We start from the raw sequence: 72,089 nt of genomic DNA, 5'->3' as shown, positions 1-72,089 counted from the left end.
CCAGGCAGGACCAATTACTGCTTTACGTGGTTGGGTCTTCCTTGGAGATGAAAGAAGGCTTATGTCAATAGCCCAAGCACTAGGCGAGTGTCAACGTGTTATTCAACCAGGTTCTCCAGCACTGATGCATCCACCAGGGGAGAAGCGATAGGTTTTATCAGAGACAGAACTTCACCTGAGCCAGGGTGGTTTTTATGGGACACACTTTATTCTCAGAGTAGCCGTGGTGGAACCATCTACCCCAGTGGTTCCCAACCTGTGGTCCGGGGACTTTTAGAGGTCCACAAAGTCTTCTCAGACAGTCCGTGAATGCTTAGAAAATTAACTAATATGAGCCGATAATAAAGTGTCTATAAATGAAGTGGCTAAATGTACAGTTTCAAAACATACTGTAAATGTCAAGAAATTTGAAATTGGAGGCTAAAATTTAAATTAGTATCCTCAGATTGATCTGTGGGAGCAGTGCAAGTGCATCAAACAGAATATAGTACGGACGATGAGTGGCCTCAGATTGATCTGTGGGAGCAGTGCAGGCGCATCAAACAGAATATAGTATGGACGATGAGTGGCCTCAGATTGATTAGTGGGAGCAGTGCAAGCGCATCAAACAGAATATAGTATGGACGATGAGTGCCCTCAGATTGATCTGTGGGAGCAGTGCAGGCTCAGCAAACAGAATATAGTATGGACGATGAGTGGCCTCAGATTGATCTGTGGGAGCAGTGCAGGCGCATCAAACAGAATATAGTATGGACGATGAGTGGCCTCAGATTGATCTGTGGGAGCAGTGCAAGCGCATCAAACAGAATATAGTATGGACGATGAGTGGCCTCAGATGGATCTGTGGGAGCAGTGCAAGCGCATCAAACAGAATATAGTATGGACGATGAGTGGCCTCAGATTGATCTGTGGGAGCAGTGCAAGCGCATCAAACAGAATATAGTATGGACGATGAGTGGCCTCAGATTGATCTGTGGGAGCAGTGCAAGCGCATCAAACAGAATATAGTACGGACGATGAGTGGCCCCAGATTGATGTGTGGGAGCAGTGCATGTGCATCAAACAGAATATAGTATGGACGATGAGTGGCCTCAGATTGATGTGTGGGAGCAATGCAAGCGCATCAAACAGAATATAGTATGGACGATGAGTGGCCTCAGATTGATGTGTGGGAGCAATGCAAGTGCATCAAACAGAATATAGTATGGACGATGAGTGGCCTCAGATTGATCTGTGGGTGCAGTGCAAGTGCATCAAACAGAATATAGTACGGACGATGAGTGGCCTCAGATTGATCTGTGGGAGCAGTGCAAGCGCATCAAACAGAATATAGTATGGACGATGAGTGGCCTCAGATTGATGTGTGGGTGCAGTGCAAGCGCATCAAACAGAATATAGTATGGACGATGAGTGGCCTCAGATTGATCTGTGGGAGCAGTGCAAGCGCATCAAACAGAATATAGTATGGACGATGAGTGGCCTCAGATTGATCTGTGGGAGCAGTGCAAGCGCATCAAACAGAATATAGTATGGACGATGAGTGGCCTCAGATGGATCTGTGGGAGCAGTGCAGGCGCATCAAACAGAATATAGTATGGACGATGAGTGGCCTCAGATTGATTTGTGGGAGCAGCGCAGGCGCATCAAACAGAATATAGTATGGACGATGAGTGGCCCCAGATTGATCTGTGGGAGCAGAGCAGGCGCATCAAACAGAATATAGTATGGACGATGAGTGGCCCCAGATTGATCTGTGGGAGCAGCGCAGGTGCAGCAAACAGAATATAGTAAGAGTGATTTGTGGCTTCGATTGAATTTATAAAATCTCTAACCTTCCTATTAAAATTAATATTTTTATTTTTTCTGTTTTATTTGTTTGCAAATTAAATACAATTTGTTATCATTTGTGTTTGATGGAATGCTTGTTTCTGTATTTTTTGTGCATTGTTTTGCGGTTCAAATCATCAACAATGTTTAGGTTGGGGGGCCCCGGCTTCCAGCAATGGCTCATTGGGGGGTCCCCGGCTTCCAATAATGGCTCATTGGGGGGTCCCCAGCTTCCAATAATGACTCAGTGGGGGTCACCGGTTTCCAATAATGATTCAGTGGGGGGTCCCCGGACTTACCTGAGGAGCTGTGCATTACTACCATGGCAGCCATCACTGATGGGAGGTTCAACCAATAAGGAGCCTGCTGCACGGACCAGGCTTGCCTCTCCACCTATCCTAGGTGACATTTAGCCAAAGGTGCTGCGAGGAGGGGAGAGCGCTTCACAGGGTGTTGTCAGGGGTGCACTGTTTGAACTTACATTGATCACTGGTGCTCAGACTGGTGAAGGGAGCAGATCACACACTTGTCAGGGGCTCCAGGAGAAAGACACAGTGGCAATCACCCTGTATCTCTTAGATTTCACACATGCACACACACATGGTGTGTGCTGTACATGAAGACCTAGGGTCGCACAGCTGGTTTCCTGTTCTGATCTCTGACCTGGCAGTACTCCTCTGTTGCTCTTTGGTGCTCCCCAAGTTTCTCCTTTCTGGAGGAGTGAGATGTTTATTTTTGCTCTCAGCTCTCTCTCAGGGAAGGGATCATTGTGCCTTTGCTGCTTCCTACTGTGAAGGGTTTGAGACTAGCAATGGCTGCAGCTTCTTTGGTGATTTGTCAGTGTGGAGGAGCACCCCAGGTTGGACTGATGTTTCTGCTGTGGATGGTGATTTGCAAGCTGGTGAATTCTGGGACACCCTTTCTCCTCCTCCTTCCTCACTTCAGAATGATGTTTATCACTGACCTGAACCTGGGGGGTTCTGTTTAAAAGGATGCCTTGTGGGGCAGTGGCAGCTGGGATTGCACAATGGACCTGCAGGAAATGTAAGGTGGCTCTATGGGGTTCCAAATCACAAAATGAGGGCCAGAGGAGATTTAAGGACCAGCAGGAGTAAACTCCCCACCCAATGGAACACCATTACACACCATAGAGCACCTGGGTCTAAACCAAAAGAGGATGGTTGAAAACAGAAGAAGCTGTCTGAGATGGAGTATTCCTTTTAAAGGATGATGTCCCTCACCCACCATCAGTGGCACGCTTCATCACTAGGAACCTCCTCACACCACGATACCTAGTCACGGTGCGGGCTACAACACCACACTAGGAGAGAGGAGCACAACAGATGTTTTAGAGGTATAATAAATACCCTTTGAAGAGCTACAGGTATTGTGGTACACAGAGGATACAAAGAGTGCAATAGCTAAAACTGGCTCCATGGTATGCAAACAACTTTATTTGTGTTTCTCTGGGTCAGGATTAAAAGCGGAACACTGCACGAAGGCCTCAGCCTGCTAAAGTGTGTCACCAGGGTAGGTCAACATGTAACGGCTTATAACCCTCGCATGAGGTGTTGCAGCATTCGTCAGGACCTGTATCAATAGAGCTTCTGCTCTAAAATTGTGCTCAAAACAATATGTAAAGTGTGAAATATTAATACAAAACCTTCCACTTGTCCCCTGGGAATCCAAGGGAGGGATCTACTGCAGTTTCCCGCAATCGTCAGGCGTAGTGCCTCAGCTCGGGCCTTGGCGTGGAGCTCAGGGTACTCTCTATCCTCTCGATAGCCCCAATCCAGCCACTTCCCACGGCTGGTACAAGGCCAAAGGGAGTTCTATCCTCAATGCATATGAACCATGGGGTGTGACATGGAAGTGATAGACGTTCGGGTTGGCGGTGGACTGCCGGCTGTGGCATGCCGGGCCATTGCCAGACTTTAGCAGTAGAGATGTGCCCGTGATGGTGAAGAGTTTGTCCATTATGGTGCTACATGCTCTGCTGCTGTGGACGGCAAACCACGGCATCCATGACATGGCATCCATGACAATCACATTGGGTTCGCCATCTTGCAGATCAAAGGAATCCACAGGTATAGGATGCCAACGAGCAACACTACTTGGCATGGTGATGACTGTGGCTGGTTGACTTGCCGCACTCAAGCTGTAGACCCAGGTGCAACTGCAGACCTGGTCAATGAGGGCATTTGTGCCAAGGAGCTAGAAGTATTGCCATGTTAACAGCCTCTCCATGGCTTTCATGGACCATTGTGACTAGGGCGTTCTAGAGGGACCTATGGGCCACAATCGTGGTGTCTCAAGGCAAGGCACCTTGCAAAATAGATCAAAGTCCATGGCAAGCTTGTGTCAGCACATCCTGATGTGGGCTGCGATCTAGTAGAGGTTTCAGAAGCGTGTCCTCGGCACATGTAGTGGATTCCACGAAGGCCTGTTGAAGGCAGGTGCCTTTGTTGCATTGAAGATAAAGGCCAGCATTTGTAATCTGTGACCACCAAGAATCAAACTCCTCTGAGAGGTACAACTGTAAGTCATGGTCCACCTACACAAAGGCTCTTGCTTCTCTTTCATTATGGAAGTATCTTCATTCTATGGGTCTCAGCACCTTGATGACACCAGCAAGGCTTCCTTCAAACAGCTGAAGAACCTCAGCAGGTTTGCCTCACTCTGCCATCTTGTGATTCAGCCACACACAGGTGTCCCAAGATGGACTCCTGTTTCAATCCAGTGAAACTCAACAAAAGTGTTCCACTCTCACCGTTACCACATACATGCAGAGTTAGTGTGCACTCTTCAACCATGTCCCACATGGGTGAAGTCAAGGACTCCAATGCAGGGACCTGGACAGACCTTTCACTAGGGGAGGCAGTAGGAAAGTTTCCTGGAAGGTCGTAGGTGAAAGGGCCACTCAGGCAGCATTTGCTGCCACCATTGTCAGCCCCCCTGAGACTGGTGAGTGGCCAGCAGTCATTCTTAAAAGAGGGTGCACTTTGTATGCCCTTCTTGACCTCAGAGGCACACTCTTGGTTTTGTCACCATTTTGTGGGAACACATCGATGAACATGAAGGATTGTCACTCTCGTTAAGGTGGAAAAAACAAAAATATACACTTCCAAAGTGGGACACAGAGTAGGGGTGAACTCTCTCCAGACCCATGCAGAGAGGTGTCCCAAAGGTGGCCAGGCATGCCCTGTTCCTGCTCTCACCTTCCTGACAGTGGGACATGAGGCCCTGAGGATGACAACTGCATCTTTTGCATTTGTATCTTAGCTTTTTACCCTCATATATCTCATCTGGAATTTTCTGGTGAAATCTGTCAGGAGATCTTTGCAGAATGTGGTTGCTGATGCACAACTCATAATTCCAATCTGCATGCAAACATACGTGTGTGCTGAATCAGGTGCTAAGTAAGGTCTACCTTTATGGAAGGCAGGTTTATGTCACTAGAGGATTTCCTAGGTCTGTTCTGCCATTATTGTAACCTTGCAACGCTGTAGGGTTTGAGTAAGTTCTGTTGTATTGTAGTTGTATTCATACAGTGCTTCAAAACAAACACCAAAGTGCATTTGTGAAGGGGTAGCACGCTACTCCATGGCGTGCCATAGATGAAACAGTGCACGTTGTCATAAAGTTCATAAGGGGAGTTTTTTATATATATCATGCGTCGGGCAGATTTCTGGTGGTCTGTGTATATACAGTTCGAACCACATAGGACACTGTGCTAAGAAAGTGCCCAAGGATGATGGGAGCTTCCAGGGGCAGCTCCTCCGTTAGAGCGGAGGAGCGTTGCCCCCCCCCCGCCAGCAGCGGCAGCTGCAAAACCTTCAAAAGAAAAGGATAATAAACTTTGTTTATTATCCTTTTCTTTGAAGGGGCGGGGCCATGGGGTAAAGAGCAGTAAGGGGGAAAGCTCTGCACTCCCCCTCACCGCGCATGTAGTTTGGCCGACCGTCTTGGGCCGGACAAACACACATGCGCAGTAGGCTCTCTCAAGGCCAGCAACTAGAGCCTCCACAGGCTCCCAGTCGGCCTGGGAGCGCCCTGACTGGGCGCTCCCAGCCAATCCTGACACTCCTTTTAGCAGCGTCATGATTGGCCACAGGGCAGGCTGGGAGCCTGTGCCTGCAGCAGCGGCGAGGGACGAAGGAACGGTGCACGGCACGCAGCGGAGGAGGTAAGTGTTTTTATTTTTATTTTTTCTTTAATTTTTATTTACCAACCCCCCTGCGCGCGTGCCCACCCTTCCCCTTCCCGTTGTCGCAAGCCGCGACTGGGAGCTTCCTTTGGAAGGTGCAAACTCAGAGATTCAGCCAGCTGCAAGCCCCAAGAGTGCATCAAATCAGCCTCAGCACAACCTCTGTGGAAGTCAAAAGCCACATGAACCTGACAGTACACCAGGCCCTGCAGCACCCACAGTACACTGCTTAAGGCCACAATTACCAGGCTCTGCAAGGCTGAGGCATTATATACCATCATTGCTAACACCTGATGGCAGAAGATATCCCCTTACCATCTAAAGAGTGCCTGGTGTTATGAAAATAAGGCAAAGCGATGGTTCTGCTCGAGCTGTGCTTTGGGTCTTTGAAGGGTTAGCAAGGCGCTATACACATGGCAGTGGAATAAACCCTCACTGCCTCTCTCTATTACATGCTGCTGCAATCCTGCATTCTCCTTCTTGTGTTCAAGTTAAGCTGTGGTCAACTACGTCTCCTATTTGTAAATGTGGTGGGTGTGGAAACCGGGCTTTTCATCCCTTCTGATGTCTGCCCAGGCACTTTAAGTAGCCCACCGTGGCCCCGATTACAGGTTGGACGGTACTTTGGAGACCGGGATTTACCAAGTGGAATTCCATTTGATGGTCCCTTTCCATGGGGTTTCACGCACACATTAACCACCTACCCAAAGCAGGGGGTGAAAGTGTGCGGGCTGTGGTGAAAGTGTACGGGGGCTGTGATGAAAGTGTGCAGGGGGCTGTGGTGAAAGTGTGCCAGGGGCAGTGGTTAAAGTGTGCCGGGGGCTGTGGTGAAAGTGTGCAGGGGCTGTGGTGAGAGTGTGCCGGGGGCTGTGATGAAAGTGTGCAAAGGGCTGTGGTGAAAGTGTACGGGGGCTGTGGTGAAAGTGTGCGGGGGCTGTGGTGAAAGTGTGCTGGGGCTGTGGTGAAAGTGTACGGGGGCTGTGGTGAAAGTGTGCGGGGGCTGTGGTGAAAGTGTACAGGGGCTGTGGTGAAAGTGTGCAAAGGGCTGTGGTGAAAGTGTGCAGGGGCTGTGGTGAGAGTGTGCCGGGGCTGAGATGAAAGTGTGCCAGGGGCTGTGGTGAAAGTGTGCAGGGGACTGCGGTGAAAATGTGCTGCGGCTGAGGTGAAAGTGTGCCGGGAGCTGCGGTGAAAGTGTAAGGGGGACTGCAGTGAAAGTGTGCGGGGGGCTGTGGTGAAAGTGTGCTGGGGCTGCGGTGAAAGTGTGAGGGGGACTGCGGTGAAAGTGTGTGGGGGACTGCAGTGAAAGTGTGCTAGGGGCTGCGATGAAAGTGTGCCGGGGGCTGTGGTGAAAGTGTGCGGGGCTGTTGTGAAAGTGTACAGGGGCTGTGGTGAAAGTGTGCAAAGGGCTGTGGTGAAAGTGTGCCGGGGGCTGTGGTGAAAGTGTGCCGGGGGCTGCGGTGAAAGTGTGCAGGGGGCTGCGGTGAAAGTGTGCGGGGAGCTGCGGTGAAAGTGTGCAGGGGGCTGTGCTGAAAGTGTGCGGGGCTGTAGTAAAAGTGTGCAGGGGGCTGTAGTGAAAGTGTGCTGGGGCTGTGGTGAAAGTGTGCTGGGAGCTGCGGTGAAAGTGTATGGGGGACTGCAGTGAAAGTGTGCAGGGGGCTGTGGTGAAAGTGTGCCGGGGGCTGCGGTGAAAGTGTGAGGGGGACTGCGGTGAAAGTGTGTGGGGGACTGCGGTGAAAGTGTGCTAGGGGCTGCGATGAAAGTGTGCCGGGGGCTGTGGTGAAAGTGTGCGGGGCTATGGTGAAAGTGTGCGGGGGCTGTGGTGAAAGTGTGCAGGAACTGTGGTGAAAGTGTGCTGAGGCTTTGCTAAAAGTGTGCTGGGGCTGTGGTGAAAGTGTGTAGGGGCTGTGGTGAAAGTGTGCAGGGGGCTGTGCTGAAAGTGTGCAGAGAGCTGTGGTGAAAGTGTGCCGGAGACTGTGGTGAAAGTGTGGAGGGGACTGTTGTGAAAGTGTGCAGAGGGCTGCGGTGAAAGTGTGCAGAGGGCTGCGGTGAAAGTGTGCAGGGGCTGGGGTGAAAGTTTGCTGGGGGCTGCGGTGAAGGTGTGCAGGGGGCTGCGGTGAAAGTGTGCCGGGGACTGTGGTGAAAGTGTGCAGGGGGCTGTGGTGAAAGTGTGCTGTGGGATGTGGTGAAAGTGTGCAGGGGCTGTGGTGAAAGTGTGCAGAGGGCTGCGGTGAAAGTGTGCATGGGGCTGAGATGAAAGTGTGTAGGGGCTGTGGCGAAAGTGTGCTGGTGGCTGTGGCGAAAGTATGCAGGGGTTGCGGTGAAAGTGTGCAGCGGGCTGTGGTGAAAGTGTGCGGGGGCTGTGGTGAAAGTGTGCAGAGGGCTGTGGTGAAAGTGTGCCAGATACTGTGGTGAAAGTGTGGAGGGGACTGTTGTGAAAGTGTGCAGAGGGCTGCGGTGAAAGTGTGCAGAGGGCTGCGGTGAAAGTGTGCAGAGGGCTGCGGTGAAAGTGTGCAGGGGCTGTGGTGAAAGTGTGCTGGGGGCTGCGGTGGAGGTGTGCAGGGGGCTGCGGTGAAAGTGTGCCGGGGACTGTGGTGAAAGTGTGCAGGAGGCTGTGGTGAAAGTGTGCTGGGGGCTGTGGTGAAACTGTGCAGGGGCTGTAGTGAAAGTGTGCAGAGGGCTGTGGTGAAAGTGTGCAGGGGGCTGAGATGAAAGTGTGTAGGGGATGTGGCGAAAGTGTGCTGGTGGCTGTGGCAAAAGTATGCAGGGGTGGCGGTGAAAGTGTGCAGCGGGCTGTGGGGAAAGTGTGCGGGGGCTGCGGTGAAAGTGTGCGGGGGCTGCGGTGAAAGTGTGCAGGGGGCTGCGTTGAAAGTGTGCTGGGGCTGTGGTGAAAGTGTGCAGGGGGTTGTGCTGAAAGTGTGCAGGGGGTTGTGCTGAAAGTGTGCAGGGGGCTGCGGTGAAAGTGTGCGGGAGACTGCGGTGAAAGTGTGCCGGGGCTGCGGTGAAAGGGTGCAGGGGACTGCGGTGAAAGTGTGCAGGGGACTGCGGTGAAAGTGTGCAGGGGCTGCGGTGAAAGTGTGCTGGGGCTGTGGTGAAAGTGTGCGGGGGACTGTAGTGAAAGTGTGCGGGGGACTGTAGTGAAAGTGTGCGGGGGACTGCGGTGAAAGTGTGCAGGGGCTGCGGTGAAAGTGTGCAAGGGGCTGCGGTGAAAGTGTGCAAGGGGCTGCGGTGAAAGTGTCCCAAGGGCTGCAGTGAAAGTGTGCCGGGGGCAGTGGGTGAAAGTGTGCCGGGGGCTGTGGTGAAAGTGTGTAGGGGCTGCGGTGAGAGTGTGCCGGGGGCTGCGGTGAAAGTGTGCAGGGGTCTGTGGTGAAAGTGTGCGGGGCTGTGGTGAAAGTGTGCAAAGGGCTGTGGTGAAAGTGTGCCGGGGGCTGTGGTGAAAGTGTGCCGGGGGCTGTGGTGAAAGTGTGCCGGGGGCTGCGGTGAAAGTGTGCAGGGGGCTGCGGTGAAAGTGTGCTGGGAGCTGCGGTGAAAGTGTATGGGGGACTGCAGTGAAAGTGTGCAGGGGGCTGTGGTGAAAGTGTGCCGGGGGCTGCGGTGAAAGTGTGAGGGGGACCTGCGGTGAAAGTGTGTGGGGGAGCTGCGGTGAAAGTGTGCCAGGGCTGAGGTGAAAGTGTGCAGGGGGGCTGCGCTGAAAGTGTGCAGGGGGCTGTGCTGAAAGTGTGCAGGGGGCTGTAGTGAAAGTGTGCTGAGGCTGTGGTTAAAGTGTGCTGGGAGCTGCGGTGAAAGTGTATGGGGGACTGCAGTGAAAGTGTGCAGGGGGCTGTGGTGAAAGTGTGCCGGGGGCTGCGGTGAAAGTGTGAGGGGGACTGCGGTGAAAGTGTGTGGGGCACTGCAGTGAAAGTGTGCTAGGGGCTGCGATGAAAGTGTGCCGGGGCTGTGGCGAAAGTGTGCGGGGCTATGGTGAAAGTGTGCGGGGGCTGTGGTGAAAGTGTGCAGGAACTGTGGTGAAAGTGTGCTGAGGCTTTGCTAAAAGTGTGCTGGGGCTGTGGTGAAAGTGTGCAGGGGCTGTGGTGAAAGTGTGCAGGGGGCTGTGCTGAAAGTGTGCAGAGAGCTGTGGTGAAAGTGTGCCGGAGACTGTGGTGAAAGTGTGTAGGGGCTGTGGCGAAAGTGTGCTGGTGGCTGTGGCGAAAGTATTCAGGGGTTGCGGTGAAAGTGTGCAGCGGGCTGTGGTGAAAGTGTGCAGGGGCTGCGGTGAAAGTGTGCGGGGGCTGCGGTGAAAGTGTGCAGGGGGCTGCGGTGAAAGTGTGCTGGGGCTGTGGTGAAAGTGTGCAGGGGGTTGTGCTGAAAGTGTGCAGGGGGCTGTGGTGAAAGTGTGCGGGGGACTGCGGTGAAAGTGTGCCGGGGCTGCGGTGAAAGGGTGCAGGGGACTGCGGTGAAAGTGTGCAGAGGACTGCGGTGAAAGTGTGCAGGGGCTGCGGTGAAAGTGTGCTGGGGCTGTGGTGAAAGTGTGCGGGGGACTGTAGTGAAAGTGTGCGGGGGACTGCGGTGAAAGTGTGCGGGAGACTGAGGTGAAAGTGTGCAGGGGCTGCGGTGAAAGTGTGCCAGGGGCTGCGGTGAAAGTGTGCCAAGGGCTGTGGTGAAAGTGTGCCGGGGGCAGTGGTGAAAGTGTGCCGGGGGCTGTGGTGAAAGTGTGCCGGGGGCTGTGGTGAAAGTGTGTAGGGGCTGTGGTGAGAGTGTGCCGGGGGCTGCGGTGAAAGTGTGCAGGGGTCTGTGGTGAAAGTGTGCGGGGGCTGTGGTGAAAGTGTGCAAAGGGCTGTGGTGAAAGTGTGCCGGGGGCTGTGGTGAAAGTGTGCCGGGGGCTGTGGTGAAAGTGTGCCGGGGGCTGCGGTGAAAGTGTGCAGGGGGCTGCGGTGAAAGTGTGCTGGGAGCTGCGGTGAAAGTGTATGGGGGACTGCAGTGAAAGTGTGCAGGTGGCTGTGGTGAAAGTGTGCCGGGGGCTGCGGTGAAAGTGTGAGGGGGACTGCGGTGAAAGTGTGTGGGGGAGCTGCGGTGAAAGTGTGCCAGGGCTGAGGTGAAAGTGTGCAGGGGGGCTGCGGTGAAAGTGTGCAGGGGGCTGTGCTGAAAGTGTGCGGGGGCTGTAGTGAAAGTGTGCTGAGGCTGTGGTGAAAGTGTGCTGGGAGCTGCGGTGAAAGTGTATGGGGGACTGCAGTGAAAGTGTGCAGGGGGCTGTGGTGAAAGTGTGCCGGGGGTGCGGTGAAAGTGTGAGGGGGACTGCGGTGAAAGTGTGTGGAGGACTGCGGTGAAAGTGTGCTAGGGGCTGCGATGAAAGTGTGCCGGGGGCTGTGGTGAAAGTGTGCGGGCTATGGTGAAAGTGTGCGGGGGCTGTGGTGAAAGTGTGCAGGAACTGTGGTGAAAGTGGGCTGAGGCTTTGCTAAAAGTGTGCTGGGGCTGTGGTGAAAGTGTGCAGGGGCTCTGGTGAAAGTGTGCAGGGGGCTGTGCTGAAAGTGTGCAGAGAGCTGTGGTGAAAGTGTGCCGGAGACTGTGGTGAAAGTGTGGAGGGGACTGTTGTGAAAGTGTGCAGAGGGCTGCGGTGAAAGTGTGCAGAGGGCTGCGGTGAAAGTGTGCAGGGGCTGTGGTGAAAGTGTGCTGGGGGCTGCGGTGAAGGTGTGCAGGGGCTGCGGTGAAAGTGTGCCGGGGACTGTGGTGAAAGTGTGCAGGGGGCTGTAGTGAAAGTGTGCTGGGGGATGTGGTGAAAGTGTGCAGGGGCTGTGGTGAAAGTGTGCAGAGGGCTGCGGTGAAAGTGTGCAGGGGGCTGAGATGAGAGTGTGTAGGGGCTGTGGTGAAAGTGTGCTGGTGGCTGTGGCGAAAGTATGCAGGGGTTGCGGTGAAAGTGTGCAGGGGGCTGCGGTGAAAGTGTGCTGAGGGCTGTGGTGAAAGTGTGCGGGAGCTGTGGTGAAAGTGTGCGGGCTGTGGTGAATGTGTGTGGAGGCTGCTGTGAAAGTGTGCGGGGGCTGCGGTGAAAGTGTGCTGGGGCTGTGGTGAAAGTGTGCAGGGGGCTGTGCTGAAAGTGTGCAGGGGGCTGCGGTGAAAGTGTGTGGGGGACTGTGGTGAAAGTGTGCAGGGGGCTGTGGTGAAAGTGTGCCGGGGGCTGCGGTGAAAGTGTGAGGGGGACTGCGGTGAAAGTGTGTGGGGGACTGCGGTGAAAGTGTGCTAGGGGCTCCGATGAAAGTGTGCCGGGGGCTGTGGTGAAAGTGAGGGGCTATGGTGAAAGTGTGCGGGGGGCTGTGGTGAAAGTGTGCAGGAACTGTAGTGAAAGTGTGCTGAGGCTTTGCTAAAAGTGTGCTGGGGCTTTGGTGAAAGTGTGCAGGGGCTTTGGTGAAAGTGTGCAGGGGGCTGTGCTGAAAGTGTGCAGAGAGCTGTGGTGAAAGTGTGCCGGAGACTGTGGTGAAAGTGTGGAGGGGACTGTTGTGAAAGTGTGCAGAGGGCTGCGGTGAAAGTGTGCAGAGGGCTGCGGTGAAAGTGTGCAGGGGCTGTGGTGAAAGTGTGCTGGGGGCTGCGGTGAAGGTGTGCAGGGGCTGCGGTGAAAGTGTGCCGGGGACTGTGGTGAAAGTGTGCAGGGGGCGGTGGTGAAAGTGTGCTGGGGGATGTGGTGAAAGTGTGCAGGGGCTGTGGTGAAAGTGTGCAGAGGGCTGCGGTGAAAGTGTGCAGGGGGCTGAGATGACAGTGTGTAGGGGCTGTGGTGAAAGTGTGCTGGTGGCTGTGGCGAAAGTATGCAGGGGTTGCGGTGAAAGTGTGCAGGGGGCTGCGGTGAAAGTGTGCTGAGGGCTGTGGTGAAAGTGTGCGGGAGCTGTGGTGAAAGTGTGCGGGCTGTGGTGAATGTGTGCGGAGGCTGCTGTGAAAGTGTGCGGGGGCTGCGGTGAAAGTGTGCTGGGGCTGTGGTGAAAGTGTGCAGGGGGCTGTGCTGAAAGCGTGCAGGGGGCTGCGGTGAAAGTGTGCAGGGGGACTGTGGTGAAAGTGTGCAGGGGGCTGTGGTGAAAGTGTGCCGGGGGCTGCGGTGAAAGTGTGAGGGGGATTGCGGTGAAAGTGTGTGGGGGACTGCGGTGAAAGTGTGCTAGGGGCTGCGATGAAAGTGTGCCAGGGGCTGTGGTGAAAGTGTGCGGGGCTATGGTGAAAGTGTGCGGGGGCTGTGGTGAAAGTGTGCAGGAACTGTGGTGAAAGTGTGCTGAGGCTTTCCTAAAAGTGTGCTGGGGCTGTGGTGAAAGTGTGCAGGGGCTGTGGTGAAAGTGTGCAGGGGGCTGTGCTGAAAGTGTGCAGAGAGCTGTGGTGAAAGTGTGCCGGAGACTGTGGTGAAAGTGTGGAGGGGACTGTTGTGAAAGTGTGCAGAGGGCTGCGGTGAAAGTGTGCAGAGGGCTGCGGTGAAAGTGTGTAGGGGCTGTGGTGAAAGTGTGCTGGGGGCTGCGGTGAAGGTGTGCAGGGGGCTGCGGTGAAAGTGTGCCGGGGCCTGTGGTGAAAGTGTGCAGGGGGCTGTGGTGAAAGTGTGCTGGGGGATGTGGTGAAAGTGTGCAGGGGCTGTGGTGAAAGTGTGCTGGTGGCTGTGGCGAAAGTATGCAGGGGTTGCGGTGAAAGTGTGTAGGGGGCTGCGGTGAAAGTGTGCTGAGGGCTGTGGTGAAAGTGTGCGGGAGCTGTGGTGAAAGTGTGCAGGCTGTGGTGAATGTGTGCGGAGGCTGCGGTGAAAGTGTGCTGGGGCTGTGGTGAAAGTGTGCAGGGGGCTGTGCTGAAAGTGTGCAGGGGGCTGCAGTGAAAGTGTGTGGGGGACTGTGGTGAAAGTGTGCCGGGGGGCTGCGACCTGGAAGAAATGTACATGTGCAGGTGGGTAACTGGCAAACCTAGAGGCTGCTTGGGAGCTGGTATATGATATTAAATGATGGAGTCATCTCATGCCTCCTGGTGGCTAGAATGTATTCTCTGTGAGAGGTAACGTGAGGTGTCGGCACAGTCCCTCGAATGGAAACTTATAAAAAGAGGTTTGTACCTGGTAGAGTCTGACTGTGTATTACCAGAAATATATATGTTTCCTAACACGCTTGTTTTATTTAAACACTAAGGGGCACATTTACGAGAGGTTTGTGTGACGCTTCCAGCACACATCGTGGTGCACACGTGACGCAAACCTCAGTCATCTTTCTGAAGCCGCAAAGCCACTTTCCGTGGCCAAACTTATGGAGTAAGGAAGGCGCGTAAATCACCGCGCTGCGTTGCTGTGCTCGAGAGAGGCGCCCCTGGGGTGCCTGAGTCTTCCTACCAACTCCCAGGGTTTTTGACGTAAGCGTAAAAAGGAGAAATATCTTTATTTCTTCTCTTTACTTCCTCGGCATTCAGCAGCACACATAGAGGAATACCCCTCCCAGGGCTCTCTTTGTGCAGGAAGGTCTCCCTTCCTGCATAAAAACGATGCTGCATGCACCGCAGACACCCCTGCACCAGTGCTGTGTTGGCGCTAGGCCCAAAAGGCGCCAGCGCGGCGGCAAAAGTCAGCAATGCGCCGTAGGTCTTAAATAAAGCGCATTCCTGCCCTTTTCCAGTGACGCAGTGCAACGCAGCAGTGACCTCCTGCGCTGCGCCACCTGCCCATAAATATGGGCCTCCATTTGTTTAAGCATTTTGCAGCAGTCTCTCTTATACTGCGTTCAACACAATTTTAGCACAATCACTTTTCTTCGCAGTGCTTTCCGTCATAGGTTGGGGCCTTGTGGCACTACACATGCAGGTCACTATTCCCCGGCACACTTACCAGGCTTCGGTGCCCCCTCCGCCGCGCTCAGGATCAGCTGCCAGACACCTGTGAGCGCCCCAGCCTCTGGACTATCTGCGAAACACTGTGTTAGAGGGGGTCTCTGGGGTCCCCAGCAGACATCAGGTGCCCTGTGCCCTCCTGGCAGTGGGCTCTGAGGAGCGGATGGAGGGTGAGGGGGGAAGGGCGGTGTCCTGTGCCCTGGGACAGGATGCTCTGAGGAGGGGATAGAGGGTAATAGGGGAAGGGCGATGCCCTGTGCCCTTCTGGCATTGGGACAGGATGCTCTGAGGTGGGGATGGAGGGAAGGGCGGTGCCCTGTGCCCTCCTGGCAGTGGGACAGGGTGCTCTGAGGTGGGGATGGATGGTGAGGGGAAAAGGACGATGCCCTGTGCCCTCCTGGCAGTGGGACAGGATGCTCTGAGGTGGGGATGGAGGGTGAGGGGGGAAGGGTGATGCCCTGTGCCTTACTGGCAGTGGAACACGGTGCTCAGTCGGTGATGAGGAGGGTGGTTGAGAGAGGGCAGAAGAAGGCCATGCCAGCCCATCACTTTCCTGTCACTGGGGCGGATGTCTGCTGGGTGGTGAGGAGGGCTGCCTATGGGAGGGGGTATGATGGGGTGCCTTCCTTCACCTTCCCCCAGGGGCCAGCATCTTCCGAGGTGCACCGGGAGGACATGGGGAGGGACGTGTGTACAAGCCTTCCTCAGTGACAGATGGGCCGCTCTGAGAGCCACCAGATGTGTTCGCCGCACACCTGGCACAACATCTGGGTGACGATGCTTTCAGGCCAGGACCTTCCCCTGGGCCTGTCTGGACACCCCCAGCGCCCCGTCAGAGCCAGCACCACCCCACACCCGGCATGTCCTGTAAGGGGCGACAATAAACTCAAATAACGTGGCACGGATCGAGGGACTGGGGGCTCTGCCCGGCCCCCCACATCACCGCCGCGCGCCATCCTCTTCTGTATCCCCCCATCACCCACCCTGGTTCGATCATACATGCATTCATAACTGCTGCAGCAGCGCGGGGGTGGCTGTAGTAGACCATTACCGGCTCCTGTAACACGACTGAAAATATTACATTGACAGACCAGGGGCACCTTCTGTAACACGAGTGTAGTAATAGCTGTGACAGTCCAGGGGCAGCTTCTGTAATACGAGAGAAGTAATAGCTGTGACAGACCAGGGGCACCTTCTGTAACACGAGAGAAGTAATAGCTGTGACAGACCAGGGGCACCTTCTGTAACACGAGAGTAGTAATAGCTGTGACAGACCAGGGAGACCGTCTGTAATACGAGAGAAGTAATAGCTGTGACAGACCAGGGGCGCCTCCTGTAACACGAGAGAAGTAATAGCTGTGACAGACCAGGGAGAGCTTCTGTAACACGAGAGAAGTAATAGCTGTGACAGACTAGGGGCAGCTGATGTAACACGAGAGAAGTAATAGCTGTGACAGTCCAGGGGCACATTGTGTAATACGAGAGAAGTAATAGCTGTGACAGACCGAGGGGCAGCTTCTGTAACACGCGAGAAGTAATAGCTGTGACAGACCAGGGGCAGCTGATGTAACACGAGAGAAGTAATAGATGTAACACGAGAGTAGTAATACCTGTGACAGTCCAGGGGCAGCTTCTGTAACACGAGAGAAGTAATAACTGCGACAGAACAGGGAGAGCTTCTGTAATACGAGAGAAGTAATAGCTGTGACAGGCCTAGGACAGCTCCTGTAACACGAGAGAAGTAATAGCTGTGACAGACCTGGGACAGCTCCTGTAACACGAGAGAAGTAATAGCTGTGACAGGCCTAGGACAGCTCCTGTAACACGAGAGAAGTAATAGCTGTAACAGACCAGGGACAGCTCCTGTAACACGAGAGAAGTAATAGCTGTGACAGGCCAGGGGCACCTCCTGTAACACGAGAGAAGTAATAGCTGCGACAGACCTGGGACAGCTTCTGTAACACGAGAGAAGTAATAGCTGTAACAGTCCAGGGGCAGCTGATGTAACACGCGAGAAGTAATAGCTGTGACAGACCAGGGAGACCGTCTGTAATACGAGAGAAGTAATAGCTGTGACAGACCAGGGGCACCTTCTGTAATACGAGAGAAGTAATAGCTGTGACAGACCAGGGGCAGCTGATGTAACACGAGAGAAGTAATAGATGTAACACAAGAGTAGTAATACCTGTGACAGTCCAGGGAGAGCTTCCGTTACTCCCCTGCCTCCTTTGTGTCACTGTCTAGAGGGGAGGTACAAACAGCCCAACTGTCAAACTGACCCAGACAGGGAATCCACAAACAGGCAGAGATACAGAATGGTTTAAACAAGAAAATAGCTAATTTCTAAAAGGTGGCATTTTCAAACGCACAATCTCAAAACCAACTTCACTAAAAGATGTATTTTTAAATTGTGAGTTCAGAGACACCAAACTCCATATGTCCATCTACTCCCAAAGGGAACCTGCGCTTTAATTATATTTAAAGGCAGCCCCCATGTTAACCTATGAGAGAGATAGGCCTTGCAACAGTGAAAAACGACTCTGCCAGTATTTCACTGTTAGGGCATATAAAAACACATTAGTATATGTCCTACCTTAACCATACACTGCATCCTGCCCATGGGTCTACCTATGGCCTACCTTAGGGGTGCCTTACATGTAGTAAAAGGGAAGGTTTAGGTCTGGCAAGTGGGTACACTTGGCAAGTCGAAATGTTAGTTTAAAACTGCACACACAGACATTGCAGGGGCAGGTCTGAGCCTTGTTTACAGGGCTACTCGTGGGTGGCACAACCATTGCTGCGGGCCCACTAGTAGCATTTGATTTACAGGCCCTGGGCACCTCTAGTGCACTGTACCAGGGACTTACCAGTAAATCAAATATGCCAATCATGTAAAGCCAATTACACATACACTTTACATAGGAACAGTTGCACTTTAGCATTGGATAGCAGTGGTAAAGTGCCCAGAGTAACAAAAACAGCAAAAACAGAGTCCAGCACACATCAACAACCTGGGAAACAGAGGCAAAACGTTAGGGGAGACTACGCCAAGGATGCAAGTCTAGGACTGATCTTAAGAAGTGTCTTCTTCTCTTCCAATAATGCAGAGTTAGCATAAGGTAGTAAACAAAAGGCACTCTGTGCCCACGCTGTACAAAGAGAAACAACAGTTGGTAGCCCCTTGGCACCTATGCCATGTGTAAGAGGCAAGCTGAAGTCCCTACAATGTCCTACAATCTCTGAATAATCTGGGTTCTCTTCCCTTCTGACGCAAAAAAAGAAATAACTTTAGAACAGTACTTAATTTGTAAAATAGTAGGTGTCAGGGCCCTCGCCAGGAGGCCACTGCGTCTTTCACCATACATTGCCCCTGCCAGCGCTGGCAATGACAGCTCAAACACACCTGGAAACCATCACACCCCTACACGTGTGGGAATTCATAATATTCCAGGCACCCAAAGCTATTGGTCAATTTTAATGTGCATTGAATTAATAAGCAACTGTTGTTATGCTCATTTCTAAACTAAACAAACAGCACCACCATGTGGCAGACTGTCATAAGTGCCAGTATTGACCGTTAAGTGCTGCTGCCAAACATTGGAAACCACTGGCACAAATTAAGCACTGCCTCAGAATATCCAGACCAGATGCACTTTGTCTGTAAGGGTAGGGTAGGGCATGACATACTGCTCTTCCGAAATACCTAGGGGCAGACTTAAGAAACGTGGTGCTGCACCAACTGCAGTGCCACTTTCCTAGCTCCCCTTAGTGCCCCACTACCGCCACCATGTGTGCACCGTATTTAAAATACAGCGCACCATGGCTCAGGGTAGGGGGCAATAGCGTGAGAACTTTGACGCTAGTGATGTACTGTTCAGGGTTAGCGCCAAAATGTTGGCGCTAACCCTGAACAATACATAGGGACCCATTATAAATAATGGTGTGCCCCCTTGTAACGCCTGCACTGAGCAAGCGTTAAAAATGCCGGAAAAAATGACGCAAAGAAATCTAGATTTCTTGGCATCATTTTTTCATCCCCCCCGCCCAACAGGGGAACGCCCCCCTAGCATACATTATGCACAGGCATAATGTGGCACAAGAGGCTAGAAAGTGGCGCCACTTTGTAAATCTGGTGTGGCGTTTTTGCCATAATAGTGCCACATTAGCATCAACAAAATGACTTTAATGTGGCAATATTATGGCACAAGGGGCTCTTAAATCTGTCCCCTAGTGTCTCTGTCAAAGAACCTCTTAGCTTACATTTGCATATATGCATACTCATTTTGCATGAACCTCTGGTGTTTTGAATGTGGGTGATGAAGGTCCAAGGAGTCCTAATAGCATCTCCCTGCAGACGCTGAGCATCCTCGTGCTCAGAGGATATGTTTTATGAAGTCTAACACATTCATCAGCCGTTTCTCCCTCTGCTTCTTCGTGATCCCTGCAGGAATCACCCCATTGAAGTCACAACATTCATCCATTAGAGCTGCCCACGGTGCTCCCTCATGAGTTGAGGGTTTGTACTTCATATCGCGTCTTCTTTCCTGAGTCAGCATCATTCTTTTAAAATCTCCACCTCTGGACATGTTTTACTAATGGTCTCTTTTTATGTTCCATCACTTTTCAGTTTTCACAAATGCTTCATTTTCATGACGCCCATTATATGCTCGGTTTATTCTTTCAATTGTCTCTTCTGCAGCATAAACTAACAAAAAATAAAGTTCATGATTCTTTGGAGGAGATTCGCTCTCATACAACTTGCTTCCGTTTCTGTTTGATTGTTTGTTTGCACTTAAAAACGACTTCCATTACTTTCTCAAAGGTAGTTTCAATTTAGTGACTGGATACCTTTTATAATCCATTTTCATTGCTCACACTAATTGAAACAGACGCTTCATCAGCTCACTTCCTCCCCCACACAGAAGACCAGTTCATGATTGGCCTGCAGTGGCTAGAAATGTATCACCTCAGTGAAATACACAGCAAGCAATGTAATTCCTCTTTAAATGACCAACGCGAGCCTTACAGAAAGCGCTGTACCGTGTATTCATAAGATAAAAAGGACTTTATCCCAATCTCCTAAAATGGCCGCTGTCTGAGACCTTGTCTTAGCAATCAAGAACTCAGTCGGCCAAAACTAGTGTGCAACCACGCGGTAAATGCAAAGCTTTGTATAGCGGATGGTCGTACTAGTGAATATCGACACCAAAAATATTGAGGTACAAAAATATCGGGGGCGGAAAATCGAGGAACAAAATATCGAAAGGTAAGTGCATATCGGGAAGTATAGATTTATCATTCCTAACTCCACATTGATCTATGTACATCATAGGTACATATATGTGGAGTTAGGTGTAGAAAACATATCCTTACTTTCCTCTCATTGTTTTTATTTCAATATTTTGTCCTTGATATTCTCTCCCACCAGTTTTGGGGATCCGATATTCGGGGTACACACCATAGTAGATGTGTACGCAAAGCTTGTTTAACCCTTAGTAATAACTTGTCTTTGTCATACCACACTTCTGCCATTGTATGCACTGCAAATAACAGATGCCCCATTACCAAATTTATGGCAATCAACTACGTAGCCTGTGGAAGGACAGAAGGCCGAGTTGACATGTTACTCTGACAACAAACGTCACCGATATGCCATCGGCTGTATTACGATTCCATTATATCCTTTGGCAATAGTAATATGGCAGACGGACTACCCGTCAGGTTAGTGATGGAGTAACCCCATCGACCAAACACTAAATCAAGCCCTCAGTCTGTGTTTGCACTCATGCAGCTCACCACATAGTTCAGCAGCAAGCTTTCAACTCACTCACTGAGGCATCATGCCACTAATAACGAACCCTTGCGGCTCTGCACACGTAAGATGGCCGTCAAGGTCTTGCAAAAAAACCATAGGCGTCGCCGGCCTGAAAGCTAGACCGACAGACCTGAAGAAGTCCAAAGATGGCAGGCGGGAAAGCGAAACCTTGCTTGGCTGGCCACCTTCTGTTCACAAGAAATGTTCTTCAATTGTTTTGAGATCTTTGGATAAGGCTGCATTTGTTTACAAAGCTCTTAGTATAAAAAACACTACCAACTGGGGGAAGCGAGGAAATGATAAATAAAATCTGCCATAATGGAAAAATGTTCTTTTATAAGAAAACCTGCAATCTATCCGCCATAAAAATCCTATTTACATGGCAACCGGTTGATCAAACATTAAGGGGGTCATTCCGACCCTGGCGGTCCAAGACCGCCAGGGCCGGGGACCACGGAAGTACCGCCAACAGGCTGGCGGTGCTTCCCAGCCCATTCTGACCGCGGCGGTAAAGCCGAGGTCAGAAAAGGGGATCCGGCGGTTTCCCGCCGGATTTCCCCTGCATGGGCTGAATCTCCATTCCGACCCCCTCCCCGCCATCCTGTTTCTGGCGGTTTTTACCGCCGGGAACAAGATGGCGGGAACGGGTGTCGTGGGGCCCCTGGGGGCCCCTGCACTGCCCATGCCACTGGCATGGGCAGTGCAGGGGCCCCCTAACAGGGCCCCATAAAGATTTTCACTGTCTGCTTAGCAGACAGTGAAAATTGCGACGGGTGAACTGCACCCGTCGCACACCAGCAACTCCGCCGGCTCCATTCGGAGCCGGCTTCCTTGTTGCAGGGCCTTTCCCGCTGGGCCGGCGGGCGCTCTTTTGGCAGTCGCCCGCCGGCCCAGCGGGAAAGCCAGAATGGCATCCGCGGTCTTCTGACCGTGGAGCGGCCATTTGGCGGTTCCCGCCAGACGGGCGGCTCCTGCCGCCCTCCAGGGTCAGAATGAACCTCTAAATGTTCAAAATCACATACAAAAAAGATATTGCATATAATGAAGGGCACAGAAGTTAAGTCTTAGATGTTTAAAGGAGCAGCGAACAAAGGGGACGATGGGGGCTGTCAGCTGCTTCTGCCTTGGTCCAGGATGTCCATTCGTGGCATTAAAGGGCCATGCATGTGACATCAGCTTCTCTCCCTGAAAGACAATCACAGTGCCCCTCCAATTAAGCATCGTGTCTGAGGTTTTCGCATTAGTTACGCCTGGTGTCTAATGGGGCTTTACACATTACATGTTCTGCTGTCATATGGATTTTCTTAATGCCACCGTGGACATTACACAATTATCTTGGATCAATCCGACTGACAAATATTTTCTCATTAACAGTAATGGAACCCACATGTCAGCGCAGAGGGGAGTTGTGTCCGGGTCAATAACCGTCCTGAGGTGGGACTTCTGCTTCCAGGGACTCAGCATCATCCCGCTGTCCTCCGTGGTGCATATCTTGGCATAGCTGGGCCTGATCACGCGGGAGGAGCGTGACATACAGCGTCAGGCTCGGCGCACAAGGCTTCTCTGCAGGGCTGGCCTTGGGCGTGGGTGAGCTGGAACCGGGGCGCCAATATTCAGAGGGGCGCAGCACAGATGTGCCTGAGTTCGTGCCTGATTTAGAGTTTGCTGGAGTGGGTTATTCCATCACAACTGTGACGGATATCCCGACCGCCGTACTACAATCCCATTATAGCCTATGGAGACTGTAATACAGTGGACGAGATATCTGTCACGTTTGTGGCGGAGTAACCGTCCGCCAAACTCTAAATGAGGCACTTAGGGCCAGATTTACAAGGAACTGGTGTGGGCGGCGCCAAGATTGTCAGTGCCGCGCTGCACCAGTTCTGCAATGCAGGGGTGTGCCGTATTTACAACAATGGGGTGCATCAATGACCCAGGCTGAGACCCCAGACCTCCCTCTGGTACTCATGTGCCCCAGCCACCCCCAGACCTCCCTCTGGTACTCATGTGCCCCAGCCACCCCCAGACCTCCCTCTGGTACTCATGTGACCCACCCACCCCCAGACCTCCCTCTGGTACTCATGTGACCCACCCACCCCCAGACCTCCCTCTGGTACTCATGTGCCCCAGCCACCCCCAGACCTCCCTCTGGTACTCATGTGCCCCAGCCATCCCCAGACCTCCCTCTGGTACTCATGTGACCCAGCCACCCCCAGAGCCCCAGACATCCCTCTGGTACTCATGTGCCCCAGCCATCCCCAGACCTCCCTCTGGTACTCATGTGCCCCAGCCACCCCCAGACCTCCCTCTGGTACTCATGTGCCCCAGCCATCCCAGACCTCCATCTGGTACTCATGTGCCCCAGCCATCCCCAGACGTCCCTCTGGTACTCATGTGACCCAGGCTGAGACCCCAGACCTCCCTCTGGTACTCATGTGACCCAGCCACCCCCAGACCTCCCTCTGGTACTCATGTGCCCCAGCCATTCCCAGACCTCCCTCTGGTACTCATGTGTCCCAGCCACAAACAGGCCCTCGGACCTCCCTCTGGTACTCATGTGACCCAGCCACCCCCAGAGCCCCAGACCTCCCTCTGGTACTCATGTGTCCCAGCCACCCCAGACCTCCCTCTGGTACTCATGTGACCGAGCCACCCCCAAACCTCCCTCTGGTACTCATGTGACCCAGCCACCCCCAGAGCCCCAGACATCCCTCTGGTACTCATGTGCCCCAGCCACCCCCAGACCTCCCTCTGGTACTCATGTGACCAAGCCACTCCCAGACCTCCTTCTGGTACTCATGTGCCCCAGCCATCCCCAGACCTCCCTCTGGTACTCATGTGCCCCTGCCATCCCCAGACCTCCCTCTGGTACTCATGTGACCACCCACCCCCAGACCTCCCTCTGGTACTCATGTGCCCCTGCCACCCCCAGACCTCCCTCTGGTACTCATGTGCCCCAGCCATCCCCAGACCTCCCTCTGGTACTCATGTGCCCCAGCCACCCCCAGACCTCCCTCTGGTACTCATGTGACCAAGCCACTCCCAGACCTCCCTCTGGTACTCATGTGCCCCAGCCATCCCCAGACCTCCCTCTGGTACTCATGTGACCCACCCACCCCCAGACCTCCCTCTGGTACTCATGTGCCCCAGCCGCCCCCAGACCTCCCTCTGGTACTCATGTGCCCCAGCCACCCCAAGACCTCCCTCTGGTACTCATGTGCCCCAGCCACCCCCAGACCTCCCTCTGGTACTCATGTGACCCAGCCACTCCCAGACCTCCCTCTGGTACTCATGTGACCCAGCCACCCCCTGAGCCCCAGACCTCCCTCTGGTACTCATGTGACCCAGCCACCCCCAGAGCCCCAGACCTCCCTCTGGTACTCATGTGCCCCAGCCACCCCCAGACCTCCGTCTGGTATTCAAGTGACCCAGCCACCGCCAGACCTCCCTCTGGTACTCATGTGACCCAGCCACCCCCAGACCTCCCTCTGGTACTCATGTGGCCCAGCCACTCCCAGACCTCCCTCTAGTACTCATGTGTCCCAGCCACAAACAGGCCCTCGGACCTCCCTCTGGTACTCATGTGACCCAGCCACCCCCAGACCTCCCTCTGGTACTCATGTGACCCAGCCACCCCCAGACCTCCCTCTGGTACTCATGTGTCCCAGCCACAAACAGGCCCTCGGACCTCCCTCTGGTACTCATGTGCCCCAGCCACCCCCAGACCTCCCTCTGGTACTCATGTGACCCAGCCACCCCCAGAGCCCCAGACCTCCCTCTGGTACTCATGTGTCCCAGCCACCCCAGACCTCCCTCTGGTACTCATGTGACCCAGCCACCCCCAAACCTCCCTCTGGTACTCATGTGACCCAGCCACCCCCAGAGCCCCAGACATCCCTCTGGTACTCATGTGCCCCAGCCACCCCCAGACCTCCCTCTGGTACTCATGTGACCAAGCCACTCCCAGACCTCCTTCTGGTACTCATGTGCCCCAGCCATCCCCAGACCTCCCTCTGGTACTCATGTGCCCCTGCCATCCCCAGACCTCCCTCTGGTACTCATGTGACCCACCCACCCCCAGACCTCCCTCTGGTACTCATGTGCCCCAGCCACCCCCAGACCTCCCTCTGGTACTCATGTGCCCCAGCCACCCCCAGACCTCCCTCTGGTACTCATGTGCCCCAGCCACCCCCAGACCTCCCTCTGGTACTCATGTGACCAAGCCACTCCCAGACCTCCCTCTGGTACTCATGTGCCCCAGCCATCCCCAGACCTCCCTCTGGTACTCATGTGACCCACCCACCCCCAGACCTCCCTCTGGTACTCATGTGCCCCAGCCACCCCCAGACCTCCCTCTGGTACTCATGTGCCCCAGCCACCCCAAGACCTCCCTCTGGTACTCATGTGCCCCAGCCACCCCCAGACCTCCCTCTGGTACTCATGTGACCCAGCCACTCCCAGACCTCCCTCTGGTACTCATGTGACCCAGCCACCCCCTGAGCCCCAGACCTCCCTCTGGTACTCATGTGACCCAGCCACCCCCAGAGCCCCAGACCTCCCTCTGGTACTCATGTGCCCCAGCCACCCCCAGACCTCCGTCTGGTATTCAAGTGACCCAGCCACCGCCAGACCTCCCTCTGGTACTCATGTGACCCAGCCACCCCCAGACCTCCCTCTGGTACTCATGTGGCCCAGCCACTCCCAGACCTCCCTCTGGTACTCATGTGTCCCAGCCACAAACAGGCCCTCGGACCTCCCTCTGGTACTCATGTGACCCAGCCACCCCCAGACCTCCCTCTGGTACTCATGTGACCCAGCCACCCCCAGACCTCCCTCTGGTACTCATGTGACCCAGCCACCCCCAGAGCCCCAGACCTCCCTCTGGTACTCATGTGCCCCAGCCATCCCCAGACCTCCCTCTGGTACTCATGTGCCCCAGCCACCCCCAGACCTCCCTCTAGTACTCATGTGTCCCAGCCACCCCCAGACCTCCCTCTGGTACTCATGTGACCCAGCCACCCTCAGACCTCCCTCTGGTACTCATGTGCCCCAGCCATCCCCAGACCTCCCTCTGGTACTCATGTGCCCCAGCCACCCCCAGACCTCCCTCTGGTTCTCATGTGACCCAGCCACCCCCAGAGCCCCAGACATCCCTCTGGTACTCATGTGCCCCAGCCTTTCCCAGACCTCCCTCTGGTACTCATGTGCCCCAGCCACCCCCAGACCTCCCTCTGGTACTCATGTGTCCCAGCCACCCCCAGACCTCCCTCTGGTACTCATGTGTCCCAGCCACCCCCAGACCTCCCTCTGGTACTCATGTGACCCAGCCACCCCCAGACCTCCCTCTGGTACTCATGTGCCCCAGCCACCCCCAGACCTCCCTCTGGTACTCATGTGACCCAGCCACCCCCAGAGCCCCAGACATCCCTCTGGTACTCATTTGCCCCAGCCACCCCCAGACCTCCCTCTGGTACTCATGTGTCCCAGCCACAAACAGGCCCTCGGATCTCCCTCTGGTACTCATGTGAACCAGCCACCCCCAGAGCCCCAGACCTCCCTCTGGTACTCATGTGCCCCAGCCACCTCCAGACCTCCCTCTGGTACTCATGTGCCCCAGCCATCCCCAGACCTCCCTCTGGTACTCATGTGACCCAGCCACCCCCAGACCTCCCTCTGGTACTCATGTGACCCAGCCACCCCCAGACCTCCCTCTGGTACTCATGTGCCCCAGCCACCCCAGACCTCCCTCTGGTACTCATGTGCCCCTGCCATCCCCAGACCTCCCTCTGGTACTCATGTGCCCCAGCCACCCCCAGACCTCCCTCTGGTACTCATGTGCCCCAGCCACCCCCAGACCTCCCTCTGGTACTCATGTGCACCTGCCATCCCCAGACCTCCCTCTGGTACTCATGTGACCCACCCACCCCCAGACCTCCCTCTGGTACTCATGTGCCCCAGCCACCCCCAGACCTCCCTCTGGTACTCATGTGCCCCAGCCATCCCCAGACCTCCATCTGGTACTCATGTGCCCCAGCCACCCCCAGACCTCCCTCTGGTACTCATGTGACCAAGCCACTCCCAAACCTCCTTCTGGTACTCATGTGCCCCAGCCATCCCCAGACCTCCCTCTGGTACTCATGTGACCCACCCACCCCCAGACCTCCCTCTGGTACTCATGTGCCCCAGCCACCCCCAGACCTCCCTCTGGTACTCATGTGCCCCAGCCATCCCCAGACCTCCCTCTGGTACTCATGTGCCCCAGCCACCCCCAGACCTCCCTCTGGTACTCATGTGCCCCTGCCATCCCCAGACCTCCCTCTGGTACTCATGTGACCCACCCACCCCCAGACCTCCCTCTGGTACTCATGTGCCCCAGCCATCCCCAGACCTTCCTCTGGTACTCATGTGCCCCAGCCACCCCCAGACCTCCCTCTGGTACTCATGTGACCAAGCCACTCCCAGACCTCCCTCTGGTACTCATGTGCCCCAGCCATCCCCAGACCTCCCTCTGGTACTCATGTGACCCACCCACCCCCAGACCTCCCTCTGGTACTCATGTGCCCCAGCCACCCCCAGACCTCCCTCTGGTACTCATGTGCCCCAGCCACCCCCAGACCTCCCTCTGGTACTCATGTGCCCCAGCCACCCCCAGACCTCCCTCTGGTACTCATGTGACCCAGCCACTCCCAGACCTCCCTCTGGTACTCATGTGACCCAGCCACCCCCTGAGCCCCAGACCTCCCTCTGGTACTCATGTGACCCAGCCACCCCCAGAGCCCCAGACCTCCCTCTGGTACTCATGTGCCCCAGCCACCCCCAGACCTCCGTCTGGTATTCAAGTGACCCAGCCACCGCCAGACCTCCCTCTGGTACTCATGTGACCAAGCCACCCCCAGACCTCCCTCTGGTACTCATGTGGCCCAGCCACTCCCAGACCTCCCTCTGGTACTCATGTGTCCCAGCCACAAACAGGCCCTCGGACCTCCCTCTGGTACTCATGTGACCCAGCCACCCCCAGACCTCCCTCTGGTACTCATGTGACCCAGCCACCCGCAGACCTCCGTCTGGTACTCATGTGTCCCAGCCACAAACAGGCCCTCGGACCTCCCTCTGGTACTCATTTGCCCCAGCCACCCCCAGACCTCCCTCTGGTACTCATGTGACCCAGCCACCCCCAGACCTCCCTCTGGTACTCATGTGCCCCAGCCACTCCCAGACCTCCCTCTGGTACTCATGTGACCCAGCCACCCCCAGACCTCCCTCTGGTACTCATGTGACCCAGCCACCCCCAGAGCCCCAGACCTCCCTCTGGTACTCATGTGCCCCAGCCACCCCCAGACCTCCCTCTGGTACTCATGTGCCCCAGCCATCCCCAGACCTCCCTCTGGTACTCATGTGCCCCAGCCACCCCCAGACCTCCCTCTGGTACTCATGTGCCCCAGCCACCTCCAGACCTCCCTCTGGTACTCATGTGCCCCAGCCACTCCCAGACCTCCCTCTGGTACTCATGTGACCCAGCCACCACCAGACCTCCCTCTGGTACTCATGTGACCCAGCCACCCCCAGAGCCCCAGACCTCCCTCTGGTACTCATGTGCCCCAGCCACCCCCAGACCTCCCTCTGGTACTCATGTGCCCCAGCCACCCCCAGACCTCCCTCTGGTACTCATGTGCCCCAGCCACCCCCAGACCTCCCTCTGGTACTCATGTGAACCAGCCACCCCCAGAGCCCCAGACATCCCTCTGGTACTCATGTGCCCCAGCCATCCCCAGACCTCCCTCTGGTACTCATGTGCCCCAGCCACCCCCAGACCTCCCTCTAGTACTCATGTGTCCCAGCCACCCCCAGACCTCCCTCTGGTACTCATGTGACCCAGCCACCCTCAGACCTCCCTCTGGTACTCATGTGCCCCAGCCATCCCCAGACCTCCCTCTGGTACTCATGTGCCCCAGCCACCCCCAGACCTCCCTCTGGTACTCATGTGACCCAGCCACCCCCAGAGCCCCAGACATCCCTCTGGTACTCATGTGCCCCAGCCTTTCCCAGACCTCCCTCTGGTACTCATGTGCCCCAGCCACCCCCAGACCTCCCTCTGGTACTCATGTGTCCCAGCCACCCCCAGACCTCCCTCTGGTACTCATGTGTCCCAGCCACCCCCAGACCTCCCTCTGGTACTCATGTGACCCAGCCACCCCCAGACCTCCCTCTGGTACTCATGTGCCCCAGCCACCCCCAGACCTCCCTCTGGTACTCATGTGACCCAGCCACCCCCAGAGCCCCAGACATCCCTCTGGTACTCATTTGCCCCAGCCACCCCCAGACCTCCCTCTGGTACTCATGTGTCCCAGCCACAAACAGGCCCTCGGACCTCCCTCTGGTACTCATGTGAACCAGCCACCCCCAGAGCCCCAGACCTCCCTCTGGTACTCATGTGCCCCAGCCACCCCCAGACCTCCCTCTGGTACTCATGTGCCCCAGCCATCCCCAGACCTCCCTCTGGTACTCATGTGACCCAGCCACCCCCAGACCTCCCTCTGGTACTCATGTGACCCAGCCACCCCCAGACCTCCCTCTGGTACTCATGTGCCCCAGCCACCCCAGACCTCCCTCTGGTACTCATGTGCCCCTGCCATCCCCAGACCTCCCTCTGGTACTCATGTGACCCACCCACCCCCAGACCTCCCTCTGGTACGCATGTGCCCCAGCCACCCCCAGACCTCCCTCTGGTACTCATGTGCCCCAGCCACCCCCAGACCTCCCTCTGGTACTCATGTGCACCTGCCATCCCCAGACCTCCCTCTGGTACTCATGTGACCCACCCACCCCCAGACCTCCCTCTGGTACTCATGTGCCCCAGCCACCCCCAGACCTCCCTCTGGTACTCATGTGCCCCAGCCATCCCCAGACCTCCATCTGGTACTCATGTGCCCCAGCCACCCCCAGACCTCCCTCTGGTACTCATGTGACCAAGCCACTCCCAGACCTCCCTCTGGTACTCATGTGCCCCAGCCACCCCCAGACCTCCCTCTGGTACTCATGTGACCCACCCACCCCCAGACCTCCCTCTGGTACTCATGTGCCCCAGCCACCCCCAGACCTCCCTCTGGTACTCATGTGCCCCAGCCATCCCAAGACCTCCCTCTGGTACTCATGTGCCCCAGCCACCCCCAGACCTCCCTCTGGTACTCATGTGCCCCTGCCATCCCCAGACCTCCCTCTGGTACTCATGTGACCCACCCACCCCCAGACCTCCCTCTGGTACTCATGTGCCCCAGCCATCCCCAGACCTCCCTCTGGTACTCATGTGCCCCAGCCACCCCCAGACCTCCCTCTGGTACTCATGTGACCAAGCCACTCCCAGACCTCCCTCTGGTACTCATGTGCCCCAGCCATCCCCAGACCTCCCTCTGGTACTCATGTGACCCACCCACCCCCAGACCTCCCTCTGGTACTCATGTGCCCCAGCCACCCCCAGACCTCCCTCTGGTACTCATGTGCCCCAGCCACCCCCAGACCTCCCTCTGGTACTCATGTGCCCCAGCCACCCCCAGACCTCCCTCTGGTACTCATGTGACCCAGCCACTCCCAGACCTCCCTCTGGTACTCATGTGACCCAGCCACCCCTTGAGCCCCAGACCTCCCTCTGGTACTCATGTGACCCAGCCACCCCCAGAGCCCCAGACCTCCCTCTGGTACTCATGTGCCCCAGCCACCCCCAGACCTCCGTCTGGTATTCAAGTGACCCAGCCACCGCCAGACCTCCCTCTGATACTCATGTGACCAAGCCACCCCCAGACCTCCCTCTGGTACTCATGTGGCCCAGCCACTCCCAGACCTCCCTCTGGTACTCATGTGTCCCAGCCACAAACAGGCCCTCGGACCTCCCTCTGGTACTCATGTGACCCAGCCACCCCCAGACCTCCCTCTGGTACTCATGTGACCCAGCCACCCCCAGACCTCCGTCTGGTACTCATGTGTCCCAGCCACAAACAGGCCCTTGGACCTCCCTCTGGTACTCATTTGCCCCAGCCACCCCCAGACCTCCCTCTGGTACTCATGTGACCCAGCCACCCCCAGACCTCCCTCTGGTACTCATGTGCCCCAGCCACTCCCAGACCTCCCTCTGGTACTCATGTGACCCAGCCACCCCCAGACCTCCCTCTGGTACTCATGTGACCCAGCCACCCCCAGAGCCCCAGACCTCCCTCTGGTACTCATGTGCCCCAGCCACCCCCAGACCTCCCTCTGGTACTCATGTGCCCCAGCCATCCCCAGACCTCCCTCTGGTACTCATGTGCCCCAGCCACCCCCAGACCTCCCTCTGGTACTCATGTGCCCCAGCCACCTCCAGACCTCCCTCTGGTACTCATGTGACCCAGCCACCCCCAGACCTCCCTCTGGTACTCATGTGCCCCAGCCACCCCCAGACCTCCCTCTGGTACTCATGTGCCCCAGCCATCCCAGACCTCCCTCTGGTACTCATGTGCCCCAGCCATCCCCAGACGTCCCTCTGGTACTCATGTGACCCAGGCTGAGACCCCAGACCTCCCTCTGGTACTCATGTGACCCAGCCACCCCCAGACCTCCCTCTGGTACTCATGTGCCCCAGCCATCCCCAGACCTCCCTCTGGTACTCATGTGACCAAGCCACTCCCAGACCTCCCTCTGGTACTCATGTGCCCCAGCCACCCCCAGACCTCCCTCTGGTACTCCTGTGACCCAGCCACCCCCAGACCTCCCTCTGGTACTCATGTACCCCAGCCACTCCCAGACCTCCCTCTGGTACTCATGTGCCCCAGCCACCCCCAGTCCTCCCTCTGGTACTCATGTGCCCCAGCCACCCCCAGACCTCCCTCTGGTACTCCTGTCACCCAGCCACCCCGAGACCTCCCTCTGCTACTCATGTGACCCAGCCACTCCCAGACCTCCCTCTGGTACTCATGTGCCCCAGCCACCCCCAGACCTCCATCTGGTACTCCTGTGACCCAGCCACCCCCAGACCTCCCTCTGGTACTCATGTGACCCAGCCACTCCCAGTCCTCCCTCTGGTACTCATGTGCCCCAGCCATCCCCAGACCTCCCTCTGGTACTCATGTGACCCAGCCACCCCAGACCTCCCTCTGGTACTCATGTGACCCAGCCACCCCCAGACCTCCCTCTGGTACTCATGTGCCCCAGCCATCCCCAGACCTCCCTCTGGTACTCATGTGCCCCAGCCACCCCCAGACCTCCCTCTGGTACTCATGTGACCCAGCCACCCCCAGAGCCCCAGACATCCCTCTGGTACTCATGTGCCCCAGCCATCCCCAGACCTCCCTCTGGTATTCATGTGCCCCAGCCACCCCCCAGACCTCCCTCTGGTACTCATGTGACCCAGCCACCCCCAGACCTCCCTCTGGTACTCATGTGACCCAGCCACTCCCAGACCTCCCTCTGGTACTTATGTGCCCCAGCCACCCCCAGACCTCCCTCTGGTACTCATGTGCCCCAGCCACCCCCAGACCTCCATCTGGTACTCCTGTGACCCAGCCACCCCCAGACCTCCCTCTGGTACTCATGTGACCCAGCCACTCCCAGTCCTCCCTCTGGTACTCATGTGCCCCAGCCATCCCCAGACCTCCCTCTGGTACTCATGTGACCCAGCCACCCCAGACCTCCCTCTGGTACTCATGTGACCCAGCCACCCCCAGACCTCCCTCTGGTACTCATGTGACCCAGCCACCCCCAGAGCCCCAGACCTCCCTCTGGTACTCATGTGCCCTAGCCACCCCAGACCTCCCTCTGGTACTCATGTGCCCCAGCCATCCCCAGACCTCCCTCTGGCACTCATGTGCCCCAGCCATCCCCAGACCTCCCTCTGGTACTCATGTGCCCCAGCCACCCCCAGACCTCCCTCTGGTACTCATGTGACCCAGCCACCCCCAGAGCCCCAGACATCCCTCTGGTACTCATGTGCCCCAGCCATCCCCAGACCTCCCTCTGGTACTCATGTGCCCCAGCCACCCCCAGACCTCCCTCTGGTACTCATGTGACCCAGCCACCCCCAGACCTCCCTCTGGTACTCTTGTGCCCCAGCCACCCCCAGACCTCCCTCTGGTACTCATGTGTCCCAGCCACAAACAGGCCCTCGGACCTCCCTCTGGTACTCATGTGACCCAGCCACCCCCAGAGCCCCAGACCTCCCTCTGGTACTCATGTGCCCCAGCCACCCCCAGATCTCCCTCTGGTACTCATGTGCCCCAGCCATCCCCAGACCTCCCTCTGGTACTCATGTGACCCAGCCACCCCCAGACCTCCCTCTGGTACTCATGTGACCCAGCCACCCCCAGACCTCCCTCTGGTACTCATGTGCCCCAGCCACCCCCAGACCTCCCTCTGGTACTCATGTGCCCCTGCCATCCCCAGACCTCCCTCTGGTACTCATGTGACCCACCCACCCCCAGACCTCCCTCTGGTACTCATTTGCCCCAGCCACCCCCAGACCTCCCTCTGGTACTCATGTGCCCCAGCCACCCCCAGACCTCCCTCTGGTACTCATGTGCACCTGCCATCCCCAGACCTTCCTCTGGTACTCATGTGACCCACCCACCCCCAGACCTCCCTCTGGTACTCATGTGCCCCAGCCACCCCCAGACCTCCCTCTGGTACTCATGTGCACCTGCCATCCCCAGACCTCCCTCTGGTACTCATGTGACCCAGCAGCCCCCAGACCTCCCTCTGGTACTCATGTGCCCCAGCCACCCCCAGACCTCCCTCTGGTACTCATGTGACCCAGCCACCCCCAGACCTCCCTCTGGTACTCATGTGCCCCAGCCACCCCCAGACCTCCCTCTGGTACTCATGTGCCCCAGCCATCCCCAGACCTCCCTCTGGTACTCATGTGCCCCAGCCACCCCCAGACCTCCCTCTGGTACTCATGTGCCCCTGCCATCCCCAGACCTCCCTCTGGTACTCATGTGACCCACCCACCCCCAGACCTCCCTCTGGTACTCATGTGCCCCAGCCACCCCCAGACCTCCCTCTGGTACTCATGTGACCAAGCCGCTCCCAGACGTCCCTCTGGTACTCATGTGCCCCAGCCACCCCCAGACCTCCCTCTGGTACTCATGTGACCAAGCCACTCCCAGACCTCCCTCTGGTACTCATGTGCCCCAGCCATCCCCAGACCTCCCTCTGGTACTCATGTGACCCACCCACCCCTAGACCTCCCTCTGGTACTCATGTGCCCCAGCCACCCCCAGACCTCCCTCTGGTACTCATGTGCCCCAGCCTCCCCCAGACCTCCCTCTGGTACTCATGTGCCCCAGCCACCCCCAGACCTCCTTCTGGTACTCATGTGACCCAGCCACTCCCAGACCTCCCTCTGGTACTCATGTGACCCAGCCACCCCCTGAGCCCCAGACCTCCCTCTGGTACTCATGTGCCCCAGCCACCCCCAGAGCCCCATACCTCCCTCTGGTACTCATGTGCCCCAGCCACCCCCAGACCTCCGTCTGGTATTCAAGTGACCCAGCCACCGCCAGACCTCCCTCTGGTACTCATGTGCCCCAGCCATCCCCAGACCTCCCAGAGCCCCAGACCTCCCTCTGGTACTCATGTGCCCCAGCCACCCCCAGACCTCCCTCTGGTACTCATGTGCCCCAGCCATCCCCAGACCTCCCTCTGGTACTCATGTGCCCCAGCCACCCCCAGACCTCCCTCTGGTACTCATGTGCCCCAGCCACCCCCAGACCTCCCTCTGGTACTCATGTGACCAAGCCACCCCCAGAACCCCAGACATCCCTCTAGTACTCATGTGCCCCAGCCCTCCCCAGACCTCCCTCTGGTACTCATGTGCCCAGCCACCCCCAGACATCCCTCTGGTACTCATGTGTCCCAGCCACAAATAGGCCCTCGGACCTCCCTCTGGTACTCATGTGCCCCAGCCACCCCCAGACCTCCCTCTGGTACTCATGTGACCCAGCCACCCCCAGACCTCTCTCTGGTACTCATGTGCCCCAGCCACCCCCAGACCTCCCTCTGGTACTCATGTGCCCCAGCCATCCCCAGACCTCCCTCTGGTACTCATGTGCCCCAGCCACCCCCAGACCTCCCTCTGGTACTCATGTGACCAATCCACTCCCAGACCTCCCTCTGGTACTCATGTGCCCCAGCCATCCCCAGACCTCCCTCTGGTACTCATGTGACCCACCCACCCCCAGACCTCCCTCTGGTACTCATGTGCCCCAGCCACCCCCAGACCTCCCTCTGGTACTCATGTGCCCCAGCCATCCCCAGACCTCCCTCTGGTACTCATGTGCCCCAGCCACCCCCAGACCTCCCTCTGGTACTCATGTGCCCCTGCCACCCCCAGACCTCCCTCTGGTACTCATGTGACCCACCCACCCCCAGACCTCCCTCTGGTACTCATGTGCCCCAGCCACCCCCAGACCTCCCTCTGGTACTCATGTGCCCCAGCCACCGCCAGACCTCCCTCTGGTACTCATGTGACCCAGCCACCCCCAGACCTCCCTCTGGTACTCATGTGGCCCAGCCACTCCCAGACCTCCCTCTGGTACTCATGTGTCCCAGCCACAAACAGGCCCTCGGACCTCCCTCTGGTACTCATGTGACCCAGCCACCCCCAGACCTCCCTCTGGTACTCATGTGACCCAGCCACCCCCAGACCTCCCTCTGGTACTCATGTGACCCAGCCACCCCCAGAGCCCCAGACCTCCCTCTGGTACTCATGTGCCCCAGCCATCCCCAGACCTCCCTCTGGTACTCATGTGCCCCAGCCACCCCCAGACCTCCCTCTAGTACTCATGTGTCCCAGCCACCCCCAGACCTCCCTCTGGTACTCATGTGACCCAGCCACCCTCAGACCTCCCTCTGGTACTCATGTGCCCCAGCCATCCCCAGACCTCCCTCTGGTACTCATGTGCCCCAGCCACCCCCAGACCTCCCTCTGGTTCTCATGTGACCCAGCCACCCCCAGAGCCCCAGACATCCCTCTGGTACTCATGTGCCCCAGCCTTTCCCAGACCTCCCTCTGGTACTCATGTGCCCCAGCCACCCCCAGACCTCCCTCTGGTACTCATGTGTCCCAGCCACCCCCAGACCTCCCTCTGGTACTCATGTGTCCCAGCCACCCCCAGACCTCCCTCTGGTACTCATGTGACCCAGCCACCCCCAGACCTCCCTCTGGTACTCATGTGCCCCAGCCACCCCCAGACCTCCCTCTGGTACTCATGTGACCCAGCCACCCCCAGAGCCCCAGACATCCCTCTGGTACTCATTTGCCCCAGCCACCCCCAGACCTCCCTCTGGTACTCATGTGTCCCAGCCACAAACAGGCCCTCGGATCTCCCTCTGGTACTCATGTGAACCAGCCACCCCCAGAGCCCCAGACCTCCCTCTGGTACTCATGTGCCCCAGCCACCTCCAGACCTCCCTCTGGTACTCATGTGCCCCAGCCATCCCCAGACCTCCCTCTGGTACTCATGTGACCCAGCCACCCCCAGACCTCCCTCTGGTACTCATGTGACCCAGCCACCCCCAGACCTCCCTCTGGTACTCATGTGCCCCAGCCACCCCAGACCTCCCTCTGGTACTCATGTGCCCCTGCCATCCCCAGACCTCCCTCTGGTACTCATGTGCCCCAGCCACCCCCAGACCTCCCTCTGGTACTCATGTGCCCCAGCCACCCCCAGACCTCCCTCTGGTACTCATGTGCACCTGCCATCCCCAGACCTCCCTCTGGTACTCATGTGACCCACCCACCCCCAGACCTCCCTCTGGTACTCATGTGCCCCAGCCACCCCCAGACCTCCCTCTGGTACTCATGTGCCCCAGCCATCCCCAGACCTCCATCTGGTACTCATGTGCCCCAGCCACCCCCAGACCTCCCTCTGGTACTCATGTGACCAAGCCACTCCCAAACCTCCTTCTGGTACTCATGTGCCCCAGCCATCCCCAGACCTCCCTCTGGTACTCATGTGACCCACCCACCCCCAGACCTCCCTCTGGTACTCATGTGCCCCAGCCACCCCCAGACCTCCCTCTGGTACTCATGTGCCCCAGCCATCCCCAGACCTCCCTCTGGTACTCATGTGCCCCAGCCACCCCCAGACCTCCCTCTGGTACTCATGTGCCCCTGCCATCCCCAGACCTCCCTCTGGTACTCATGTGACCCACCCACCCCCAGACCTCCCTCTGGTACTCATGTGCCCCAGCCATCCCCAGACCTTCCTCTGGTACTCATGTGCCCCAGCCACCCCCAGACCTCCCTCTGGTACTCATGTGACCAAGCCACTCCCAGACCTCCCTCTGGTACTCATGTGCCCCAGCCATCCCCAGACCTCCCTCTGGTACTCATGTGACCCACCCACCCCCAGACCTCCCTCTGGTACTCATGTGCCCCAGCCACCCCCAGACCTCCCTCTGGTACTCATGTGCCCCAGCCACCCCCAGACCTCCCTCTGGTACTCATGTGCCCCAGCCACCCCCAGACCTCCCTCTGGTACTCATGTGACCCAGCCACTCCCAGACCTCCCTCTGGTACTCATGTGACCCAGCCACCCCCTGAGCCCCAGACCTCCCTCTGGTACTCATGTGACCCAGCCACCCCCAGAGCCCCAGACCTCCCTCTGGTACTCATGTGCCCCAGCCACCCCCAGACCTCCGTCTGGTATTCAAGTGACCCAGCCACCGCCAGACCTCCCTCTGGTACTCATGTGACCAAGCCACCCCCAGACCTCCCTCTGGTACTCATGTGGCCCAGCCACTCCCAGACCTCCCTCTGGTACTCATGTGTCCCAGCCACAAACAGGCCCTCGGACCTCCCTCTGGTACTCATGTGACCCAGCCACCCCCAGACCTCCCTCTGGTACTCATGTGACCCAGCCACCCGCAGACCTCCGTCTGGTACTCATGTGTCCCAGCCACAAACAGGCCCTCGGACCTCCCTCTGGTACTCATTTGCCCCAGCCACCCCCAGACCTCCCTCTGGTACTCATGTGACCCAGCCACCCCCAGACCTCCCTCTGGTACTCATGTGCCCCAGCCACTCCCAGACCTCCCTCTGGTACTCATGTGACCCAGCCACCCCCAGACCTCCCTCTGGTACTCATGTGACCCAGCCACCCCCAGAGCCCCAGACCTCCCTCTGGTACTCATGTGCCCCAGCCACCCCCAGACCTCCCTCTGGTACTCATGTGCCCCAGCCATCCCCAGACCTCCCTCTGGTACTCATGTGCCCCAGCCACCCCCAGACCTCCCTCTGGTACTCATGTGCCCCAGCCACCTCCAGACCTCCCTCTGGTACTCATGTGCCCCAGCCACTCCCAGACCTCCCTCTGGTACTCATGTGACCCAGCCACCACCAGACCTCCCTCTGGTACTCATGTGACCCAGCCACCCCCAGAGCCCCAGACCTCCCTCTGGTACTCATGTGCCCCAGCCACCCCCAGACCTCCCTCTGGTACTCATGTGCCCCAGCCACCCCCAGACCTCCCTCTGGTACTCATGTGCCCCAGCCACCCCCAGACCTCCCTCTGGTACTCATGTGAACCAGCCACCCCCAGAGCCCCAGACATCCCTCTGGTACTCATGTGCCCCAGCCATCCCCAGACCTCCCTCTGGTACTCATGTGCCCCAGCCACCCCCAGACCTCCCTCTAGTACTCATGTGTCCCAGCCACCCCCAGACCTCCCTCTGGTACTCATGTGACCCAGCCACCCTCAGACCTCCCTCTGGTACTCATGTGCCCCAGCCATCCCCAGACCTCCCTCTGGTACTCATGTGCCCCAGCCACCCCCAGACCTCCCTCTGGTACTCATGTGACCCAGCCACCCCCAGAGCCCCAGACATCCCTCTGGTACTCATGTGCCCCAGCCTTTCCCAGACCTCCCTCTGGTACTCATGTGCCCCAGCCACCCCCAGACCTCCCTCTGGTACTCATGTGTCCCAGCCACCCCCAGACCTCCCTCTGGTACTCATGTGTCCCAGCCACCCCCAGACCTCCCTCTGGTACTCATGTGACCCAGCCACCCCCAGACCTCCCTCTGGTACTCATGTGCCCCAGCCACCCCCAGACCTCCCTCTGGTACTCATGTGACCCAGCCACCCCCAGAGCCCCAGACATCCCTCTGGTACTCATTTGCCCCAGCCACCCCCAGACCTCCCTCTGGTACTCATGTGTCCCAGCCACAAACAGGCCCTCGGACCTCCCTCTGGTACTCATGTGAACCAGCCACCCCCAGAGCCCCAGACCTCCCTCTGGTACTCATGTGCCCCAGCCACCCCCAGACCTCCCTCTGGTACTCATGTGCCCCAGCCATCCCCAGACCTCCCTCTGGTACTCATGTGACCCAGCCACCCCCAGACCTCCCTCTGGTACTCATGTGACCCAGCCACCCCCAGACCTCCCTCTGGTACTCATGTGCCCCAGCCACCCCAGACCTCCCTCTGGTACTCATGTGCCCCTGCCATCCCCAGACCTCCCTCTGGTACTCATGTGACCCACCCACCCCCAGACCTCCCTCTGGTACGCATGTGCCCCAGCCACCCCCAGACCTCCCTCTGGTACTCATGTGCCCCAGCCACCCCCAGACCTCCCTCTGGTACTCATGTGCACCTGCCATCCCCAGACCTCCCTCTGGTACTCATGTGACCCACCCACCCCCAGACCTCCCTCTGGTACTCATGTGCCCCAGCCACCCCCAGACCTCCCTCTGGTACTCATGTGCCCCAGCCATCCCCAGACCTCCATCTGGTACTCATGTGCCCCAGCCACCCCCAGACCTCCCTCTGGTACTCATGTGACCAAGCCACTCCCAGACCTCCCTCTGGTACTCATGTGCCCCAGCCACCCCCAGACCTCCCTCTGGTACTCATGTGACCCACCCACCCCCAGACCTCCCTCTGGTACTCATGTGCCCCAGCCACCCCCAGACCTCCCTCTGGTACTCATGTGCCCCAGCCATCCCAAGACCTCCCTCTGGTACTCATGTGCCCCAGCCACCCCCAGACCTCCCTCTGGTACTCATGTGCCCCTGCCATCCCCAGACCTCCCTCTGGTACTCATGTGACCCACCCACCCCCAGACCTCCCTCTGGTACTCATGTGCCCCAGCCATCCCCAGACCTCCCTCTGGTACTCATGTGCCCCAGCCACCCCCAGACCTCCCTCTGGTACTCATGTGACCAAGCCACTCCCAGACCTCCCTCTGGTACTCATGTGCCCCAGCCATCCCCAGACCTCCCTCTGGTACTCATGTGACCCACCCACCCCCAGACCTCCCTCTGGTACTCATGTGCCCCAGCCACCCCCAGACCTCCCTCTGGTACTCATGTGCCCCAGCCACCCCCAGACCTCCCTCTGGTACTCATGTGCCCCAGCCACCCCCAGACCTCCCTCTGGTACTCATGTGACCCAGCCACTCCCAGACCTCCCTCTGGTACTCATGTGACCCAGCCACCCCTTGAGCCCCAGACCTCCCTCTGGTACTCATGTGACCCAGCCACCCCCAGAGCCCCAGACCTCCCTCTGGTACTCATGTGCCCCAGCCACCCCCAGACCTCCGTCTGGTATTCAAGTGACCCAGCCACCGCCAGACCTCCCTCTGATACTCATGTGACCAAGCCACCCCCAGACCTCCCTCTGGTACTCATGTGGCCCAGCCACTCCCAGACCTCCCTCTGGTACTCATGTGTCCCAGCCACAAACAGGCCCTCGGACCTCCCTCTGGTACTCATGTGACCCAGCCACCCCCAGACCTCCCTCTGGTACTCATGTGACCCAGCCACCCCCAGACCTCCGTCTGGTACTCATGTGTCCCAGCCACAAACAGGCCCTTGGACCTCCCTCTGGTACTCATTTGCCCCAGCCACCCCCAGACCTCCCTCTGGTACTCATGTGACCCAGCCACCCCCAGACCTCCCTCTGGTACTCATGTGCCCCAGCCACTCCCAGACCTCCCTCTGGTACTCATGTGACCCAGCCACCCCCAGACCTCCCTCTGGTACTCATGTGACCCAGCCACCCCCAGAGCCCCAGACCTCCCTCTGGTACTCATGTGCCCCAGCCACCCCCAGACCTCCCTCTGGTACTCATGTGCCCCAGCCATCCCCAGACCTCCCTCTGGTACTCATGTGCCCCAGCCACCCCCAGACCTCCCTCTGGTACTCATGTGCCCCAGCCACCTCCAGACCTCCCTCTGGTACTCATGTGACCCAGCCACCCCCAGACCTCCCTCTGGTACTCATGTGCCCCAGCCACCCCCAGACCTCCCTCTGGTACTCATGTGCCCCAGCCATCCCAGACCTCCCTCTGGTACTCATGTGCCCCAGCCATCCCCAGACGTCCCTCTGGTACTCATGTGACCCAGGCTGAGACCCCAGACCTCCCTCTGGTACTCATGTGACCCAGCCACCCCCAGACCTCCCTCTGGTACTCATGTGCCCCAGCCATCCCCAGACCTCCCTCTGGTACTCATGTGACCAAGCCACTCCCAGACCTCCCTCTGGTACTCATGTGCCCCAGCCACCCCCAGACCTCCCTCTGGTACTCCTGTGACCCAGCCACCCCCAGACCTCCCTCTGGTACTCATGTACCCCAGCCACTCCCAGACCTCCCTCTGGTACTCATGTGCCCCAGCCACCCCCAGTCCTCCCTCTGGTACTCATGTGCCCCAGCCACCCCCAGACCTCCCTCTGGTACTCCTGTCACCCAGCCACCCCGAGACCTCCCTCTGCTACTCATGTGACCCAGCCACTCCCAGACCTCCCTCTGGTACTCATGTGCCCCAGCCACCCCCAGACCTCCATCTGGTACTCCTGTGACCCAGCCACCCCCAGACCTCCCTCTGGTACTCATGTGACCCAGCCACTCCCAGTCCTCCCTCTGGTACTCATGTGCCCCAGCCATCCCCAGACCTCCCTCTGGTACTCATGTGACCCAGCCACCCCAGACCTCCCTCTGGTACTCATGTGACCCAGCCACCCCCAGACCTCCCTCTGGTACTCATGTGCCCCAGCCATCCCCAGACCTCCCTCTGGTACTCATGTGCCCCAGCCACCCCCAGACCTCCCTCTGGTACTCATGTGACCCAGCCACCCCCAGAGCCCCAGACATCCCTCTGGTACTCATGTGCCCCAGCCATCCCCAGACCTCCCTCTGGTATTCATGTGCCCCAGCCACCCCCCAGACCTCCCTCTGGTACTCATGTGACCCAGCCACCCCCAGACCTCCCTCTGGTACTCATGTGACCCAGCCACTCCCAGACCTCCCTCTGGTACTTATGTGCCCCAGCCACCCCCAGACCTCCCTCTGGTACTCATGTGCCCCAGCCACCCCCAGACCTCCATCTGGTACTCCTGTGACCCAGCCACCCCCAGACCTCCCTCTGGTACTCATGTGACCCAGCCACTCCCAGTCCTCCCTCTGGTACTCATGTGCCCCAGCCATCCCCAGACCTCCCTCTGGTACTCATGTGACCCAGCCACCCCAGACCTCCCTCTGGTACTCATGTGACCCAGCCACCCCCAGACCTCCCTCTGGTACTCATGTGACCCAGCCACCCCCAGAGCCCCAGACCTCCCTCTGGTACTCATGTGCCCTAGCCACCCCAGACCTCCCTCTGGTACTCATGTGCCCCAGCCATCCCCAGACCTCCCTCTGGCACTCATGTGCCCCAGCCATCCCCAGACCTCCCTCTGGTACTCATGTGCCCCAGCCACCCCCAGACCTCCCTCTGGTACTCATGTGACCCAGCCACCCCCAGAGCCCCAGACATCCCTCTGGTACTCATGTGCCCCAGCCATCCCCAGACCTCCCTCTGGTACTCATGTGCCCCAGCCACCCCCAGACCTCCCTCTGGTACTCATGTGACCCAGCCACCCCCAGACCTCCCTCTGGTACTCTTGTGCCCCAGCCACCCCCAGACCTCCCTCTGGTACTCATGTGTCCCAGCCACAAACAGGCCCTCGGACCTCCCTCTGGTACTCATGTGACCCAGCCACCCCCAGAGCCCCAGACCTCCCTCTGGTACTCATGTGCCCCAGCCACCCCCAGATCTCCCTCTGGTACTCATGTGCCCCAGCCATCCCCAGACCTCCCTCTGGTACTCATGTGACCCAGCCACCCCCAGACCTCCCTCTGGTACTCATGTGACCCAGCCACCCCCAGACCTCCCTCTGGTACTCATGTGCCCCAGCCACCCCCAGACCTCCCTCTGGTACTCATGTGCCCCTGCCATCCCCAGACCTCCCTCTGGTACTCATGTGACCCACCCACCCCCAGACCTCCCTCTGGTACTCATTTGCCCCAGCCACCCCCAGACCTCCCTCTGGTACTCATGTGCCCCAGCCACCCCCAGACCTCCCTCTGGTACTCATGTGCACCTGCCATCCCCAGACCTTCCTCTGGTACTCATGTGACCCACCCACCCCCAGACCTCCCTCTGGTACTCATGTGCCCCAGCCACCCCCAGACCTCCCTCTGGTACTCATGTGCACCTGCCATCCCCAGACCTCCCTCTGGTACTCATGTGACCCAGCAGCCCCCAGACCTCCCTCTGGTACTCATGTGCCCCAGCCACCCCCAGACCTCCCTCTGGTACTCATGTGACCCAGCCACCCCCAGACCTCCCTCTGGTACTCATGTGCCCCAGCCACCCCCAGACCTCCCTCTGGTACTCATGTGCCCCAGCCATCCCCAGACCTCCCTCTGGTACTCATGTGCCCCAGCCACCCCCAGACCTCCCTCTGGTACTCATGTGCCCCTGCCATCCCCAGACCTCCCTCTGGTACTCATGTGACCCACCCACCCCCAGACCTCCCTCTGGTACTCATGTGCCCCAGCCACCCCCAGACCTCCCTCTGGTACTCATGTGACCAAGCCGCTCCCAGACGTCCCTCTGGTACTCATGTGCCCCAGCCACCCCCAGACCTCCCTCTGGTACTCATGTGACCAAGCCACTCCCAGACCTCCCTCTGGTACTCATGTGCCCCAGCCATCCCCAGACCTCCCTCTGGTACTCATGTGACCCACCCACCCCTAGACCTCCCTCTGGTACTCATGTGCCCCAGCCACCCCCAGACCTCCCTCTGGTACTCATGTGCCCCAGCCTCCCCCAGACCTCCCTCTGGTACTCATGTGCCCCAGCCACCCCCAGACCTCCTTCTGGTACTCATGTGACCCAGCCACTCCCAGACCTCCCTCTGGTACTCATGTGACCCAGCCACCCCCTGAGCCCCAGACCTCCCTCTGGTACTCATGTGCCCCAGCCACCCCCAGAGCCCCATACCTCCCTCTGGTACTCATGTGCCCCAGCCACCCCCAGACCTCCGTCTGGTATTCAAGTGACCCAGCCACCGCCAGACCTCCCTCTGGTACTCATGTGCCCCAGCCATCCCCAGACCTCCCAGAGCCCCAGACCTCCCTCTGGTACTCATGTGCCCCAGCCACCCCCAGACCTCCCTCTGGTACTCATGTGCCCCAGCCATCCCCAGACCTCCCTCTGGTACTCATGTGCCCCAGCCACCCCCAGACCTCCCTCTGGTACTCATGTGCCCCAGCCACCCCCAGACCTCCCTCTGGTACTCATGTGACCAAGCCACCCCCAGAACCCCAGACATCCCTCTAGTACTCATGTGCCCCAGCCCTCCCCAGACCTCCCTCTGGTACTCATGTGCCCAGCCACCCCCAGACATCCCTCTGGTACTCATGTGTCCCAGCCACAAATAGGCCCTCGGACCTCCCTCTGGTACTCATGTGCCCCAGCCACCCCCAGACCTCCCTCTGGTACTCATGTGACCCAGCCACCCCCAGACCTCTCTCTGGTACTCATGTGCCCCAGCCACCCCCAGACCTCCCTCTGGTACTCATGTGCCCCAGCCATCCCCAGACCTCCCTCTGGTACTCATGTGCCCCAGCCACCCCCAGACCTCCCTCTGGTACTCATGTGACCAATCCACTCCCAGACCTCCCTCTGGTACTCATGTGCCCCAGCCATCCCCAGACCTCCCTCTGGTACTCATGTGACCCACCCACCCCCAGACCTCCCTCTGGTACTCATGTGCCCCAGCCACCCCCAGACCTCCCTCTGGTACTCATGTGCCCCAGCCATCCCCAGACCTCCCTCTGGTACTCATGTGCCCCAGCCACCCCCAGACCTCCCTCTGGTACTCATGTGCCCCTGCCACCCCCAGACCTCCCTCTGGTACTCATGTGACCCACCCACCCCCAGACCTCCCTCTGGTACTCATGTGCCCCAGCCACCCCCAGACCTCCCTCTGGTACTCATGTGACCCAGCCACCCCCAGACCTCTCTCTGGTACTCATGTGCCCCAGCCACCCCCAGACCTTCCTCTGGTACTCATGTGCCCCAGCCATCCCCAGACCTCCCTCTGGTACTCATGTGACCCAGCCACCCCCAGAGCCCCAGACCTCCCTCTGGTACTCATGTGCCCCAGCCACCCCCAGACCTCCCTCTGGTACTCATGTGCCCCAGCCATCCCCAGACCTCCCTCTGGTACTCATGTGCCCCAGCCACCCCCAGACCTCCCTCTGGTACTCATGTGACCAATCCACTCCCAGACCTCCCTCTGGTACTCATGTGCCCCAGCCATCCCCAGACCTCCCTCTGGTACTCATGTGACCCACCCACCCCCAGACCTCCCTCTGGTACTCATGTTTCCCAGCCACCCCCAGACCTCCCTCTGGTACTCATGTGCCCCAGCCATCCCCAGACCTCCCTCTGGTACTCATGTGCCCCAGCCACCCCCAGACCTCCCTCTGGTACTCATGTGCCCCTGCCACCCCCAGACCTCCCTCTGGTACTCATGTGACCCACCCACCCCCAGACCTCCCTCTGGTACTCATGTGCCCCAGCCACCCCCAGACCTCCCTCTGGTACTCATGTGACCAAGCCGCTCCCAGACGTCCCTCTGGTACTCATGTGCCCCAGCCACCCCCAGACCTCCCTCTGGTACTCATGTGACCAAGCCACTCCCAGACCTCCCTCTGGTACTCATGTGCCCCAGCCATCCCCAGACCTCCCTCTGGTACTCATGTGACCCACCCACCCCTAGACCTCCCTCTGGTACTCATGTGCCCCAGCCACCCCCAGACCTCCCTCTGGTACTCATGTGCCCCAGCCACCCCCAGACCTCCCTCTGGTACTCATGTGCACCAGCCACCCCCAGACCTCCTTCTGGTACTCATGTGACCCAGCCACTCCCAGACCTCCCTCTGGTACTCATGTGACCCAGCCACCCCCTGAGCCCCAGACCTCCCTCTGGTACTCATGTGCCCCAGCCACCCCCAGAGCCCCAGACCTCCCTCTGGTACTCATGTGCCCCAGCCACCCCCAGACCTCCGTCTGGTATTCAAGTGACCCAGCCACCGCCAGACCTCCCTCTGGTACTCATGTGCCCCAGCCATCCCCAGACCTCCCAGAGCCCCAGACCTCCCTCTGGTACTCATGTGCCCCAGCCACCCCCAGACCTCCCTCTGGTATTCATGTGACCCAGCCACCCCCAGAGCCCCAGACCTCCCTCTGGTACTCATGTGACCCAGCCACCCCCAGACCTCTGTCTGGTACTCATGTGCCCCAGCCACCCCCAGACCTCCCTCTGGTACTCATGTGACCCAGCCACCCCCAGAGCCCCAGACATCCCTCTGGTACTCATGTGCCCCAGCCACCCCCAGACCTCCCTCTGGTACTCATGTGCCCCAGCCACCCCCAGACATCCCTCTGGTACTCATGTGTCCCAGCCACAAATAGGCCCTCGGACCTCCCTCTGGTACTCATGTGCCCCAGCCACCCCCAGACCTCCCTCTGGTACTCATGTGACCCAGCCACCCCCAGACCTCTCTCTGGTACTCATGTGCCCCAGCCACCCCCAGACCTCCCTCTGGTACTCATGTGCCCCAGCCATCCCCAGACCTCCCTCTGGTACTCATGTGCCCCAGCCACCCCCAGACCTCCCTCTGGTACTCATGTGACCAATCCACTCCCAGACCTCCCTCTGGTACTCATGTGCCCCAGCCATCCCCAGACCTCCCTCTGGTACTCATGTGACCCACCCACCCCCAGACCTCCCTCTGGTACTCATGTGCCCCAGCCACCCCCAGACCTCCCTCTGGTACTCATGTGCCCCAGCCATCCCCAGACCTCCCTCTGGTTCTCATGTGCCCCAGCCACCCCCAGACCTCCCTCTGGTACTCATGTGCCCCTGCCACCCCCAGACCTCCCTCTGGTACTCATGTGACCCACCCACCCCCAGACCTCCCTCTGGTACTCATGTGCCCCAGCCACCCCCAGACCTCCCTCTGGTACTCATGTGACCAAGCCGCTCCCAGACGTCCCTCTGGTACTCATGTGCCCCAGCCACCCCCAGACCTCCCTCTGGTACTCATGTGACCAAGCCACTCCCAGACCTCCCTCTGGTACTCATGTGCCCCAGCCATCCCCAGACCTCCCTCTGGTACTCATGTGACCCACCCACCCCTAGACCTCCCTCTGGTACTCATGTGCCCCAGCCACCCCCAGACCTCCCTCTGGTACTCATGTGCCCCAGCCACCCCCAGACCTCCCTCTGGTACTCATGTGCCCCAGCCACCCCCAGACCTCCTTCTGGTACTCATGTGACCCAGCCACTCCCAGACCTCCCTCTGGTACTCATGTGACCCAGCCACCCCCTGAGCCCCAGACCTCCCTCTGGTACTCATGTGCCCCAGCCACCCCCAGAGCCCCAGACCTCCCTCTGGTACTCATGTGCCCCAGCCACCCCCAGACCTCCGTCTGGTATTCAAGTGACCCAGCCACCGCCAGACCTCCCTCTGGTACTCATGTGCCCCAGCCATCCCCAGACCTCCCAGAGCCCCAGACCTCCCTCTGGTACTCATGTGCCCCAGCCACCCCCAGACCTCCCTCTGGTACTCATGTGCCCCAGCCATCCCCAGACCTCCCTCTGGTACTCATGTGCCCCAGCCACCCCCAGACCTCCCTCTGGTACTCATGTGCCCCAGCCACCCCCAGACCTCCCTCTGGTACTCATGTGACCAAGCCACCCCCAGAACCCCAGACATCCCTCTAGTACTCATGTGCCCCAGCCATCCCCAGACCTCCCTCTGGTACTCATGTGCCCCAGCCACCCCCAGACATCCCTCTGGTACTCATGTGTCCCAGCCACAAATAGGCCCTCGGACCTCCCTCTGGTACTCATGTGCCCCAGCCACCCCCAGACCTCCCTCTGGTACTCATGTGACCCAGCCACCCCCAGACCTCTCTCTGGTACTCATGTGCCCCAGCCACCCCCAGACCTTCCTCTGGTTCTCATGTGCCCCAGCCATCCCCAGACCTCCCTCTGGTACTCATGTGACCCAGCCACCCCCAGAGCCCCAGACCTCCCTCTGGTACTCATGTGCCCCAGCCACCCCCAGACCTCCCTCTGGTACTCATGTGCCCCAGCCATCCCCAGACCTCCCTCTGGTACTCATGTGCCCCAGCCACCCCCAGACCTCCCTCTGGTACTCATGTGACCCAGCCACCCCCAGACCTCCCTCTGGTACTCATGTGACCCAGCCACCCCCAGAGCCCCAGACATCCCTCTGGTACTCATGTGCCCCAGCCATCCCCAGACCTCCCTCTGGTACTCATGTGCCCCAGCCACCCCCAGACCTCCCTCTGGTACTCATGTGTCCCAGCCACCCCCAGACCTCCCTCTGGTACTCATGTGACCCAGCCACCCCCAGACTTCCCTCTGGTACTCATGTGCCCCAGCCATCCCCAGATCTCCCTCTGGTACTCATGTGCCCCAGCCACCCCCAGACCTCCCTCTGGTACTCATGTGACCCAGCCACCCCCAGAGCCCCAGACATCCCTCTGGTACTCATGTGCCCCAGCCATCCCCAGACCTCCCTCTGGTATTCATGTGCCCCAGCCACCCCCAGACCTCCCTCTGGTACTCATGTGTCCCAGCCATCCCCAGACCTCCCTCTGGTACTCATGTGACCCAGCCACCCCCAGACCTCTGTCTGGTACTCATGTGCCCCAGCCACCCCCAGACCTCCCTCTGGTACTCATGTGACCCAGCCACCCCCAGAGCCCCAGACATCCCTCTGGAACTCATGTGCCCCAGCCACCCCCAGACCTCCCTCTGGTACTCATGTGTCCCAGCCACAAACAGGCCCTCGGACCTCCCTCTGGTACTCATGTGACCCAGCCACCCCCAGAGCCCCAGACCTCCCTCTGGTACTCATGTGCCCCAGCCACTCCCAGACCTCCCTCTGGTACTCATGTGACCCAGCCACCCCCAGACCTCCCTCTGGTACTCATGTGACCCAGCCACCACCAGAGCCCCAGACCTCCCTCTGGTACTCATGTGCCCCAGCCACCCCCAGACCTCCCTCTGGTACTCATGTGCCCCAGCCATCCCCAGACCTCCCTCTGGTACTCATGTGCCCCAGCCACACCCAGACCTCCCTCTGGTACTCATGTGCCCCAGCCATCCCCAGACCTCCCTCTGGTACTCATGTGACCCAGCCACCCCCAGAGCCCCAGACATCCCTCTGGTACTCATGTGCCCCAGCCATCCCCAGACCTCCCTCTTGTACTCATGTGCCCCAGCCACCCCCAGACCTCCCTCTGGTACTCATGTGTCCCAGCCACCCCCAGACCTCCCTCTGGTACTCATGTGACCCAGCCACCCCCAGACCTCCCTCTGGTACTCATGTGCCCCAGCCATCCCCAGACCTCCCTCTGGTACTCATGTGCCCCAGCCACCCCCAGACCTCCCTCTGGTACTCATGTGACCCAGCCACCCCCAGAGCCCCAGACATCCCTCTGGTACTCATGTGCCCCAGCCACCCCCAGACCTCCCTCTGGTACTCATGTGTCCCAGCCACAAACAGGCCCTCGGACCTCCCTCTGGTACTCATGTGACCCAGCCACCCCCAGAGCCCCAGACCTCCCTCTGGTACTCATGTGCCCCAGCCACCCCCAGACCTCCCTCTGGTACTCATGTGACCCAGCCACCCCCAGACCTCCCTCTGGTACTCATGTGCCCCAGCCACCCCCAGACCTCCCTCTGGTACTCATGTGCCCCTGCCATCCCCAGACCTCCCTCTGGTACTCATGTGACCCACCCACCCCCAGACCTCCCTCTGGTACTCATGTGCCCCAGCCACCCCCAGACCTCCCTCTGGTACTCATGTGCCCCAGCCATCCCCAGACCTCCCTCTGGTACTCATGTGCCCCAGCCACCCCCAGACCTCCCTCTGGTACTCATGTGCCCCTGCCATCCCCAGACCTCCCTCTGGTACTCATGTGACCCACCCACCCCCAGACCTCCCTCTGGTACTCATGTGCCCCAGCCACCCCCAGACCTCCCTCTGGTACTCATGTGCCCCAGCCACCCCCAGACCTCCCTCTGGTACTCATGTGCCCCAGCCACCCCCAGACCTCCCTCTGGTTCTCATGTGACCCAGCCACTCCCAGACCTCCCTCTGGTACTCATGTGCCCCAGCCACCCCCAGACCTCCCTCTGGTACTCATGTGACCCACCCACCCCCAGACCTCCCTCTGGTACTCATGTGCCCCAGCCACCCCCAGACCTCCCTCTGGTACTCATGTGCCCCAGCCACCCCCAGACCTCCCTCTGGTACTCATGTGCCCCAGCCACCCCCAGACCTCCCTCTGGTACTCGTGTGACCCAGCCACTCCCAGACCTCCCTCTGGTACTCATGTGACCCAGCAACCCCCTGAGCCCCAGACCTCCCTCTGGTACTCATGTGACCCAGCCACCCCCAGAGCCCCAGACCTCCCTCTGGTACTTATGTGCCCCAGCCACCCCCAGACCTCCGTCTGGTATTCAAGTGACCCAGCCACCGCCAGACCTCCCACTGGTACTCATGTGACCCAGCCACCCCCAGACCTCCCTCTGGTACTCATGTGGCCCAGCCACTCCCAGACCTCCCTCTGGTACTCATGTGACCCAGCCACCCCCAGACCTCCCTCTGGTACTCATGTGACCCAGCCACCCCCAGAGCCCCAGACATCCCTCTGGTACTCATGTGCCCCAGCCACCCCCAGACCTCCCTCTGATACTCATGTGTCCCAGCAACAAACAGGCCCTCGGACCTCCCTCTGGTACTCATGTGACCCAGCCACCCCCAGACCTCCCTCTGGTACTCATGTGACCCAGCCACCCCCAGACCTCCCTCTGGTACTCATGTGTCCCAGCCACAAACAGGCCATCGGACCTCCCTCTGGTACTCATGTACCCCAGCCAGTCCCAGACCTCCCTCTGGTACTCATGTGACCCAGCCACCCCCAGACCTCCCTCTGGTACTCATGTGCCCCAGCCACTCCCAGACCTCCCTCTGGTACTCATGTGCCCCAGCCCCCCCCCAGATCTCCCTCTGGTACTCATGTGACCAAGGCACACCTAGACCCCCAGACCTCCCTCTGGTACTCATGGGACCCAGCTACCCCCAGACCTCCCTCTGATACTCATGGGACCCAGCCACCCACAGAGCCCCAGACATCCCTCTGGTACTCAAGTGACCCACCCACCCCCAGACCTCCCTCTGGTACTCATGTGACCCACCCACCCCCAGACCTCCCTTTGGCACTCATGTGACCCAGCCACCCCCAGACCTCACTCTGGTACTCATGTGTCCCAGCCACAAACAGGCCCGCGGACCTCCCTCTGGTACTCATGTGACCCAGACCTCCCTCTGGTACTCATGTGACCCAGCCACCCCCAGACCTCCCTCTGGTACTCATGTGACCCAGCCACCCCCAGACCTCCCTCTGGTACTCATGTGTCCCAGCCACAAACAGGCCCTCGGACCTCCCTCTGGTACTCATGTGACCCAGGCACCCCCAGACCTCCCTCTGGTACTCATGTGACCCAGCCACCCCCAGACCTCCCTCTGGTACTCATGTATCCCAGCCACAAACAGGCCCTCGGAGCTCCCTCTGGTGCTCTTGTGACCCAGCCACCCCCAGACCTCCCATCCACCCCCAGACCTCCCTCTGGTACTCATGTGACCCAGCCACCCCCAGACCTCCCTCTGGTACTCATGTGACCCAGCCACCCCCAGACCTCCCTCTGGTACTCATGTATCCCAGCCACAAACAGGCCCTCGGACCTCCCTCTGGTACTCATGTGACCCAGCCACCCCCAGACCTCCCTCTGGTACTCATGTGACCCAGCCACCCCCAGACCTCCCTCTGGTACTCATGTGTCCCAGCCACAAACAGGCCCTCGGACCTCCCTCTGGTACTCATGTGCCCCAGCCACAGCCAGACCTCCCTCTGGTACTCATGTGACCCAGCTACCCCCAGACCTCCCTCTGGTACTCATGTGACCCAGCCACCCACAGAGCCCCAGACATCCCTCTGGTACTCATGTGACCCACCCACCCCCAGACCTCCCTCTGGTACTCATGTGACCCACCCACCCCCAGACCTCCCTCTGGCACTCATGTGACCCAGCCACCCCCAGACCTCCCTCTGGTACTCATGTGTCCCAGCCACAAACAGGCCCTCGGACCTCCCTCTGGTACTCATGTGACCCAGACTCCCCCAGATCTCCCTCTGGTACTCATGTGACCCAGCCATCCCCAGACCTCCCTCTGGTACTCATGTGACCCAGCCACCCCCAGACCTCCCTCTGGTACTCATGTGTCCCAGCCACAAACAGGCCCTCGGATCTCCCTCTGGTACTCATGTGACCCAGGCACCCCCAGACCTCCCTCTGGTACTCATGTGACCCAGCCACCCCCAGACCTCCCTCTGGTACTCATGTGTCCCAGCCGCAAACAGGCCCTCGGACCTCCCTCTGGTACTCATGTGACCCAGCCACCCCCAGACCTCCCTCTGGTACTCATGTGTCCCAGCCACAAACAGGCCCTCGGACCTCTGTGACCCAGCCACCCCCAGACCTCCCTCTGGTACTCATGTGACCCAGCCACCCCCAGACGTCCCTCTGGTACTCATGTATCCCACCCAAAACAGGCCCTCGGACTTCCCTCTGGTACTCATGTGACCCAGCCACCCCCAGACCTCCCTCTGGTACTCATGTGACCCAGCCACCCCCCGACCTCCCTCTGGTACTAATGTGTCCCAGCCACAAACAGGCCCTCGGACCTCCCTCTGGTACTCAAGTGACCCAGCCACCCCCAGACCTCCCTCTGGTACTCATGTGACCCAGCCACCCCCAGACCTCCCTCTGGTACTCATGTATCCCAGCCACAAACAGGCCCTCGGACCTCCCTCTGGTACTCATGTGACCCAGCCACCCCCAGACCTCCCTCTGGTACTCATGTGACCCAGCCACCCCCAGACCTCCCTCTGGTACTCATGTGTCCCAGCCACAAACAGGCCCTCGGACCTCCCTCAGGTACTCATGTGTCCCAGCCACCCCTAGACCTCCCTCTGGTACTCAGGTGACCCAGCCACCCCCAGACCTCCCTCTGGTACTCATGTAATCCAGCCACCCCCAGAGCCCCAGACATCCCTCTGGTACTCATGTGACCCAGCCACCCCCAGAGCCCCAGACATCCCTCTAGTACTCATGTGACCCAGCCATCCCCAGACCTCCCTCTGGTACTCATGTGACCCAGCCACCCCTAGACCTCCCTCTGGTACTCAGGTGACCCAGCCACCCCCAGACCTCCCTCTGGTACTCATGTAATCCAGCCACCCCCAGAGCCCCAGACATCCCTCTGGTACTCATGTGACCCAGCCACCCCCAGAGCCCCAGACATCCCTCTGGTACTCATGTGACCCAGCCACCCCCGCCCTTCTTCTGACCTCATACTGGTGGTGGAGATGCCCGGGCACCAGCTGGTCCCCCTACCTTGTAGGGTTGGCAGTGCTGAGGTTGAAGGCAGCAGTGCCCCAATTGTGCAGAAACCTGGGGAGGACGATTATTTATCTCCATATTTCTTGGGTCTACCACACTTCTCTATTTTAGCCAAACCCTCCTAGAGTTCTTTTCATTGGCCAATATTTTGCTCTGCATCTTGTTTGGTTGTCCCCTGCCCCTCCCCCATCCTTCATGACCCTTCCCTGGTCAGTGAAGTACTCGTGTCTGTTCCCTCTCCCACATCCCACACACCTACCCCAGTGCTCTTCCATGCTTCTATTTATTGCCACCATGTCCATGCCACCGGGAACTCAGGAGTAACGGGAATACTTGTTATCAACCTGTAATAAGAAAGAGACATAGCTACTTTAGTGTAATAACTTACTACAGTTCATTTGTGGCATCAGAACGCTTGCAGTCACGGCCACATCACCAGGAGCAAAGTCCTAAAAAAATCGTTGGGGCACGAATTAGGAGAGCCACTGTGCAGTAATGTCACAGGACGTGGTGTCACAGGATGTGATGTCACAACGCCAAATCCATACATTAAGTGGAAATGTCTATTTTCCTTTCCCTCCTCGCCGGCTACCTCCTGGGGTGAAACACCTGGTGTGTGTGCCCTGGGAGTGTGTTTGAGGGGCTTCATGTGCGTCTCCCTGCCCTCTGCTCAGTTATAATACTCATGTTTCGTCAGGAATGTATCATTGCATTGACCTGCTGCACAACATTTGTGCAACAGAAATTGACAAAACTCGCTCCACAAATCTACTGACTGATTGACTGATTGAGACAGTCAGAAGGGCCCCTAAGTTGAAATGAGTTCAGTTCTTGAGCTGGGATTTGTTTTCAACAGTGCAAGGTTGAGAAATCCTAGTTCCCACTGACACAGCGTCGTTGGCAGGTGCTTCTGAGTATGAGTGAGAGAGAGTGAAGATGTGTGTGAAAAACAGGAGATGAGAAAACGAGGGGCTGTGAAAGACAGAAGCAGGGTCTGAGGGAGGTAAAGGCCTCCGAGGAAGTGGTGTCTGACAAGGCTATGAGTGAAACGAAAGAGGCTGGAGTGTGCAAGAAGTGAGTATCAGGAGGGAGAGAGAGTGAGTGTGGGTGTGTGTGGGGGCTGTGTGTGTGTGTGTGTGTGGCTGAGGTGTGTGTGTCTGTGTGTGCATGTGGAGGGGTGTGTGGGTGTGAGTGTGCATGTGTGTGTTTCGAGGGGAGTGTGGCGGATGTGAGGGTGTGTGTGGGTGTATGTGCATGTGTGTGTGGGTGTGCATATGTGTGTGGAGGGGTGTGTTTGTGTGTGCATGTGTGTGGGGGGTTGGATGTGTGTGTGTGTATGGAGGCGTGTGTGGGGTGTGTGTGTGCGTGTGTGGGGGTTGGATGTGTGTGGGGTGTGTGTGGGGGGATGGATGTGTGTGACTGTGTGTGTGTGTGTGTGGACGAGTGTGTGGGGTGTGTGTGTGGATGTGTGTGGGTGTGTGGGTGTGTGTGAGTGTGTGTGTGGAGGGGTGTGTGGGGTGTGTGTGTGTGTGCATGTGTGTGGAGGGTTGGATGTGTGTGGGTGTGTGGGGTGTGTGTTTGTGTGCATCTGTGTGGGGGGTTGCATGTGTGTGGAGGGGTGTGTGTGGGGTGTGTGTGTGGAGGGGTGTGTGTGGGGTGTGTGTGTGTGCATGTGTGTGGGGGTGGATGTGTCTGGGTGTGTGTGTGGAGGGGTGTGTGTGGGGCGGATGTGTGTGGGTGTGGGTGTATGTCTGACAGTAGGTTCACAGGAGGAGTGATCAGGAGACAGGAGAATCTGAGGGAAGGGCAGGAAAAGAAGACACAAGAAGAAGAGTGTGAGTGGAAAATGTGTGAGAAGGAGAGGGAGAGGAGAGGAGAAGATGTGCAAAGGGATCTTGTGTGACAAAGAGAAGAGACAGCAGTATGTGTAAAATGAGGATATGTGAGAAGGAGGTGACTGGAAGATGTGGAACAGAAAGATGTGTGAGGAGGAGAGGAGAAGATGTGAGAAGATAACGAGCACAGCAGAAGTGTAAAAGGAAGTTGTGGGTGGGGTATGGGGGTGGTGTGAGGAGAGTGAGAAAAAGAGTAGGACATGTATGGGGACTGAGCTAGAGGTGTGTGAGGGCAGGAGGTGCCAGAAGATGGAGACAGATGGGCAAGTGAAACAATAGTGAGGTTCAGAGCAGGGAGGGCAGAGGAGGGTCAACAGGTGAGGGTTGGGGCTAACTGGGTAAGAGGGTGAAGGATGAAGGACAGAGAACAGGTGAAGAGAGTAGAGGTGTGAGAAAGAGGATGGAGTGTGGGGGGGAGAGTGGGCACTTCTCAGGGATGGGGACACCAGGTGAGCGCCTTGGCTTCCTTCACCATGGCATGTCTTGCTGCCCATACAGGCAGGAAGTGTGACCATCTCTAGGTGGTCCTGTGTGATGGAGAGGGAGCTATAGGACAATGATAAGAGGGGGTGTTGAAGGGGAGTATGGGCACTTCTCAGGGATGGGGACACCAGGTGAACGCCTTGGCTTCCTTCACCATGGCATCTCTTGCTGCCCATACAGGCAGGAAGTGTGACCATCTCTAGGTGGTCCTGTGTGATGGAGAGGGAGCTATAGGACAATGATGACAGGGGTGAGAGAGAAGGGTGACGAAGAGGAGGTAAACCAAGAGGAGTGTGAAGGTGCAAGAAAGAAGAGCGCGTGAAGGTGAACAGCAGAATGTGAAAGAGGAAGAGAGGAGTTGTTGAGATAAAAGAAATGGGGAGTTATTAGTCATGTGAGAGAAGGTGAGAGGAAGATGGACGGTGTGAGAGAGGAAGTCCAGAAAGGAGGGTTTCAGGGAATGATTTCATCTGCTTTGTCCCTCTTGCCTTTTCACCCTCGGGGTAGGGAAAGGCTCTTTAAAGGTGAAACATAACCTCCCATCCCTCAGGTTCAATGAAGCATGCTTGTGTGAATCTCAGCTCCCGGGAGCATTGACGAGAGGACCAGCTCTCCCCGTGCTGCTGCATCGCTCTTGTTCCTGTGTTCTCCTTGCTTTTCCCTCATTCTCACTGCTGCCTCCTTGCTTTTCCCTCATTCTCACTGCCTTGTCCGAAACCTGCTAGCGCCTGGATATTATGTTGAGAGATTAGCCGCGCTTTACAAATCCTGATTGATTGATTGATTGGTTGGTTGATAGGTGAGTGTTCAGGTGCCAGGAGCTGCCTTGGAAATTCCACTCTGGCATCCCAGACCAGGGGCATTTTTAGCCAGTGCGCCTCAGTACTGGCCTGTACCGTGATCTGCTAGCCTAGTACTGACGCACGTAGAGTGCTCTCCTGACACACCTCTGCATCCTTCTGCAGCCAGAACCAAAGGACTACAGCATGAGCCTAGTGTCCTGATCTTCATCATATTATACTTGTCTATCTCCATTCTTACATATTTTCTGTCTCTTCTTGTCACTGTTACTTTCTCTTCTATCATCCTTTATCTCTGTTCTTCACCCCTGGCTTGAATTTGTACCACTCTGGGCCCTTGTTTTCTACTCACCCTCCTATCTTCACCCTAACAGTATTCACACATCAATAAATGAGCCACTTCAGAATGACCCTCTGGTAGCAGTGACTTCTTCCTTCCTTCTGACCATGGTTAGAAGCTTCACATGCGCTTACAGCAGCCTGCTCCTGCTGGCGATTGGTCGATGCACCTAAAAAGCTCACTACATTTGGTTCCTAGTGCTTTATCACCACCAGTTAGGCGCTATTCCAGTGGTACAGTGGTGAACCACACACCAGGATGTTGCTGGATCCATGACCCGTTCCTACTTTGTCCTACGCATACTCTGAAGTGTCCATGTCATAAGCGAGGCAGGGGCGACATATGTGATGACTTTACTTCTATCGGCCTTTGGTGCCACGACCTGCTTCTCCCAGGCCCTCCACCGTTGTTGACTGATATACGTATGAGCTGGCATTGCGACTGAGAGTGTTGGAGTGCAGAGTGCGGATTTCTTCTACTCTATCCTCAGTGCATCACTATGCTGTGGCTCTGCCACTTATATTACTGTCAATGAACAGAGCTGATAAAGGAAAGCAAGGCAGAGGTTCATAATACATGCAGGATCTCTCAGCAGATGTGGACCTGGTGGTCGGTGTCTTTTCAGGAGCAGAAGCCATCCTAACACACGCAGCTTTCATACTTTTTGCAGTGGGCGTCTGTGGCGTAAGACTGTGCTGCAGGATCACATTATGCCGAATGGGGATAATCATGGTGAGACCCGGGTTACAGGCATGCTCATGGAATAGCAGAGCTGCAAGACCCTCACCGTGGGGCTGCTATGGCCCAGGAGGTATCTAACTCCTAGACGTTGTGCTTCAGCCACTGGGGACACATTTACAAGCCCCTTGCACTACCGTGCATCACTTTGTATGAAGCTCCTGCAGCGCAGGGTGCAGACCCATATCTACGAGGCCAAACAAAGCCACTTTGCATGGCTCTGCATGGCCTCATAGATCTGGAGTAAGGCAACGCAGCGCAAGCAGCAACGCTGCCATACATTCCATGTGGGGATGTTCCATCAGCGTTGGAGTGGGTTTTCCTATGTACCACCTGTGCGGTTTGATGCATTCCCAGATTCCCAGATTTACAAGGGCTTGTAAATACGGTGCATTTCTGCCAGTTCCAATTTGTGTAGAGCAGTGCAGGAAAAAGACTTGAGGCGCTGCCCATCAATATGCCCCGGTGTGCTATTGTGCAGGAAGGAGTGAGAGCCTAGGTGAGCACACAGTATTAAATGCTGGGAGTGCCCTTCAGCTCTAGTGGCACCCCAGCCAGACCCCTATCCTGACGATTATGATGCGGAAATTAACTGAGGTGGCTGCTGAAGATGAGCTTTGTGCTACTCTTGCGGTCCCTTTGTGGCACTCCTCCATCCACTCTTTTTCGTTTCTACTTGTACTTACCAAGTGTAAGACATGGGATTATTATTCGGGGTGGGTGACTACCCATCTCAAGGAATAATCATAGACCCTGTCCGGGTGATCCATTAAAGTGACTAAAATAACCTGAACTCAACCTCTCTGTTGCTATGGCACGTAGAAGACGGGCTTAACTTAGGGCAATCTGTAAAGTAAATGTGCGGTAATAAAACAGTAGTAAAGTCAAAATGCAAAACAATAAACATCCCTATACTTTAAATTTGTAAAATAGAGTAAAATGTAATTAAATAACACCAAAATGACAAAAATGTAATACGGGGAACTGGAGACATTAATTTTTTAAGTATTGAGTAGAAATAACATCAAGAGTTACAAAGTTCCAATGATAGTCAATGTTCCTGTAAAATAGGGTGTAGGCAAAGTTTGATCCTGACCGCCATGGAACGCAGGACAGATACACCAACTAGGTTCATCCTGGTCATAAATGTCACCCTCTGATTTAGGGCCTGATGTAGTTTTTGGCAGTTGGAATATTCAGTCCCAATTGTGATGGATATCCTGTCCACTCTATTATGATCTCCGTAGAATATAATGGGATCGTAATATGGTGAACAGGATATCCGTCATGTTTGTGAAGGAGTATTCCCTCCACCAAGAACTAAATCAGGGCCTTTGTCCTTTAACCTCCAATGCACCATAGGAGTAGACTTCCAAAGCCCACCAGGAGCTCAAAGGAGGCACTCAGAGAATCACAAGTTGTGAGGCAGAGGCCAACAGCAGCGTCCAGTCTTGGTCCAGTTGCCACTGGCCATCTGGCAGTTGCAGAAAAGGCCTCTTGTAGCTTGTCCTGCAGTTTGACCAGGAGGTCAGCCTTATGATCCTTGAAGTCCATTTCTTTCTCCTGGGCACAAGAGAGAACAGGTCCAGTACTTCGGGCTCCTCTCAGGTCCAGTCCTCTTCTGTTCTTCCTCAGGTCAGCACTGTTTTGAAGTTGATCCTTGGAGATGCCACATTTATGCCTGGCACGAGCTAGTGGGTGGGAATGACTTCTGAGTGCAACCTAACCAGCGGGGTAAAAATTCTCGGGGCAAACCCTACCCACTTTGTGCATCTTCAGGTTGGTGAATGTCTTCTGATGCACTAAGGGTGGACTCTGAGGGCTGCGTGTGCGTGGGGAGTGCACTATGGTAATCATAGTTTCCTCCCAAATCCAACACTATAATTTATCTTGACGCAGCCACTGTGCCCCCAGTAAACCCAGAGACAGAAGTCTGGAACAACATAAGCAGCAACCAGACTGTGGAAACATCAGAATTGTCTCTGCTTGAGTTCAGAACTGTCAAACAGGATTCGACACTATAATGTCAAAAACGATGCTAACAACCTCCAGTCTGCAAATTCTGTGAGATTCAGAGAAGTTATTCCTGCCCATCCAGGATGTCAATTACAGTGACCTACTGTGTAGTACTGGGTGGAATTTCACACCTTCCACAAGCACATATTCAAATGCTAATCACTGGCTGAGAGAAAGTAGAGAGCAAATGCAAAATAGCTTTCAAGAACTTCAGACAGGGAAAAGGTCATGTTCTAAAAGTTACTTTTACTTAATGTGAATTAAAAATCAGACTTCAGCTTTGATTTGGAGTTTTTAATAACTAACATAAATAATTGTTTAATTATTTTTGTAGCTAGTCCAATTCTCAAGATACAATATTAGTATTTGAATCTGCACTCTGGTTTTCTACATAGGACAGCTGGGCCTGGCACAGTAAAAAACAGCCTTTTAGTACTAGTCCCTGTAAGGAAATGTTATCATTAATTTTTTGCATGTCCTACTTTTAAATACCATGCACCTTGCCTTGCAGTCCTCATGCCTATATAGCAGTGACATATAAGTATTTGAAAGGGAGGTTTTTACTCATCAAAGGGTTTATTTTGTTAGGTTGATATTACACTGCTAAGTCAGGCTACTCAGGGTAGGCCCGAAGCCATGTTTGTACTACTACTGCATTGACTGCCATGATGAGTGCTGCAGTTCACTAGTGGCAATCAACTTCCAGGCTTTGGGTGCAACCTGTACCATGCACTAGAGACTTCTAGACATATCAAACATATCAATTAGGAGTATGCTAGTTTCATCATGTCAAAAGGAGGAGCTCAGACACTCTACCTCTGGTTATCAGGGATAAAGTGCACAGAGTTCTAGAGCCAGAAAAATATGGAATCCAGCAAAAAGCCCAACATTTGAAGTGACCGCTCAGAAAAAGGTGCATTTCCCATACCAAGCTTTGCGAGGAGCAACAACAGGAAGACCAACAGATGGAACATTAGAGAATAACGGCATGGCGAATGACAGGCAGAGGCAGGAGTGACATGAATGGACAGCGGAGCTTAAGACTGACAGTAGCAGGACATGAGACCAGCAGGAGTTGGATGCTATAAAATCAGCAGCACAAAAGGCTGGGTATGACAGCAGAGGGGGCTCGATTCCTTTTTAAAAGGGCTTGGTGACAGCAGAATCCAGCAGGACGTGGAATATGCAGCAAAGGGGGCTCAATTCATTGTGATAAGGGCTCGGTGACAGCAGAATGCAGCAGGACGTGGAATATGACAGCAAAGGGGGCTCAATTCATTGTCATAAGGACTCGGTGACAGCAGGATCCAGCAGGAGGGGGCTCCATTCATTGTCATAAGGACTCGGTGACAGCAGAATCCAGCAGGACGTGGAATATGACAGCAGAGGGGGCTCGATTCATTGTCATAAGGGCTCGGTGACAGCAGAATCCAGCAGTACGTGGAATATGACAGCAGAGGGGCTCAGTGACAGCAGAATCCAGCAGGACGTGGAACGTGACAGCAGAGGGGGCTCGATTCATTAGCATCAGTGACAGCAGCAAGAACGTGGGATACAGCAGCAGGAATCCAATAGAGACAGCAGGACCCAGAGTGACTGTAACAAGACCATCTGGGCATGACTGAAGCATCTCTACCTGCATCACTAGTGGAGGCAGGAATGAGAGTAACTGATGGTGTAACGTTAGAGAATGACACCTGAGTGAAAGTGACAGCACCACGCACATTCACTAATTCACCCACCGATCTTAGTGGGTTAAGCACCTGCACCAGACACCTGTATGTACCCTACATGCCTCTGATTACTGCAGGTTGAACCCACCATGTTCTGTGATGAGTGGACACTTACACTGCTGCTGACACACAAGATCTCTTACACGGGGAAGGGAACCCTGCACTACAGGTGCCCTCAGAGAGAGAGGGAAGCTTGGACTGTTTCTGTCATTCTGTATCCTTTGCTGTGAGGAAAAAGGCCTGTTCCGTTGGTACTTGGTTTGTAGCTGAGAGCTGATTTGTTAGATGAGAAACTGAAGCTTACATTGCCACAGTGTAGGATATATCGGTCATGTGAGGGAGTGAAGCTTGCATGGCCACAGCCCAGGATATAGCGTTTCTGTGAGAGAGGGAAGCTTTCATTGCCACAGCCCGGGTGTAGGAGGCTGGCCTGGCTTGTAGTGGGTACCAGAGGTACTTACACCTTGTGCCAAGTCAAGTTATCCCTTATTAGTGTAGAAGAGGTGTTTCTAGCAGCTTAGGCTGATAGAAGGTAGCTATAGCAGAGCAGCTTAGGCTAAACTAGGAGACATGCAAAGCTCCTACTATACAACTGGTGTCATATGCACAATATCATAAGAAAACACAATACACAGAATTACTCAAAATAAAGATACTTTATTTTTATGACAATATGCCAAAAGTATCTCAGTGAGTACCCTCAGTATGAGGATAAGATATATACACAAGATATATGTACACAAACCAAAATTATGCAGGTAATAGCAAGAAAAGTAATGCAAGCAGTGTAAAGTTACAATAGATTGCAATAGGAGCACATAGGTATAGGGGCAACACAAACCATATACTCCAAAAGTGGAATGCGAACCACGAATGGACCTCAAACCTATGTGAGCTTGTAGAGGGTCGCTGGGACTGTAAGAAAACAGTGAGGGTTAGAAAAATAGCCCACCCCAAGACCCTGTAATGTAGGTGTAAAGTGCACCTACTACCCCCAGAGAGCACAGAAGTCGTGATAGGGGGATTCTGCAGGAAGAACAAACACCAGCAATGCAACAACAGTGGATTTCCGGACCTGAGTACCTGTAAGACAAGGGGACCAAGTCCAATAGTCGCAACAGTGTCGAGAGTGCGCAGGAGCCCAGGAAATGCCAGCTGAGTGTGCAAGGAAGCTGCCACCTGTTGGAAGAAGCTTGGAGTTCTGCAAGAAAGAAGAGGATTAGGAACTTCCCCTTTAGAGGATGGATGTCCCACGCGGCGATGAAGCTTGCAGAGGTGTTTTCACACAGAAAGATTGCAAACAAGCCTTGCTAGCTGCAAGGGTTGCAGTAGAGGTTTTTGGGTGCTGCTGTAGCCCAGGAGGGACCAGGATGTTGCCACTTGGATGAGGCGGCAGAGGGGGCGCCCAGCAATTTAGGGAGCCCTCACAGAAGCAGGCAGCATCCGCAGAAGTACCTGAACAGGCACTTAGAAGCAAAGTGAACCGGAGTCCACCCAAAGTCACAAAAGGGAGTCCCACGATGCCAGAGGACAACTCAGAAGGTTGTGCACTGCAGGACAGAGTGCTGGGGACCCAGGCTAGACTGTGCACGAAGGAAATCCTGCAAGAGTGCACAAGAGCCGGAGCAGCTACAAATCACGCGGTGCCCAGCAATACAGTCTAGCGTGGGGAGGCAAGGACTTACCTCCACCAAACTTGGACTGAAGAGTAACTGGACTGTGGGAGTCACTTGGACAGATTTGCTGAGTTCCAGGGACCACTCGTTGTGCTGAGAGGGGACCCAGAGGACCGGTGATGCAGTCTTTTGGTGCCTGCAGTGGCAGGGGGAAGATTCCGTCGACCCACTGGAGATTTCTTCAGAGCTCCTGGCGCAGGCAGAAGGCAGGCTACCCCCAGAGCATGCACCATCTAGAAACAGTCGAGAAAGCCGGCAGGATGAAGCGACACAAGGTTGCTAGTAGTCGTCTTGCTACTTTGTTGCGGTTTTGCAGGTGTCCTGAGCAGTCAGCGGTCGATCCTTTGGCAGAAGGTGAAGAGGGAGATGCAGAGGAACTCTGATGAGCTCTTGCATTCCTTATCTGGTGAGATCCCCAAAGCAGAGACCCTAAATAGCCAGAAAAGGAGGTTTGGAACGTGTGTAATGGTGTCCCTGCACTCACAAAGTCCGGGGAATTTGCCCTGAACGATGTGGGGGCACCTTGGCTAGTGCCAGGGTGCCCACACACTAAGTAACTTTGCACCCAACCTTCACCAGGTGAAGGTTAGACATATCAGTGACTTATAAGTTACTTAAGTGCAGTGGTAAATGGCTGTGAAATAACGTGGACGTTATTTCACTCAGGCTGCAGTGGCAGGCCTGTGTAAGAATTGTCAGAGCTCCCTGTGGGTGGCAAAAGAAATGCTGCAGCCCATAGGGATCTCCTGGAACCCCAATACCCTGGGTACCTCAGTACCATATACTAGGGAATTATATGGGTGTACTAGTATGCCAATGTGAATTGGTAAATTTAGTCACTAGCCTGTTAGTGACAAATTTGGAAAGCAGAGAGAGCATAACCACTGAGGTTCTGGTTAGCAGAGCCTCAGTGAGACAGTTAGGCATCACACAGGGAACACATACAGGGCACATACTTATGAGCACTGGGGCCCTGTCTGGCAGGGTCCCAGTGACACATAGACTAAAACAACATATATACAGTGAAATATGGGGGTAACATGCCAGGCAAGATGGTACTTTCCTACACCGGGATAAAACTTTCCTGTGAGAGAGGGAAGCTTGCATTGCCACAGTCCGGGATATAACTTTCCTGTGAGAGAGGGAAGCTTGTATTGCCTCAGCCCTGCATATAGTGTGTGTTCTTATCTTTCTACAGAGTCCAAGAACAATTATGTGGTGGCCTGTGGTTAACAGTGCATTCTGATGATCTTTCTACAGAGTCCCAGAACAATCAGTGGTGGTCAGTGGTTAACAGTGTACTCTGATCTTTCTACAGAGTCCCTGAACAATCCTGTGGTGTCCTGTGGCTGACAGTGTGCTCCGACCTTTCTACAGAGGCCTTGAGCAGTCCGGAGGTGCTGGCGGCCATCTTGTTTCTTCCTGAAAAGTACTCAGAGCTGCAGGACTTCCTGGCAGACACAGCTCCAGAGGAAGTCCAAGCCTCCAGTCAGCAACTCCAAATCTGTCTTCAAGGGACGCCAAGTGCTTTAAATGTGAAGGACTGAATAATCTGGGGACCTTGTAGGCGCCAGCAGACGCCACAGATCCTGGCACCGGTGTTTATTGGCTGTCAGACTATCAATTTAAAGTATTGATGATTGTTCCTAAGTCCATGCATAATGTAGGCCCCGGTGTGTGAAGGACAGCCTGCGATCCCAAGATACCCCGAGCACCACCTGCAAAGCTCAGCACTTGAGATGCAGATCACTGAAAGGCCCGGCCCTCGCCAAGTTAAACTAACATGGCCCCTATAGTCTAAAGGGACCCGACTCTCCAAGGCTGCTCCGGCCACACCCAGAGACCACCACCTCCCAGTAAATGTTGATGGTCAGAGCTGCCTCCGCACGCTGTCAGGGTTGACTGGGTGAGCAATGGATGCAGCAGTAACTGGCTCTTAAGAGAGGTAAATCCTCCTAGGTGGTCTCGGACTAGGCGACTCCCAGGGGCGTGTTTATGAGAGGCTTGCGCCACTCGAGGGTCACTCTGTTTCACGCTCTGGTGGTGTAAGCCTCTCAACCATATCTATGAGGTCATGCAGAGCCACTTTGCGTGGCTTTGAATGGCCTCATAGATATGGAGCGAGACGAGCAGCGCAAGTCGCTGCGTTGCGCCATGGGCATTCCGGTGGGTTTTCCCAGGCAACACCCATGGATTTTGATGCTGCACCAGATTTACTCAATCACGTAAATGTGGGGCAGCGCCAACACCTAACGCCTCCCCAGAGCAGGCACAACAAAGAGAAATCGTTTTTATTTCTCCTCAATTTTTCCTCTTTCCATGTGTTCTGCATTCTGTAGCAAGAGGAAAACGCCTCTCTAGCTTGTTTTTGTGCAGGACGGTGCCCCTTCCTGCAAAAGCAATAATGCATCTAGCACAGACACCCTTGGTGCATGGTGCAAGGGTGTCTGCGTTGGCGTGAGGCAGCCAATTGTGCGCCGGCGCAGGGGAAAGGACAGGAAGGCACCATATTCCATAAATACAGCGCATTCCCGCCCTTTCGTGTAGGCAGCGCCGCACGAAGATGTGCGTTGCTGCACTACGCCAAGTCCCCTTAAATAAAGGCCCTAGCGCTAAGACACCTCGTTCACACCCTCTGTGAGCATGTGAAGGGATAGCCCGCCTCCTACAAGCTTCCTCACCCAGCCCCAGTGGGAGACCTGCAAAGCAGCTCCTGGGGGAGATAATGAGGTGAGACCAGCGCCCTGATCCATGTCTGGAGCCATAGCGCCTCGCAGGTGGGAGTCATGCAGCTACCCGAGGCTCCAGCCTGCACCAAGGGCAGCAGGAGGACTGGGCGTGGTCATCAGAGCTCTTAGCTCCTCCCACAACAAGACTCCAAGGAGAGCTCGTGGGCGTGTCAGGGATGACGACACCGGAAGCTCTGTCCCCAACCCCGGTGCCACTGCACCTTTACTGCCTCTAACCAGGTGGAGGCGCTGGTACTGGCTCATACCACAATAAAACCAGTCACCGCCTCATGTAGAGTCTGCTGCAGTCTTAAAATATCTCCAAACGTGTTTTGCCCCTTTTCCCGCGCTCTCCCAAAGAAGAAGGCTAATCCTCGTCACTCGTGGTTTGCGCTGCCACAACACACTTGCAAAGTTGCAGCAAATAGAATGTGTAATTTCCAGTTTTAGCACCAAAATGTCTCAATTGTGTGCAGAATTTCAGAGGACACCAGACACCAATAAAAATAAACTGCAACAGTGGAGGAGACGGGACGACAAACAGAGGAGCTAGTGTGAAAGTGCAACGCAAAGGGGAGCCTGAAAGACCCAAGGGAAGGCAGCATTGACAAAGGCCATAGGTATGTCATTTTATACAAAAAGAGGGTCTCACAACCCAGCACTCAGTTTGCCCCAATGCATCCTGGTAAATGCAGTGCATGATCTGTGGCCGAACAAAACTTGAATGGGGTCCCCCTGCAAAGTACCTGGAGGGGGCCCTTTCCTTGGACCCGGACAGGGGCCTGACACTCGTGTACAGTGTACTGTGCAGGTCCCCCCCGCCCCCCCCCCCCAGCACCGCAGGGACTGCGGAGGCCTTTGTTACGCCACTGTGCATGATAACTCTTACTTTAGTGAGTCTTTTGTTTTTCACCCTTGTTGCTGCAGCCGGTGCTGTGAATCTCTAGACACGTTTGTCCTTCTCCAGTAGAGAGCTATCTGTGGCGCGGACATGTTTGGTTCAAGAGATCTGTAAGGGCGCACTGACATCCCAACAGTTGTGAGCAGAGGCCTCCAGCTTTTCTCAACTCCCAAACACTGTTCAAATCCAGATTTTATATCAATACGTTCTCGCCCTACAGACCACCTTTCCTTGATCATTACATGGCGGATATTCAATCCACTCTACATATCTGCCCTCTGTACATATAATAAAGTGACCTAAATGTTATACTCCAAATGTAATACTGTAGAGCAAGGTATGTAGAAGAACTATACAGAAGAACGCGCATAACATTCCTGCATTGATAAATAATAGAACAGGAAAAATGTCAATATTCTGTCCTGGTCACACATGGCCTGTCCTGGACGGCTCACCAGTGTAGACACACTCCCCGGACTCCACACGGACCCATCCTCAACTATCACCAAACTTTATTTCACCCTCATCACTTTGAGTGGACAAGGAAACTCACTGTCTCCCTTCCTGATCCTGTTTCCTCTCTTCGCCATGAACCAGTCACCGTCCTCCACATTCACATCCTCCTTCTTAAAGTCCAGAGACCTCCGATCAGCCTCCCTCGCCCAGGCCCATGTCCGCCGCAAACGCTACGGAGGGAGCTCCTTCTCCCACCTCGCTGCCGGATCCTGGAACGACCTCCCCCGCCACCTCCGCACCTCCCGTTCCCCGAAGGACTTCAGAAAGCAGCTCAAAACGTGGCTCTTCGACCGCCAGTGGCAGCCTGGCAAGACCACCACCTCCGCACCCCCACAGTGCCGGAGACCCTTCAGGGTGACAAGCTGGCACTTAACCTGTACCTTTGATTAACTGATGATTGATTGACTGTCCTACTGTGAGCTGCAGGGCACCCCTGTGTGTGCACACCTGGCAAACCCCTCAGCACCGCCCTATCACAGCCCATGCACTGTCCAGAGGCTCTCAGGAGACCGCATAGAAGCCTCTCATATGTTTAATGCAAACATAGCCAGCATGCATTAGAATTAACAAAGGCAACATGGTCAGCTGGAGCATGCAATGTTAAAATCCATGAACTGTGATGGCACATTTATACACTCAGTGCAAGTGCCTGGACGCAGGAGGATGTGATGGGCAGAAACCTACAGGTAGACTCTAGTCCTGGGAAGAGTGCGAGGAGACCTTGGGGGTGAGATACAAGTGCCTTAGGTATGAGGCGGACTTTACTCTTTTCTGCAGTCCTAGCCTCTCTGTGCCAACTCCAGAATGGTTAATCTGAGCTAGAAGGTGCAATGCACACCACGGGGTAGCAAGATGGCATTTCAAATACGTGTAAGTGTGCAATAATGCTAATGGTCTGGTAATCTTGAAGCAGATGTACTCATCGAATTGAACTTTATCAATAAACAGTGTGTTGGCGGTTGTTAGGGAATAGATGTGAAATTGGTTCTTGCACTTTAAACAGTGCATTAGTGAAAGACAGACCAGTTGTTTGAAGCCACCAGTTCACTTTTCACTACAGGACGTCCACCACATCCTACCACACTTTCAAGGGGGGATACCTAAGGGATCCTTTAGATTGTGTGTCTTGCTTCATTGGGGCACCCTCAGGTGGCGTACTGACTGTGCCACCCAGTGCTTCATTTGTAAAAAGAGAGATAAGTGCCAGGACCAGGAGGTTTGCTCAGAAGCTCATGGTCAGTGCTTCTGAATATCAGTGTGCTGCGCATCGAGGCTGCATGGACTTGATTCTGCTTTAAGGCACTTTAATCCACCTCCAGACACTCTCTCCTATATAGCTCATTCTTGCGGGTTCCTGCGTTTTACTTTTGTCACAGATTCTCTATGTTTCCTTTCCTACTTGTGTGTTTTTTACTCTCCTGTTCTGGGGCAAAGTCTGATGAGGAAAATATCCGTTGATCCCTAAACATGAGTGCCTGGGGGGCTCCACGTGCAACACCAGCTCAAATTAAGTACTGAGACTCCGTCTATGTGGTGCACAGACAGTGCACCTGCTGGTGGCCATTCTGTCTCTGTGCCCTCCTCTGTAATATTGTGCACGAGCAAAGGCGAACAGTTCCCTCATTTGCATGGGACTACATCCCCCCTCGAGATTGTAGCACACACTTAGCATTGGCAGGAGCCATACAAGAGATGGGGCTGTGCAAAGATCTGCAGCCCCTCCTGTAGTACCATGTACCCCTGGGAGCTCAAAAAGTGGGCACACTTGCCTATTGCACCTGGTGTGGGGGGGGGTGGAGGGAGCACTTTGTATCATATGGCTCCGGAAATTCACGTACTGTTGGGGCCCGGGGTCTCTATGTTGATGCCATCTGGTATTGTAGTTGTGTTCTGTTCTAGCTTCCCCCTAGCCTTGTAGTGATGTAGTGACGTGTAGTTTGATATGTTGTAGCATGATAGTTTTGTGGTAGAGTTGTTATGCTGCGGTTGCAATGTTGTGCAGTTGTAGAACTGCTCGGTTGCTCAGGAGAGCTGTGCAGTTGCTCAGTTAGAGAGTTGTAGTGTTTTATGTCTCCAAATGTAGCTATAATATTGTGCTCTTTCAGTTGTAGAGCTGTAGTATAGTTTTAGACATGCGTTAGTGTGCAGTTGTGGTTGTACAATCTTATAGTTACGGTGTTGAGATTTGTGCAGCTATCATTTTAGAGTTGAACATTTGAAGAGATGTGCTCTTGTGCAGCTGTGGTGCTGATACATGTGCCCTGTTCTGGAGTTTGTGTTGTTGCATTCACAGAGCGGAGTTGTGCAGTGGCAGAGTTGCATTCTTCTTGGAGAAATTCATGTCAATATAGTGGGGGGTGCAGTTCAAGGTTATAGTGCTGTGCAGTTGAATAGCTCTAGTTTTGTTGTTTTTTGGGGAAGCAGTTGTAATTAGACAGTTGTAGATTTTCGCAGTTGTAGAATTGCTACAGATGTCCTCGTGAAGAAGTGTGTCATTGTGGAGTTGTTGATGTGCAGATGAATATTTGTAATGTTCTAGTTGTTGAAGTGTATCTTTGCTTGATGCACAATGATGGTGTTTTAGACTATAATTGTGGAGTTCTAGTGTTGTAGTTTTGCATATGCAGTGTTGGGGTTGTGAAGTTGAAAAGTAATTGTTACTGTAGGTGTGTAGCTGTAGTGTTGCACTTTTAGCAATGTGAGAGTGCAGTTGGTTTGTGAAGGGGCAGAGTGATGGAGTCAGTGGGTGTTAGTTGTAGAGTTATTAAAATAGTGTTGCTCAAGGGTTGCAGGTGTGCTGTTGCTGTTATTGTGCAGGTGTTGTATTTTTATAGATGTGCAGGTCCAGTAGTGTGCAGTTACACAATTATTGTAGATGTGATAGTTGTACATTTGCAGTGTTGTTGGGCACGTGGAGTCGTAGAGTTGTTCAGCTGCAGTGCATTTGTGCAGCTGTAGTTTTTTTATTCTTGATGTAGAAGTTATGTTGTAGAGTTGTAGTGCACTAGTGACGTGGTTCTAGATTTGCACACTTTAAGCTGAAGCGTTTTCGTGCTGATGTGTGTTTATGGTATTAATGTGGTTATAACAAATAGTTACATTGTTGTGCAGTTGTATAAACATGCACTCCTTAAGTAACCGTTGAAGTGCAGTTGCAGAGCTGTAGTTGTGTTTCAAACGTGCACTTCTTCAGTGCAGTTGTAGTGTTCTTGTGGTGTTATTGTTGTGCAGAAGTTTAGGTGTATAGCTGTGCATTTGTGCTTCCAGGGCCTTGGTGCTGGTGCTGATGTGCAGTGATGGAGTTGTAGTGCTGTTGTTGTATTGTAGATGGAGTCTAGCAGTATTGTTCCACTTCTGCACCTGTGCTCTTGTAGATGTATTGCAGTACAGTACTCCAGTTGTAGAGTTGTTGTCCAAGGGAAGTGTTTTCCAGATGTACAGTTCTAAAGTTATGTAATTCTAGGTGTGCAGATGTAATGTACTAATTCTTTAATTATGCAAAAAAATCCAACATTCTTTTCTATGTATTGGTTATACACAGCCGTAACAATATATATGGGAGGAAGGTACCACTTCTGTACTTTACCAGCAAATTGAAAGTCATTGAGAAGTTCCCTGACCATATATAGCGGGTGCCCGTATGAGGCCATGGAACTCCGAGGAGACTTGCAATACCCTGCACAATGTAAAAGAAGGGGGTATTTTATCACATATAATAGGTTGACAACTGGTCTCCTCCGTCTCTAATACATCACATGACTGACAGCTGACACAATGTCATTGATGACACTTTCCACCGAACCTGTCTTTATACCCATATCAATTGGCAAGCTGGGATTTTTAATGTGGAAACAACACTGCATGTCCCAGAATGCACCCTGCTGCAGGACTTGATGAAGGTGGCACACAAGACATGGGCTTTTGGCCGCTATGTTTACGCAGCCTGTGGGAATCAGCAGCTCTGACCCCTATAAGAAACACAAAAAAATTGTTTAGCGGGTGAAACGTGAAGGAAAAAGCTAACTGTGAAAGAAATGATTGTTCCCTCTATTAGCTTATAAAAGGCCACTTGACACCTCATCTCATATCACAGACACAGTCTGACATCAGAAGGCCCCTTAATAAGGAAACAAGACATTAGAATATTGAGAGGTTGCAGACTCTCCCACATATAATTTCATGCTCCACCACTTTGTAACATTCATTTGTTCCTTGGTTCTAGTATGATCAGGGCCACTGGAATTATGCGGTTGTGCAGCCACAGTGTTTTTTTTATAATTAAGGACGTGCCACATTTGCCACATAATCCATCATCTGATGTAGAATCTGCAGATTTAACAAAACATGTGTTCCTAGCTCCAATGGTTCACAAGTTACAAAAAATGCAGCTGCACATGTTGCGTGCGGTGAAAGGCCCTTGGCAAAGGTTGACCAGTCACCTTTCTGTTGCTTATTGTTTCTTTTGGGTGCTTAACTGGTACTAACGAGGTGCAAGCTATGACCACACAGTGTTAACAAGTCTGAAAATGAAAACTTAACGAAGTAAAACCATCACAAAAGTTGCTGCGTTACACCGCATAATTTGGCTTTTCTTGCCACATAATTTGGCCCTCCGCTGCCGCATAATTCCAGTGGCCCTGAGTATCATTACAACTCAAACATCCAATGTTCTAAAATGTGGTTTAGTTCAGCAAACCCCAGGCCTCGCATTATCCCTTGTCAACAACCTAGATAAAGTATAAATGAAAGTAAATATTGTGAT

Source organism: Pleurodeles waltl, chromosome 3_1, assembly GCF_031143425.1.
Source record: "Pleurodeles waltl isolate 20211129_DDA chromosome 3_1, aPleWal1.hap1.20221129, whole genome shotgun sequence".
Classification (NCBI taxonomy): domain Eukaryota; kingdom Metazoa; phylum Chordata; class Amphibia; order Caudata; family Salamandridae; genus Pleurodeles; species Pleurodeles waltl.
Note: the sequence above shows the minus strand (reverse complement) of the source record.